Source organism: Emys orbicularis, chromosome 1 (assembly GCF_028017835.1).
Source record: "Emys orbicularis isolate rEmyOrb1 chromosome 1, rEmyOrb1.hap1, whole genome shotgun sequence".
NCBI classification, from domain to species: Eukaryota; Metazoa; Chordata; order Testudines; family Emydidae; genus Emys; species Emys orbicularis.
Window position 1 is genome coordinate 2,478,670 of NC_088683.1, and position 71,248 is coordinate 2,549,917.

Genomic DNA, 71,248 nt, shown 5'->3' on the forward strand with positions numbered 1-71,248 from the left:
GTTCCCTCTTTCCCATGTGGGACCATCTCTCCAGTCCAAGTCCTTTGTTTTCCACATGTCTTTTCAGATGTTGAGTTGTGGAGGAAATGAGGCCAGGTCTTGATGCCACTTCTACCTTTTTATAGCTTCTTCCATGTGGAGGGAACATCATTGTCCCAAACGAAGCCCATAGCACAGTTAGTGGAAAAGTTCAGGCACAAGATGGAGTCCGGTATCACATGATACCATGATGCCAGCAAGTTAAAGAAGTATGGATTGGATGAATGGACTATAAGGTGGATAGAAAGCTGGCTAGATCGTCGGGCTCAACGGGTAGTGATCAACGGCTCCATGTCTAGTTGGCAGCCGGTTTCAAGTGGATTGCCCCAGGGGTCGGTCCTGGGGCCGGTTTTGTTCAATATCTTCATTAATGATCTGGAGGATGGCGTGGACTGCACTCTTAGCAAGTTTGAAGATGACACTAAACTGGGAGGAGTGGTAGATACACTGGAGGGTAGGGACAGGATACAGAGGGACCTAGACAAATTAGAGGATTGGGCCAAAAGAAACCTGATGAGGTTCAACAAGGACAAATGCAGAGTCCTGCACTTAGGACGGAAGAATCCCATGCACTGTTACAGACTAGGGACCGAATGGCTAGGAAGCAGTTCTGCAGAAAAGGACCTAGGGGTTATAGTGGATGAGAAGCTGGATATGAGTCAACAGTGTGCCCTTGTTGCCAAGAAGGCTAACTACATTCTGGGCTGTATAAGTAGGGGCATTGCCAGCAGATCGAGGGACGTGATCGTTCCCCTCTATTCGACATTGGTGAGGCCTCATCTGGAGTACTGTGTCCAGTTTTGGGCCCCACACTACAAGAAGGATGTGGAGAAATTGGAAAGAGTCCAGCGGAGAGCAACAAAAATGATTAGGGGGCTGGAGCACATGAGTTATGACGAGAGGCTGAGGGAACTGGGATTGTTTAGTCTGCAGAAGAGAAGAATGAGGGGGGATTTGATAGCTGCTTTCAACTACCTGAAAGGGGGTTCCAAAGAGGATGGATCTAGACTGTTCTCAGTGGTACCAGATGATAGAACAAGGAGTAATGGTCTCAAGTTGCAGTTGGGGAGGTTTAGGTTGGATATTAGGAAACACTTTTTCACTAGGAGGGTGGTGAAGCACTGGAATGGGTTACCTAGGGAGGTGGTAGAATCTCCTTCCTTAGAGGTTTTTAAGGTCAGGCTTGACAAAGCCCTGGCTGGGATGATTTAGTTGGGAATTGGTCCTGCTTTGAGCAGGGGATTGGACTAAATGACCTCCTGAGGTCCCTTCCAACCCTGATATTCTATGATTCTATGATGTAGTCACGTGCTCTTGCATGCTTCAGCAAGCCATAGCAACCATTATCCATTGTGACAAAGTTCCTCCTCTATCTTGGTGGGTCCTGCGCTTATTGGCGGATTTTCTTGCCTCAGAGATTCACCATGTGGGTTGGGGAACAGTCCAGAGACCTTCCCCTCTGGAAGAACCCACAGTCCAGGTCAATTGGGACATTTGGGGAGAACCCGGGCCCGCCCTGTATTCCGGGCTCCAGCCCAGGGCCCTGTGGACTGCAGCTGTCTATAGTGCCTCCTGTAACAACTGCATGACAGCTACAACTCCCTGGGCTACTTCCCCATGGCCTCCTCCAAACACCTTCCTTATTCTCACCACAGGACCTTCCTCCTGGTGTCTGATAACGCTTGTGCTCCTCAGTCCTCCAGCAGCCCACACTCTCACCTCTTTGTGCCTCTTGCTCCCAGTTCCTTACACTGGCACCACAAACTGAAGTGAGCTCCTTTTTAAAACCCAGGTGCCCTGATTAGCCTGCCTTAATTAATTCTAGCAGCTTCTTCTTAATTGGCTTCAGGTGTCCTAATTAGCCTGCCTGCCTTAACTGGTTCTAGCAGGTTCCTGATTACTCTAGTGCAGCCCCTGCTCCGGTCACTCAGGGAACAGAAACCCTGTCTGACCTGGGATAATAGATCACTCTGCTGTAGCCCTCTGGCCTGGAGGAAGGGAGGTAGGTAGGGGGCTGCTCCTCCTCTTTCTCTGCTACCTGCTTGCTTGCTGGCTGGCTGCTAGACCCACCCACACCCTTGGTTGCTGCAGCTCCAGCTCCAGCCCCTTGGGGGGGGCCTGCTGGCCCACTCCCCAGAGGAGGGGAGGGAGAGACCTCAGCCATTGCTCCTGCTGCTGGGGATGTCACCTCCACCTGGGAAGGGTTCTTCCTGCTGGCCACCAGACTGCCGCCTGGAGCTGCTGCGTTTGCTGCTGGGGAGCTGCTGGAGCCCTGAGGAGAAGAAGAAGACCATCTGCCAGTGGGGGAGTGCGTAGAATTCTACAGACCACCATGGAGGGGGCCCTCCCGGACTGAGTAACTTTTGAACTGTGCTCTTGTGGTGGGGATCTAGACTGTGTTTGTGGGGACACAGGGGGTGTGGCGTGGAGCCTGCCCCCTGGTCCATCTGTGTCCCCCCCCCCCACCACCACCATCATCGTTGCCCCCTCCAACACCCCCACTGGCTACTCACCATCTGCCTCGAACTCCTACCTCTGGGATTTCAGCTGCTCACCTAGGCTTGCTATGCCCTGTTGCCACCATTGGACCTGATACAGCAGCCAGCTTCCAAAGACTTTCTTTTTGTTACAAGCGTACGTGGGTGCACGTTCCCCCCCCCCTTTTGGACTGACCCCCTCCCCCCTGCAGCAAGCCCCCAGCTTTGCCCCTGCTGCCTACCCATTTGCCCCTTGCTGCCTTTTGCCCCTCCCCCTTGCCCCAGCCCCTTGCTAGCTCCAGTTTGTTTGCCTGCCCCGCCCTTTCCCTCTGCAGCCTTTGTTTGTTTGACCTGCCCCAGCCTGTGAAGATAGCCCCGTGGTTCCTCTGCCCCATTTCCCGCCTGGTTGCTCCCTTCCCCCTGCGGTCCCCTTGCCCTGATTAGCCCCTCCCCTCGTGCGCCCATGTCCCCTCCCTTGCGCTTGTGCCCCTTCCCGTTTTAGTTTGACCTTGTCTCACTGCACCCCCCAATGCTGTTATATTCCCCCTTCCTTGGTGTGACTAGAGGAGCCAGAAACCCTCCCCGAGTCATTGACTGACCCCTAGCCCTTGACAGTCCCGCTCCCATCCAGCCCACCCCTTTTTGGTGCCCTCCTCCCCTGCCTGCAGCCTAGCGGGGAGAAGTGGTCGACCTGCTTCCCCTCTCCCTGCCCCCTCCGGTGTTTGTTCTGCCCCCGTCCTCATATGGCAGGGGACGAGGCGAGTGGGACCTCTCGGGCAGACCCTGCTGCCCCTCCTCCACCCGCCCCACCATCGTCCCCCCTAGCCTCTACCTCAACCGCCGCTGCCGTGCCACCTGCTAACGCCCCTGTTGGAGCACCGGCAGCGGCAGATACCGAGGTGACCTCCGCTGCTGCCACGTCCCTCGCTCCCTCCGACTCTGGGGGAGCCCCCCCAGCTGGCAGGAAGGGCCAGGGCACAAAGAAAGGTAAAGGCCCCACCAAGAAGGCCAGGCCCTCCATGGCGGGGGCTGCCCCCACTACCATGGCCCCGCCATCGGCCGCGGCATGCCTCCCTGCTGTTCCCTCCACCAGCTCTGTAGGTGTCCCTCCCCCGGCCCCCAGGGCATATGCCCAGGTAGCGGCGGCCCCCCCGCCTGCTGCTGCATCATCATCTCAATCAACCACCGCCTCTGCTACCATCTATAGTGGCCGGGGCCCCTTCCCCACCTTGACTAGGAAGCACGGCGTCCGTTGCCTCCTGGTACCTGCCTCGCCCCACGTGGAAACCTTCGTGCGGGCGTTGGCGAGGGTGGTGGGGCCCACGGCCATTGTGGCGGCCTCCAAGATGTACAGAAAGGTCGTCTTCTTCCTAGCATCAGAGGCCGCCGCCCAGGAGGCGGTGGAGAAGGGCCTGGTGGTGGGGGGCGTGTTCGTCCCCCTGGAGCCGCTAGAAGACCTGGGCGCCTGACTGGTCCTGACTTCTGTCCCTCCCTTCCTTCCTAATGCCGCCCTGTTACCTGCCCTCTCTACCCTGGGGAGGCCGATCTCCGTTGTCAGCCCTCTCCCGTTGGGCTGCAAAGACCCCGCCCTCCGTCATGTCCTCTCGTTCCGCCGGCAGGTACAGTTACAACTGCCGCCGGCGGCACGTGACGGTGAGGCGCTCGAGGGGTCCTTTTTGGTCCCCTACCAGGGGGCCCGCTACCGGGTGCATTATTCAACGGGGGAGGCCCGGTGCTACCTCTGCCGGGCGATGGGGCACGTCCGGAGGGACTACCCCTTGGCCCGGCACGGAGGGGCATCCGGGATCCCCGAGCCCCGGCAGGGCGCCGGCCCCGTCATCGCCGGCGCCCCTGGCTGCCCGGCGCCCGAAGCCGCCCCTCCTCCTTTCCGGCCCAACAACGCTCCTGCTCGGGCCCAAGGGGTATCTCCCCTAGTGTGCCCAGACGAGCGGGAGGGCCCCGCCTCTGCCGCCTGTGATCTGGCGGGGCCTGTGGAGGAGGGTGAGGTAGGGATACCGTCGGGCATAGGAAAGAGCATGCCCCAGGGTGGCTCCTCCCTCCTACATGCTGCCCCACCATTGCCTCCCCGAGTCCCTGAGCCTTCGTCCTTGCTCCCTGACCCGACCCCTGTTAGCCAACCCCCGGATGATGCCATGGAGGGCTGGTCCTTAGTACAGGGGAAGCGGGGCAAGCGGAAGGCTCGAGCTCCGCTCCTCCCACCTGATGCGGTAGCCCCCCGGAAGACCAGGAAGGGGGGCACCGATGCCGAGCCTTCCGCTTTGCCCCCTGCCGATTCCAATTCAATGGTGCCGGCTGGGGATGCCGTGGCAGCACTGGAAGGTAATATCGCCCCTCATCCGGAGTCCCTTCCTATGGAAGCCCCTGCTGGGGCCCCTCTCGCCCCCTTACAATCTGAAGCCCCTGCAAGCACCAAGGCGAGCGTCGCTTTGGGTGCTGGCGGGGAGAACCCTGGGGTGGTGGAAGGTGATCTCCCCTCCATTTATGAGGAGATCGAGGCCCTGGGTCTGACCCCGGTTACCCAGGGGGAGGACGACCCTCTGCCAGTGGGCCTCGATTTGAACGACCTCGCCTCAGCCCCCCTTTCCCCGTGTTCCGTCCCCTTATCCACTGCCTCCGTTCCCGCCTCCGAGGAGCCCCTGGACTCTTCCACCAACCAGGCCACAGATGGCACCCCGCTAGCAGCCGCCGAGCCACTTGAGGCGATGGCCAGTGCCACGCAGCCGGGACCCGAGTCGCCAGGGGACTCCCTCGTGGCTGAGGGGCAGCCAACCTCCTACCCGGGTGGGGGACCCATCATTGATTTTCCACCTACAGATGCCGTGGCCTTACCATCTGCCTTGGAGCACGAGCCCGGCATCGCCGAGGGCCCACCTCCCTCCCCGCGAATCCCTGAGCCCATTTGCGGGGTGTTACCCCCCCCCACCCAGTGGCCTGGCTGCTGGGACCCCCGATCCCAATATCGCCCCTTCCCCTGTCCCTATTCCTGATTCCAGCCCTACCCCTGACACTGACCCCGTCCCTGTCCCCTCCACTTCCCGTGATGCTTTTGCCGCCCCTGGGGCTGTCTCCTTCTATATCCCAGAGGATGACCCCCAAGGAGCGGCCTTTGTTTTTCCCTGTCCCGACCCACCAGGGGCTGCTATTTTCCCTCCGCCGCCCCCCATTGAGCCAGGATCTGAGGCGGGCCACGTGGCGTCGGCCCATCGGACGCCACGTCGAGGGTCTGCCCCCTGCTTGCCCGTCTCGGTGGGCCACGGGGCTGTGACAGGGGCCCCACTGGGGGAAAGCCATAGATCAGTGACCCCACCCCCCCATACGCTGAGAGAGGAGCTACGGGAGTTCCTTGAGGACGTCCGTGGCTCCCGCAACAAGGTACAGCTTGCACTCCAGTGATGGGGGGATTTTCATCAGATCCTCCGGGCCGCGAGGGCCCTCATGGGGGAGGGTAAGAGGACCGGGAGGCAGGCCGCTGCGGCCTACCAACGGGTCCGCCTCTTCCGTGACTCCTTAATCGCCCCCGGGGTAGGTCACAGATTGTTGCGCGGCCCGACGGAGGTCGTGAGCGTCTCTGCCGGCGAGGATCCCCCCCAGCCCTCCTTATGGCACCGATCATCTTTGCAACATTAAACACCCGAGGCTGTAGGATGGGTCTCCGCAGGAGCCAGGTGCTCTCCTTCCTTCGGGAGGGGGGGTACTCTGTGATTTTCCTGCAGGAGACCCATACGGATCTGGCCGCTGAAGCTAGCTGGCGGCTGGAGTGGGGGGACAGGGTCTATTTTAGCCACCTCACAGTTCGTACGGCTGGAGTGGCGACCCTGTTCTCCCCCGACCTACGGCCCGAGGTGCTGGGGGTCGCTGAGGCTGTGCCAGGCCGCCTGCTACACCTCCGGGTCTGCATGGAGGGGCTTGTGGTTAATCTCGTCAACGTTTACGCCCCGACATTGGGCCCGGAGAGGTTGTGTTTTTATCAGCAGGCGTCTGCCTTCCTCGGCACCTTGGATCCTCGCGAGTGCCTGGTCCTGGGCGGGGACTTTAATGCCACCCTTGAGGAACGGGACCGCTCGGGGACCGAGCAGCACCCGGCCGCTGCGGATGTCCTCCAGGAGATCGTCGAACATCACTCCCTGGTGGACGTCTGGCGCAACCACCACCTGGATGACGTTTCGACATTCACTTTTGTCCGGGTGGAGGTCCATCGGTCGTACCACTCCTGGTTGGACCGCATCTATATGTCACGCTTCCATCTTTCCTGAGCCCACTCCTCCAGCGTCCGGCCGGCCCCTTTTTCAGATCACCATCTAGCCACCGTGACAGCCTCTCTCTGCGCGGAGAGGCCGGGGCCGGCCTATTGGCACTTTAATAATAGCTTGTTGGAGGATGTGGGCTTCGTGGCGTCCTTCCGGGAGTTCTGGCTGGCCTGGTGAGGGCAGCGGCGTGCCTTTCCCTCGGCGCGGCGGTGGTGGGACCTGGGGAAGGTGCGCGCCCGGCTCTTCTGCCGTGACTACACCCGGGGCGCCAGCTGACGGAGGAATGCGGTGATAGGGCAGTTGGAACGGGAGGTCTTAGAGCTGGAGAGGCGTCTGGTTCAGCCCCGGTGATCCATCCCTCTGCGGAGCGTGCCGGGAGAAGCGGGAAGAGCTCCGGACCCTCGAGGACCATCGGGCCCGAGGTGCCTTTGTTCGATCCCGCATCCGCCTCCTTCGGGAGATGGATCGCGGTTCCCGCTTCTTCTACACCCTGGAGAAAAAGAGGGGGGCCAAGAAGCACGTCACCTGCCTTCTAGCAGAGGACGGCACCCCCCTCACGGATCCGGCGGAAATGTGCGGGAGGGCCAGGGCCTTCTACGCAGGCCTTTTCTCCCCGGATCCGACCGATCCTAACGCTTGCAGAATGCTCTGGGATGAACTCCCGACGATCAGCGCGGGCGACCGAGACCGGCTGGAGCTGCCTCTCACTCTGGCAGAGTTCTCGGAAGCCCTCCGCCGCATGCCCACCAATAAATCTCCGGGCATGGACGGGCTGCCCGTGGAGTTCTACCGCGTGTTTTGGGACGTCCTCGGCCCAGACCTTGTCACCGTCTGGGCCGAGTCCTTGCAGGGCGGGGTCCTCCCTCTTTCGTGCAGGCGAGCCATGCTCGCCTTATTGCCGAAGAAGGGGGACCTCCGCGATTTACGGAATTGGCGTCCCATCTCGCTCCTCAGCACGGACTATAAAATCGTAGCGAAGGCCATCTCGCTGCGGCTAGGGTCCGTGCTGGCGGACGTGATCCACCCAGACCAGACCTACACCGTCCCGGGCCGCACCATCTTCGACAACTTGTATCTGGTCCGGGACCTCTTGGAACTCGGGTGTAGGGATGGTCTGTCGTTCGCCCTCCTGTCCCTGGATCAGGAGAAGGCGTTCGACAGGGTGGACCACGGGTATCTCCTGGGCACTCTGCGAGCGTTTGGCTTCGGGCCCCAGTTTGTGGGTTTTCTCCAGGTGCTGTACGCCTCCGCAGAGTGTTTGGTCAGGCTCAACTGGACCCTGACCGAACCGATCAGCTTCGGGCGAGGAGTACGTCAAGGGTGCCCCCTCTCGGGCCAGCTGTATGCTCTGGCGATCGAGCCCTTCCTCTGTCTTCTCCGTAGGAGGTTGGCAGGGTTGGTGCTGCGGGAGCCGGAGCTGCGGCTGGTCCTGTCGGCGTACGCCGACGACGTGCTCCTCGTGGTCCAGGACCCGGGCGACTTGGTGCGGGTGGAGGCTTGCCAGACCATCTATTCGGCGGCCTCCTCCGCCCGGGTCAATTGGGTCAAGAGCTCTGGCCTGGTGGTAGGGGACGGGTGGCAGGCGAGCTCCCTCCCACCCGCGCTTCAGGCCATCCGGTGGAGTGCGGGTCCGCTGCTCTATCTCGGCGTTTACCTTTCTGCCACGCATCTGTCTCCGCCGGAGAACTGGCTAGGTTTAGAGGGCAGGGTGTCGGAGCGGCTCCGGAAATGGACGGGACTGCTCCGGTGTCTCTCCCTTCGAGGGAGAGCACTGGTGCTCAATCAACTAGTCCTGTCCATGCTCTGGTACTGGCTCAACACCCTGGTCCCGGCCCCGGGCTTCCTGACCGCCCTCCGGACGTTGATTCTGGAGTTCTTTTGGTCAGGACTGCACTGGGTCTCTGCAGGGGTTCTCCATCTACCCCTGGAGGAGGGAGGGCAGGGCCTGAAGTGTCTGCACACTCAGGTCCACGTCTTCCGCCTCCAGGCCCTGCAGAGGCTCCTTTATGGTGCAGGTAGTCTGGCATGGAGCGTATTGGCGCACGCCTTCCTGCGCCGCTTCCGAGGGCTCCGATATGACCGGCAGCTCCTTTGTCTCCATCCGAGAGGTCTTCCGCGAGGCCTCTCGGAGCTGCCGGTCTTCTACCAGGACCTCCTCCGGACCTGGAAACTGTTTTCAGTGACCAGGTCCGTGGCGGCCACCGTGGGGGCAGATCTCCTCGCGGAGCCCCTGCTACACAACCCCCAGCTTCGTGTGCAGGTGGCGGAGTCCCCCATGGTGCGCCAGAGGTTGGTCCTGGCAGAAGTCACCAAAGTCGGAGACCTCCTAGACTACGACCGGGGAGACTGGCTGGATCCTCTGACGCTCGCTCAGTGCATGGGGCTCTCCAGACCTCGTACTCCCCGGCGCGTACTTCAGGAGGTGAGGGCCGCTTTGCCGCCCGCTGCTCGGGACTATCTCGACCGGGTCCTGCGAGAGGGCACGCCCCGCCCACCCTCCACTCCGAGCCCTCCGGACTTTTTCATCGGGCCCCTGCCCCGTGGACCCAACCAGCCCCCTCCCCGTCCATTTGCCATGAGCCGGCTGCACCATCTGCAGCCGGTTCTGTTCCGGACTGCGCCAAGGAAACATCTATACACGCTCATGCTCCATGTTCTTCATGTCCTCACCCTCGCGTCCCGCCCCGATACGAAGTGGCGGGACCTTCTGCCACCTCTGGAGGGTGAGGAACCCCGGTGGGCCAGCCTTTATTCTGCTCTGATCCCGAAGCCCACCGGGGACATCAGTTGGCGGCTCCTTCACGGAGCCGTGAGCACGGGCGTGTACTTGGCGCGGTTTACCCCTATCCCAGACACCTGCCCCTTTTGCGGCGTGAGGGAGACCCTGGCGCATGTTTACCTGGAGTGCGCCAGGCTGCAGCCCCTATTCCGGCTCCTCAGGGATATTTTGTTAAGATTTTGGTTGCACTTTTCTCCTCACCTTTTTATTTATGCACTCCCTATCCGTCGCCCCACAAAGTCACGGGACCTCCTGGTCAACCTCCTTCTGGCCCTAGCGAAACTGGCCATCTATAAAACCAGAGTGAGGAGGTTGGCCGATGGAGTTTCCTGTGACTGTGGGGCGTATTTCAGGTCCTCCGTTCTTTCATGTATCCGGGCAGAGTTCCTCTGGGCGGCGTCCACTGGCTCCCTTGACGCCTTCGAGGAGCAGTGGGCGCTGTCCGCGGTTCTCTGCTCGATGTCCCCATCTGGTTTGCTTCGTTTGACCCTTTGACCTCACTCCTGTCCCTGTTCTTTTATTAGTTGTCCCCCGTAATTTTTTGGTCTCCAGGTCCTGTAGACCCCCACTTAGGCTGGGGGGGATCCTTTAGCAGTGGGCGGGCTTCGCCCGCCCACTTCCTGGATCCCAATAGGTCTGGTCACTCAGGGAACAGAAAACTACTCATCCAGTGACCAGTATATTTGCCCTCTACCACACTCCTGTACCCCACTAGTCTGGGTCTGTCACACCATATACTGGTTGAAGGGTCCACAGGAAAGTCCACTAGGTGCACATAAGCTTCTTCCATGGCCTGTTGTATTTCTTAACGGGCCATCACCTTGAATAGTTCACTCACAATGTGCTGGCTAGACTGGATGTAAGTTCCCTTGTGGGAGTTACCTCAAGAGCAAACACATTTGAAATACAGGTACAGTAACTCCTCGCTTAACGTTGTAGTTATGTTCCTGAAAAATGTGACTTTAAGTGAAACGATGTTAAGCGAATCCACTTTCCCCATAAGAATTAATGTACATGAGGGGGTTAGGTTCCAGGGAAATGTTTTTCACCAGACAAAAGACTATATATACACACACACACAGTATAAGTTTTAAACAAACAATTTAATACTTGTACACGATGATGATGATTGTGAAGCTTGGTTGAGGTGGAGGAGTCAGAAGGTGGGATATTTCCCTTACTGCTCAATGATGAACTAGCAATCGGCTGAGGCCTCAAGGGTTAACTCTCTCTCTACACAAGGAAGCAGGAATGGAGGGAGATATGCGCATTTCCCCTTTAAGTACAATGCCTTGTTAATTAGATCAGCTTGCTGAGATCGCAACTGCTGCAGTCTCCCTCCGTCCTGAGTCCTTGTCTGTCCCCCCTGCTCTATGCACGATGGGGTAAGCAGGGTGCAGGAGCAGGGGGGTGGGGGAGACACCCTGACATTAGCCCTCCTCTTTCCCCCTCTCCCGCACAGCAAGCAGGAGTCTCGGGGAGCAGCTCCAAGGCAGAGGGCAGGAGCAGCACATGGCAGTGGGGGGAGGGACACAGCTGAACTGCAGGCAGCTGCTGCACAGGGAACTTAGGGGAGCGGGGAGCTGATAGTGGGAGCTGATAGGGGGCTGCCAGTCCACCCTGGTTCCAAGCCCCCACCAGCTAGCTGAAATGGGCTGCTCTTCCTGCAAACAGTAGACAAAGCAGGCGGCTGCCAAACGACATTAGAAGGGAACATTGCACAACTTTAAATGAGCATGTTCCCGAATTGATCAGCAACGAAACAACGTTAACCGGGATGACTTTAAGTGAGGAGTTACTGTATATAGTCAATATTCCTAACTTCAGATACAAAAATAATACCAGCATATAAATAGGATAATCATATTCAGGAAACCATAGCTTTTCCATTGACACCTCACATGACATATTTTGTACAAGATACAGCAAAATTATATCATAATTATATCGCCATGGGGAATATGGGGTGACAGGTGCTGCGTTTACATCCAGAGTGTCACACTCTCCCCTTAGGTTACTGCAAGAGTGTTAGTCACTGACTAATGCAGAGGCAGTGGGCCCAAGGTCCTCTTTCCTGGACAGGGCATCCGCTACCATATTCTCTTTCCCCTTTATGTGCACAAGCTTCATGTCAAACTCTTGCAGGACTAGGCTCAAGCGTAATAGTTTGGAATTTGTGCCCTTTGTTCTGTTTAGCCATAGTAAGGGCGAATAGTCTGTTAGGATCTTGAACTTCCCATCAAAGAGGTAAGGCTTCAGTTGCTTAACTGCCCACACTATGGCATAGCACTTCTTTTCTATGACAGAGTAATTCTGTTCAGTGGGTGAAAGCGCTTTTACTTTGGAAGCAATTTGGTGGGTTTTGTTGTTCTCCCCCGTTTGCATCAGTGCAGCACCCAAGCCAGGGTCAAATGCATCAGTTCACAGTTCAAACGTGTTATCAAAGACAGGGCAGGCTAGCACAGGCCTTCCAGACAAGAGTGCCTTTATCTTATCAAAACCTCTCTGGCATGCTTCGGCCCAAACCGCCTTATTGGGTTGGTGCTTTTTACACCGGTCTGTGATTGGGGATACAATGTCCCTGAACCCACACACAAACCTTCTGTAGTAGTTTGCTAGGCCTAAGAAAGATTGGACCTGCCTCTTAGTTTGGGGCACAGGGCAATCCACAATGGTGCTGCCTGATTTACAAGGCCAGTAGAAATCCCTCTTTAGCCTGTTATAAGTTCTCTGTACCCCAAAGTGACCAGCAGAAGGACCATCATGTGCTAAAAGCATTAATTCCCCATGATGCTGGTTGGGTACAACCAACTGCTTATAGGGCTGCCCAGGTCCTTTGTTCTTTCCCACAGGAGCTTCTCTATACAGCTTCCCACCCTCTTCAAAAAATGTCTCCCCCCTTCCCTTCCTAGAGTTCCCTCGAGGACACATTTCCTTATGCTCTCTAGGATGGGGTCTGCCTTTTGCTCAGCTGAAAATCCCTGACAGCAAACAACTGGGCCAGCGTCCTCAGTCACCAACAATAGTTCTCCTGCCCCAGACCCTGGGGCACGTTGCCTTCGGTTGGGCAGAGGCCTGACTTTGCCTGTCTCACACTTGGGAGCACGCTGCCTCTTTGCACTGCAGAGTCAATGGAACCAACACCCACCTCCTCATTGGTTTCTAAGAGTCCATCACCCGTCTCTGGGCTCCCCTCTGGGACACATCTCCCTGTGCTCCCTGGAGCGGGATCTGCCCCTGGGTGAGCTGTGAGAGGCTTGCAGCTAACAGCTGGAACAGCCTTCTCACTGACAGGCAATACACTCTCCTCCATCTCTGAGGAGACGCTGCCTTCATCTGCAGTGCAGGAAATGGTCTCAACCACCCCCATGCCTGGAAGCATGCACCTTCCCCCTTCTGCAGAGAATTAAAGAGACCCACCCCCATTCCTTCAGCAGCTGCTGAGACTTTACCCTTTCCCTCCGGGGACCCTACACTATACTCCTTCTTGCTGCAGGTCACCATGCCAACATTCTTGGCCTTGTGGAAAAAATCGTTCCAACCAACATGTCCGCCGGGGCGTCTTTTATTATTCCCACAGTTAAAAATCACTTTCCAAACCTTCCCACTCCACATAAACTTTAGCTAGTGGCACAGGGAACCTTTCTTGGCCCACTCCCTTAATCTTGGGCCAGCAATATACTGACCTCTGGGAGCACCCTTGGTTGAACTAGAGGGTTCTGGGCCCTTGTATCCCTCCACCCCAGGCACTCTATGCCATTCATTTTGACAACCTTGATGTGTTTCATGTCGGTTCACAGGACCGAGTTTCTACCAAGCTTGTGAGGTACGTCATGGGTGTTCCCACCTGGGTCCTCTCCCCATCCTGCTCAGCACCCATCCCACAGTGCTAGGAATACGGACCGAAGGGCCAGGCACTGAGCTCTCCTGCACAGACCGTTTTGGGTGTCACCATTTTATTGCCCCATTAAGAGGTGACAGTTGCTGCCACAATTGCAATTTCCTTTGTAATCTAACAGTTCTGGTGCGTTAGGACCCAGCCCTGAGTGAGCAACTGACCCAGCCTACAATGAGGTAACAAAGTTCCAGCTCATTGCCTCTGGGCAGGGGGCAGAGGAGCTCACTGCTTTCTGGGGTAACCAGGTTCCCTTGACTCTCCCTGCGGCCCAACACAGCTCAGTATGGTTTGGCCTTTGCATTAGGCTTGGCCAGCTGCTGCTGTGCTGGGCGAGACTGCTGCTGTCTTCTGCCTTTATGTTTAGTTGTTGTATTAAAAAACTGTTAAAGCACAAGGGTTTAGGAAAGGCGAGTATGGCAAAGTGATAGGACTTGGGGTGTCTGACCTGAGACAAGTCTCTGTGTTACCCGGGGTTCTTTCAACCCAAAGCTCTTGGTAACTTTTACTCTGTGCGAGGAGGTGTCAGGAAATAAATCAGGGAAGACACGGCCGTCCGACCGATAGATGGCTGGCACAAACAGGACAACACAAGAGTGCTTTCACTTAAAGCTAAACTTTACTTAGCCCTGGTCTACACTGGGGGCGGGGGGGGATCGATCTAAGATACGCAACTTCAGCTACGAGAATAGCATAGCTGAAGACCACGTATCTTAGATCGACTTACCTCGCGTCCTCATGGCGCGGGGTCGACGGCCGCGGCTCCCCCGTGGATTCCGCGTCTCAGCAGTGGTGGAGTTCCGGAGTCGACGGCAGAGTGATCGGGGATCGATTTATCATGTCTACTCTAGACACGATAAAGCGATCCCTGATAGATCGATCATTACCCGCCAATCCGGCGGGTAGTGAACACCTGCCCTTAGTCTCAAGCACTTACACACGTCCGCAACAAGTTAATAAAACACCCCCAACCCTTGATAATTACCAAAGCCGAGTGTGGCTTTTGAGTGACACAGCGGCAGACTTCCGATGGTCAAATCTTCTATCTGCCAGTGGGGACTGCAAGATGTATCCAGAGTGAGAGTCCAAAAAGAGTCCAAAAGAGTCCCCAAATGAGTCCAACTATCTCAAGCTTTTCCCCCTTATTTATACATTAGTAATAGAATGACATGTCCCTTAAAGAAAACTTGTCAAGTAAGCAGTTTCAATGGTCAGGCAAGAGGATCCTTCTGATTATTGATTGATCAGGTGTGGGTTTTCCAGAGTTTGCAGCCTTGAGACCCCAATAGACATTCCTGAGGCACATCCTGCTCTTTTAAAATACATGTATCAGCAACTTCAACACAATTCTTATCAGGAAGGACGCGGGGTCAAGCTGCCCTTTCTGTGGCACCCCAAACCCCCTCCCCTCCTGCCTTGGTCAAGCTGAGACTGCTGAATGGCCAATTTACAGCTTGCTGACGAGGCTGCCTTTAACAATAAGCTATAGTGGTTTCAGGCACTTTACTGGTTTGCCAAAGTCTCCCCGTACACCCAGGGCCTCATTCTCAAGGGATGACCGCTCAGCACTCCTTCCCCTTTTATGGGGTACCCAGCTGAGGACTCCCAAACTGAGGCATTGTTGTAAATCTTGGCCAAAGAACACACGGCAGCGGCCTTCAGAGACCGAACTCTGAGGAAATGTTTCAGGAGGAGAAGTTTTTCGGCAGAAACCTTGGGGCAGCAGGATGTTACAGCACCTGAGAGCTGGGATGGAAACATTCGTTAGTTGGAGGGACAGCATGGATATCCTGAGCTGCCTGCTGGGTGGAATTGTCTCAGCTAATCAGAGCCCAGAGTTCCTGTACAGTCACTGATTCAGGTCTTAGACCATGACCCACTGCGCCCTGGCTGGTTCTCTGGCCTGTACTATACGGAAAGTCAGACTAGATGATCACAATGGTCCCTTCTGGCTTTGGAATTTATGATTCCATGACATGATACGTGTCAGCACTCTAAGGCATTTGGCTCATTCTCACTTGAAATTCTGATTAAAAAATAAACTATACAAAATCAGTGTAGTTCCTATGAAATACATTCAGAACTGGCTAACTGATAAATCTCACAAAGTAATGGGGACTCCTGATCCAGCAGGGTTGTTTGTAGGGGCTCTTGCATGGTTAGGTTCTCAGCTCAGTGCCATACAGTCTTCATCAATGATCTTGTGGGGACTGGGCAGTTCTACAGATCTGCCCTTGTGAAACCAGACACTCTGGGCTGGACACAGAACTCAGTGGTGGGTTCTCTGGCCCATGTGACGCAGGAGCTCAGACTAGATGACCACAACAGTCCCTTCTGGCTTTAACATCTGTGAAAACCAAGGCTCCCAGCGTGCCGCAGGCCCCTCACAAGACCCTGAGACTACAGGCCTCTTCCCCAGCACGGTCTGTAACAGGCAGCCCAAGCTCATCGCTCGTTGGCACCACAGGGGGCGATGGGCTGACACAGCAAAGATTTAACTCACTTTGCCATCCCCACCCTTCTGTCCCTACAGACACACTTTGTGTTTTACTGTGTTAAGATGCACATTGTTTGATTGCACCCCAGGTACCAAGGACCTCAGATCGCTCTGTACCCCTGCCCTGTCCTCTCCTGTTTCTGTTTTCTTTTCTTTCTCTGGATTTATATGACTGGTAGAAAAGGTGCCTTTCCTACACCCTTGTGCTTCAATGGTTATGTAAGCCACAACTAAACATAAAGACAGAAGCCTGCAGTGGCCTCACCTAACTCAGCAGCAGCTGGCCAGGCCTAACGCAAAGGCCAAGCCATACTGGGCTCTGTCCGGCCACAGAGAGAGTCAGAGGTACCTCATTACCCCAGGGAACAGTGAACTCCTGCACCCCCTGACCACGGACAATGAGCCGGCACTTTGTTGTCTCCGCTCATTGTAGGCTGGGTCAGTTTCTCACTCAGGACTAGGTCCTAATGCACCAGAACTGTTAGATTACAAAGGAAATTGCAATTGTGGCAGCAACTGTCACCTCTTAATGGGCCAAAATAGTCTGTGGAGGAGAGCTGTGTGCCTGGCCCTTCAGTCCATATTCTTAGCAGAACGGTTTGGAAACTGAGCGGGACGGGGAGAGTCTGGCTCCCTGCGGGATGCGCTAGAGGAGATGTGGGGTGCTGGGAGGGCAGGATCTGGTGCCCATCACAGGTCTGGGTGTGCTGCCTGAGAAGGATGGCTGAAGCCCTCTCTGTGCAATTGCCCTGCTCCCTACTACATCTGGGAGGTGGGACAGCAGGACCGCTCTGGTCAATCGTAGCTGATGCTGTGGAGTAACATGAGTATGTATGGATGGCCCTTGAGCGTGGCCAGGAAAACATCAGACCTCAGAGCCGTCAGTGCCATGTGGCGGGGGCCTGTCCTGTTTGGTAATTCAATCAGCACCCGACCTCTGGGGACCTTGGGCTGTTCCCATCACTAACCAGGACACCCCAGTCTCCTCAGAGGCTCCCAGAGGTGCTATATCATGAATTGATCCCTTGACATTACGAGCAATGAGGGTGGGTGACATTTGCCCTGTAACACAATGCGGAAGATGGGGAATTGCTAATGCACTGCAGGGAAATCTAAGTGTTGAACAGCCAGCAAATGAACCACAGCTCCACACACAGCCAGAGCCTGAGCTTGAGCAAATGTTTTGGGAGGAAAATGTTTTTGGCAGAAACCCTGGGCAGCAGGATGTTATAGCACGTGACCCCTGGGATGGGAACTTTCCCACGTTCCCTTTGTTAGCCAAAGGCACCACACTGATGTCATGAACCAGCCTGCTGTGTGGAATTATCTCAGCCAATCAGAGCCCAGATATACTCATCTCTTACAGAGCTATAGAAATACCTGCTATTCTGCGATATAAAGTTAAATAGCAGCTGTTAAAGAGAACGATTTTTAATTGAGCAGGACTGGATAATTGGCACCCAAGTGTATTAAAAGATGTGGCCAAGGAGCTGTCTGAAGCACTAATGTTGATTTTTAAAAAATGTTGAAACACTGAGGAACTTCTGGAGGACTGGAGGAAAGGGAATGTTGTGCCAATTATTAAGAGGGGAAATGGGCTGCCCTGGGTAACTACAGATCAGTTAGCTTGAGACTGATCATGGGGGAAATCATGGAAAGGCTGGTCTAGGGCGCAATCAGGAAAAAATCAAGGCATGGCAGCATAATTACTGGCAATCAGCCTGGGGTTTTGTTAAGATTACCGAAATGGCTGATAAAGGTAACTGTGTTGACACGTATCAGAGGGGTAGCCGTGTTAGTCTGAATCTGTAAAAAGCAACAGAGGGTCCTGTGGCACCTTTAAGACTAACAGAAGTATTGGGAGCATAAGCTTTCGTGGGTAAGAACCTCACTTCTTCAGATGCAAGTTGACACGATAGACTTAGACTCTCTAAGGGCTTGGATACACTTGCAAGTTAGAGCGCATTAAAGCAGCCCAGTGCATTGGCAAGGCATGTAGAGTGCTCTGATTCCGCGGCTAGAGCGCTCCTGGTACTCCACCTCGGTGAGTGGAATAACATTTGATGCACCCCCGCTGGAGCGCCGCGGTGCCAGTGTGGATGCCCTGGTCAGTTAATGCACTCTGATCGGCCTTCAGAAGTGTCCCAATGCCTGTTCTAGCCACTCTGGTCATCACTTTGAACTCTACTGCGCTGCCCTCAGGTGATCAACTGCCAGACCCACCCTTTACATTCTCTGGGAATTTTGAAAATCCTCTTCCTGTTTGCTCAGCCAGGCATGGAGTGCTCTCAGCACATCTTTCCAGGTGACCATGCCACCACGCACCAGGCGATCCCCAGTATGGAGCAAGGGCGAGGTGCTGGACCTCATCAGTGTTTGGGGGGAGGAAGCTGTCCAGTCCCAGCTGCGCTCCAGCCATAGGAATTACGATACCCGTGGGCACATATCAAGGGACATGATGGAAAGGGGCCATGATTGGGATGCCCTGCAGTGCAGGGTTAAAGTGAAGAAGCTGCGGAATGTCTATCACAAAGCCCATGAGGCAAACCGCCACTCTGGTTCTGCCCCCACGACCTGCCATTTCTACAAAGAGCTGGACGTGATACTTGGAGGCGACCCCACCTCCACTCTGAGTACCACCATGGACACTTCAGAGCCCAGTCCAACAAGGCGGGAGGAGGAGGAAAGCAGGATCAAGGGTGCTGAGGAGGAGGAAGACACCCTGGAATCCCTAGATGCATGAAGCCAGGAGCTGTTTTCAAGCCAGAAGGAAGGTAACCAGTTGCAGTGGCTGGTGCTTGGGGAAGGACAAACACCATAGGAGGTTCCCAGTAAGTGGCTTTTATTTTGGTAAGGAAGTTATTCAGTGCGCTCTCATGGGACAAGGAAGGTTAGGGATGCATGCATGCATAGATGCAGAATAGGGCATTGATGTACTCTCTCACATCGAGGTAATTGGCCTCAGTGATCTCGTCAAAGGCCTCATCCAGAACTTGGGCAATGCACTTGGGCAGGTTTCATGGGAGAGCCACTGTGGTCCTTGTCCCAGTTGGGCTAACGTGTCCACGCCACTGTGCAGTGAGGGGCGGGGGGACCATTGCTGCATACAGGCAGGCTGCATATGGGGCAGGGCAGAAGCAGCATTGTAGTAAAAGACCCTCCCTTGCTTCCCAGGTCACCCTCAGCAGTGAGATATCATCCAGGACGAACTCGTGTGGAAAATGTTGGGACAGTGTTCAGTGTAGGTGCCCCCTGCAGCTGTTGGCTCTCCCCAAGGCACAGAAACACAGAGGACAGTACAGCCATGAAACAATCAGTCCCCCTTGCCCCTGTGCTTACTCACCATTTTGGGGCTCCCCTGGGTTATGTGCGCTTGCTTTGGGACGGGCAAATTCTGCTATTGTGTAGACTGTGCTTGCCCTTAAGTATGGAGGAATCATTGCTCTGTCTGCTGTGAACAATGCTGCCTCTGTTAAGTGTTGCATTTTGTCTTTACAGATGCAAGCTTGAGATCTCAACCGTCTGTGTTATCACCGGCCGAGAGACTGCAAAGAATCAGGAAGAGACCACGTAGAAGCAAAGAAGACATGCTGCATGAAGTAATGCAGCAGTCCCTTAACGAGAACCTAAAAGCACAGGAGTGGAGGGAGAGTGAAAGGAGGATCCACCAGCAGAATGAGGAGCGCTGTCACAAAAGCGCGGCTTGCTGGCACAAAAGCATGGTGCTCCGGCAGCAAAGCACGGATTGGCTGATAAGCATCATGGAGCGCCAAGCAGACTCGATCCAGGCGCTCGTAGCCATGCAGACGGAGTGTTACTGCACCCGCCCGTCCCCTCCCTGCAGCTCTGGTCCCAAAACTCTTTCCCTTGTGCCCCCATGTCACCTCCAACCCACTTTCCCCAACATCCTGGTTCTTACCACCACCAGCTGCCTCCAACACCTGTAGCTTCACCACCCAGCCCTGAAAACTACAACCCTTACCCCCTGCACTCAACCCCCATCCCCATGCATTATAGCCAGCCTGAAGTGCAGCACTCATTGCACAGCACTCCAGACAGGACATACGCAAATCTGTGATTGTACGGTTCCCTACCCCACCGCCTTGCCCTTTCTGTTTCCCAAGCAGTTGTGTTTCTTTTCAATAAATGGATTTTTTGGCTTTGAAAACATTCTTTATTATTGCATAAGTAAAAGCTACCTTAGCCAGGAAAGCAACAGGCATTGCAAGTCAGTGTAGCAAACACAGATTCCTACTAACATTGGAACCACTCCTGTGCAGGGCACCAAACATTACTGGTGGCTTTCAGCCTCAAATAGCTCTGTCAAGGTGTCCCTAATCCTTGCAGCCCCACGCTGGGTCCCTCTAATAGCCCTGCTCTCTGGCTGTGCAAATTCAGCCTCCAGGTGTTGAACCTCCGAGTTCCATGCCTGAGTGAATCTTTCACCCTTCCCTTCACAAATGTTATGGAGGGTACAGCTTGCGGATATAACTGCGGGGATGCTGTCATTGGCCAGGTCCAGCTTCCCATACAGAGAGCGCCAGCGGCCCTTTAAACAGCCAAAAGCACACTCCACAGTCATTCTGCACCAGCTCAGACTGTTGTTGAACCCGCTCCTTGCTGCTGTCAAGGCTCCCTGTGTAGGGTTTCATGAGCCACGGCATTAAGGGGTAAGTGGGGTCTCCAAGGATCACAATGGGCATTTTGACTTCCCCAACGGTGAGCTTCTGGTCCGGGGAAAAAGTCCCAGCTTGTAGCTTCCTGAACAGGCCTGTGTTCCGAAAGATGCGTGCGTCATGCACCTTTCCGGGCCAGCCTGTGTTAATGTCATTAAAACGCCCATGGTGATCCACAAGCGCCTGGAGAACCATAGAAAAATACCCCTTTCGGTTAAGGTACTCGGAGGCTAGGTGGGCTGGTGCCACAATTGGAATATGCATTCCATCTATCGCCCCTCCGCAGTTAGGGAAACCAATTTGTGCAAAGCCAGCCACAATGTCATGCACGTTACCCAGAGTCACAGTTCTTCTGAGCAGAATGCGATTAATGGTCCTGCAAACTTACATCAACACGATTCCAATGGTAGACTTTTCCACTCCAAACTGGTTAGTGAATGATCGGTAGCAGTCTGGTGTTGCCAGCTTCCAGATTACAATAGCCACCCGCTTCTTCACCGGCAGGGCAGCTCTCAATCTCATGTCCTTGCGCCGCAGAGTGGGGGTGAGCTCTGGCTTTTCTCATCCAAAAGTTCTGCAGCCACTGCTCGTCATCCCAGACTTGCATGAAGATGTGATCCCACCACTCAGTGCTTGTTTTCCAAGCCCAAAAGCGGCATTCCACAGTGGTGAGCATGTCTATGAATGCCACAAGCAATCTTGTGTCATATGCGATACTCGAGTCGATATAATTTTCGGAGTCCTCATTGTCAGTTTGGATGTTAAGGAGTAACTTGACTGCCAAACATGACGTACTGGTGAGACTCGTCAGCATATTCCTCAGCAGATCGGGCTCCATTTCCACTGACCAAAAAGGGAAGACAGAGCGCACAGCACAAAAAAACATTGAAAGATGGTTCCAAATGTGGACGGAAGCAGAGGGATTGCTGGGATGGGAAGCGATGCATCACGGGGCATTGGGACAGGATCCAGAATGCCCCGCATCGTCCGCCACCTTCCCACAAGCCACAGCGCCAGAATGGGAAGAGGTGCTCCGTGGGATAGCTGCCCATAATGCACCGCTCCAATGCCGCTACAAGTGCTGCAAATGTGGCCACACCAGTGCGCTTGTAGCTGTCAGTGTGGACAGACTGCAGCACTTTCCCTACTGCGCTCTATGAAGGCTGGTTTAACTCAAAGCGCTCTACATTTGCAAGTGTCGCCATGCCTTCAGGCATTTGGCTGAGTCCCACTGGATATTCTGATTAAAAACCTACCACAAAATAAAATTGTCAATGCCACCCATACTAAATAAAATAAGAACTGGCTAACTGATAGATCTCACAAGGTAATTGTCATTGGGAAATCATGATCCACTAGCGGTGTACATAGAAGGGTGTTGCAGGCCAGTGCCATTCAATATCTTCATCAATGACCTGAAAGAAAATATAAAATCTCTGCTGGTGATATTAGCAGGTGAGAGAAGAATTTGTGGAGTGGTAAATAATGGTGGGGACTGGTCGGTTCTACAGATCTTCCCATATGAAACCAGACACTCTGGGCTGGACACAGAACTCACTGGTGGGGTCTCTGGCCCGTGTGACGCAGGAGGTCAGACGAGATGATCACAATGGTCCCTTCTGGCTTTAACATCTGTGATAACCAAGGCTCCCAGCATGCCCCAGGCCCCTCGCCGGCCTTTGGTTCAGAGACGCTGAGCCTGTGTCCAAGTCCCTGGATAACAGACCCTGAGTCTACCGCCTCTTCCCCAGCATGGTCTGTAACAGGCAGCCCAGGCTCATTGCTCTACTGGCAACACAGGGGCTGACTGATGCCATCACTGTAAGGTTTGGGTTGTCACACACCTCACATCACTGCAAAGGTAATATGTGGGGAGGCATGTGAGGATCAAGTGCCCCCCACCCCCGCAGCTGGCCAGGGTGGGGAGCGGAAGGGGCAGGACCAGATCCTATTCTCATGCCAGCTGCTGGAATGCTGCTCCCCATCCAATCCAAACTTCCGGAGACAGGGGCCAAGTGAGCCAGAGCCCCCCTGTCCTCCAGCATGCTCAGTCCTTGTTCCCATAAGCCAAGCCCGGGCAGGGAGGGGGCCACCACTTCTGCCCCTCCCAAATCAAGCTTTCTATGGGAGCAGTCAGCTTCAGCTGCATGAGAAGCAGTTTCCTCCAACTCGTCGCCCAGGCCCAGCTGCCAGAGAGCGCAGACGAATGTGCCGGAGAGGAGCCAGCAGAGCAGAAGGACAGAGGCTCTTCCCCTCCAAGTAACATGGGGCAGAAAGGTAGGGGGGAGATCGTGGCAGCCCTGGGATGGGGGCAGGGTGGGGGAGGAGACATCTGGGGCAGCCACATGTCCTCCCTTTTAGATTGTGCCCCCCCAGTATGGGGAGACACCAGTCATCTGCAAATACAAGTGAACTAGGTTGAGACAGACCCCAATTTACAGCACATGACTTGAGACCAGTTCCTGCCACAAGAGTCACTCAGGGCTTGGGGGCTCAGGGCAGGTGGAGGGTGCTAAGCCTGGAGGGTGCTCACTGCTGGGTGCTCAGGGACGGAGGGTGGTGGTGATGGGGGTCATTCAGGCAGGGAATCAAACTGCTGCTGTGTCCCCATCACACCCTCTCTTCAAGAAATATGCCCCATGTGTGCCCTGGAATTTGACATCCCTGCATGTACCCCAGAACCTGACAGCACTGCAGTCAGCCATTTTGTATGCTCAGCCACTGCCAGCTGAAAACCAAACGTCACATAGATAGGAATAATCTGAGGCCTTTGTGAGACAACGTTTGTTTGTTAATCAGAATGGGAGGATGGGACAGAAAGTGAGTAGACAGCAACCTTGGTTTTTGGTGCCCCTGACATGTTGTTTTTCTGGCTGGAAATACTAGAAATGTTTGGAGATCATGAGTAGTTTGTTGAAATTAGGAGAATTGGTGACCCAGTAGAGGTTATTGTGCTTACCCACTAGGAGTCACTATAGGTTTGTGCTTTGTTAGAGTTAGCCATAAAAGATTAGGTAAAAGTAAATACCTCAGAGCAGTCCAAGGGAGCTTTTATTCAAGCAAGAAGCTGACATCTAAACTCCCCATTAGCTGGATGGAAAGAGGGCCCCTGGATGCCCAGATGGTGATGACTCGAAACCATCTCAGATTGTGGGCAACTATACCTAGGATGTCCTAAACGCATTGTGTATGTGTGCGTGTGTATGCTTAATATCAAATAAATTGTATTTTTGATAAGAGCACACTTGCTTGTATCAATCATTTCTCTGATGGAATTGCTATGTTCCCAATTATTACTCCTGACACCATCTGGAGAGAAACACTTAAGTTACCACAGCTTTGTGTTCTGAAAACCCTGGGTAACACATGTGCCTTCTGGGCCGTCCGTCTGCCTCAGTGCCTGCCCCAGCGCCCCCTTCCCAGTGCCAGGCTGTGACTCAGCAGCAATAACGCTCGCACTGCCAGCCACGCCAGGGCGTCTCAGGGGGCAGCAGGAAGCTGAGCAGAAGCAGGGGCAGATTGCCATCTCTTATCTGTGTCGTCACTGGGTTTGAACTGTCACATCTGGTCCCATTTCCAAATTCACCCTCCTCCTTCTTCCTCCCCCCGGCCCCTCCCCCCCCTGCTGGGCTATAAACCCCCCGGGGAACCAGAGCCTGGCACAGGCTGAACTCCAATCCCAGTGCTCTGGACCAGCTGCCTAGACAGACAGACAAACGGACAGGTGAGTCCCTAACCCCTCCAGTCCCTTCTCCCCTCCGTGCTGGGTCCTCGGTGCTGGGTGCTGGGCTCTCGGTGGCAGCCAATCCCTGGGATGGGGCCTGGTGGCCAGACTTACCCTGTGTGAGTTGCCTGGGCCCTGGGACAGTGTCAAACCAGCTCTCCACCACCCACAGCACTGCCCTCCCAAGGACCAGAGTGCCCAGAGTCCCATGCTCCCCAGTTGGCACTGAACTGGGAGTCTCCCCTTTGTGAGGCCTGGCACATCACCCCCTGCAGGGTGGCCCCTGGCTCTCATCTCCCTTTGGTCCTCCCCCACCCCAGGGATGTTTCATAAGTCCTTCCAGCACCCATCCCAATGGAGCAGGGAGGCAGGAGGGGTGGGGGAACCTCCAATAGCAGATCAGTGAGGGCAGGAAGGGTGGGGGAAGCACCCAGAGCAGAGCATGGAGGTAGGGAGGATGGGGAGCCCCACGGCAGATTAGGAAGATAGGAATGGTGGGGGATGCCCATGACAGGACAGGGATGGCAGAAGGGGTGGGGGAGCCCCATGGCAGGGCAGGGAGGATAGGAGAGGTGGGGAAGCCCAATTAGTGGAGCAGAGAGGGTGGGAGGGGTGCGGGAGCTACCATGGAAGGGCAGCAGGGGTGGGGGGAACCCCCACGGTGGAGTAGGCTGGTGTGGCAGGGAGCTGACTAATCTCCAGCTAAGCTCACCCTTGCTGCAGCCTTGTGGTAACACGGGGACCACAGCTCTGGGTGTCCCCAAGGGAACATTCCAACCATGGGGTGGGTTTGTTTCCAGTGGGGTCCTGCAGGGACCAGTTCTCGGCCCTACACTAGTTAACATTGTTATCCGCAACTTGGAAGGAAACATAAATCCATCACTGATAAGTTTGCAGGGGACACAAAGTTTGTGGGAGTGCTTAACAATGAAGAGGGCAGGTCAGTGATAGAGAGCGATCTGGATCTCCTGGTAAAGTGGGTGCAGCAAACAATTTGTGTCTCAGCATGGCTAAATGTAAATGCCGACATCTAGGAACACAGAATTCAGGCCAGACTTCCAGGATCAGGGCCTCTGTCCTGGGAAGCAGGGACTCTGTAAAAGATTTGGGGGTGGAGATGGATAACCAGCTGAACATGAGCTCCTAGCACAATGTCGTAGCCAAAAGGACTAATGCAAACCTGGGATACAAAAACAGGGGAATCTCAAGTAGGAGCAGTGAGGTTATTCTACATCTGTGTTTGGCAGTGGATTGAAGAATTAGAAAACCTGCCTTATAGTGCTAGACTCAGGGAGCTTAATCTGTTCAGCTGAGAAAAGAAAAGGTTAAGGGGTGACTTGATTCCAGTCTATAAATACCTACATGGGAACAGATATTTAGCAATGGGCTCCCCAATCTAGCAGACAAAGGTGTAACATGTTCCAATGGCTGGGAGCTGAAGCTAGACAAATTCAGACTGGAAACGAGGCAGACATTTTTACCAGTGAGAGTAACTGGAACAACTTCCCCAGGGTTGTGGTGGATTCTCCATCTCGGGCAATTTTAAAATCGACACTGGATGTTTTTCTGTCATCTCTTCTCTAGGCATTATTGTGGGGCAGGGCTCTGGCCTGTGTTTTACGGGTGGGTGGTGGTGGCAGGATCAGACCAGGTGTTAGGCGTCAGCTCGTGCTTGGAAATGAGATGGGTGAAGTTACCAGGTGTCATGAGTTCAAAGGGTCTGTGCTATGCCCGGCCTTTAAACAGTCTCACTAGCCCCAGATACAAGCAGCCAAGCCACAGACATGTGACAACAGAGTCACTTCGGGGGCAAGTCTGACACCGCTTTCATTGGGCCATAGTCAGCACCTACATACCGTGGTCAGCACCTACATACCATGGTAATGGGCTCCCTTGAAATGCAGCAGAGAGACAGACACGAGGGAGCATGGGCAGCCCAGAACAAGGCCAATACTTCGGCCCCAGGCAGCACCATGAAGTTATAATCCAGTTCTCATGGGCCTGATTGTCCCCGGCCTCATATGACACCATTTACACCACTGCCTGGTATGTGCAAATTGCCGCCCAGGGAGGATGGTGCATTTCACAATCTCTTTGCACAGGTATAAATGACAACACCCAGTGCAGGGCACTGATGAGCCAAGCACAGGGCGCGTGATGGGCCCAGTGCCTCCCCGGGCTTGAGGGCCGGGAATGGGAAAGTTGCCATTTTACCCTGCACTGATGGGGGCCAGGCCCCAGCTGGTGTAACTCCATTGACTCCCGTGGAGCTCTGGCCACTTTACACCCGCTGGGGTTCTAGCCCCGGTGATTCCAGCGGAGCTCTGACCAATGCCCACCTGCTGGGGGTCTGACCCCAATGACTCCAATAGCCCCACACCAGACTGTACCCGCTGGGGATCCCCCCACTGACTTCAGGGGGACTCCAGCAGATTTACACTCCCTGGGGATCTGCCCGGAACTTTCCATGGGACAAGATGGACCTGAGCAGTTGGGCCAGTCAGGGCCAGGGCACGAGGGCTCCCTACAGATTATGTCAATAACGTCACACCTCCCTCCACTTTCCATGTAGGTGGCTACCGTGGGGACCTGCCAGCCCCAGCACTGTGGGACACAGGGACAGTGGGAGATAGCAAATGCCCCTTCTGAGAACTGATTTGCTCTACAAATGGGACCCTGTTGCCTGGAACCAGGTCCCATCTGAGTGACCCCGGCCTCCCTGCTGATCCCCCCTTCTCCCCACCTGCAGCCCTGGTTTGGGGAGTCCCTGGAGATGTGGCTTGCAGAGCCCAGCCACTGCGGAGCTGGGACCCGGCTCCATGCTGGGTGTCCAGTTCTGTCCCTGGGGCATGGCTCAGTGAGGGGTGGAAGAGGAAGGGCCCTTCGGACCCAGGGAGATGGGCTCTGAGCTCGGTGCCCCAGGGCTGGGGGACAGGATCCCCCTCGGGGCCCTTCCAGCCCAGCCAGGCCCTTTAGCAAACAGTTCCGGGGGGTGTCTCAGGGTCTTATGGCCCCATCTCCCTTGTGCGTTTTCTCCCCAGGGGAAGCGAGAAGATGGGGCCAGTCGTCTACTTCAGCCTCTGCCTCCTTGGCTGCCTGACCTATAACCCCTCGCTGGCAGGTGAGTCCCTGCCCGGCCCCTCGGAGCTGGAGCCCCCGGGTGCTGGTTGCCATGGTGGAAATTGGGAAGTGAATTCATTTCCCTCATCACTTCCAGAGCCTCTGCCCATCTCGTGCTGCTGGGGGTCACTGCCCTGGGGGTGACCAACCCTACGGCCCCTCCTGAGGGAGCGGGTGAGAGAAGGTGGATGAAATGCCCCCCATAGGTCAGATCTTCCCATGAGGATTGGGTGGGGCCAGTCCCTGAGAATGGGCGCTCAGCCCCTGTCAGTTTCAGGCAACCATCCCACCCTCCTGTATTCCCCTCCCAATGTCTGGCCATGTAGCCACAGGGTCCCTCTCCAAGGGCTGGTCATGGCTCCGCTCCAGCCCCGGTTTCTCCCCCATCCGGCCTCTGATCCCAGCTGGACTGCCCCATTCCCTGCACAGTGTGTCTTTCTCCTCCAGACTGTCCCATTCCCTCCCTCTGCTGCAACACGGCTCGACCCCTCGCCGTGTTGGGGTGGAGGGGAGGGGAGGGGAACACTGTGCCCCCATCCCTGAGAAGGGCAGTGCCTGCACAGTGTTCCCCTCCCCTCCCCTCCGCCCCAGCCCCACAGATCCCAGCTATTCCCCCTCTTTATGCCCCATCTCCCTGGGCACCTCTCTCCCTTCCCTCCTCCTTCAACCCCCCAGCTCCTACCATCCAGAACTGGGCCCCTGCTCCCAATTTCCTCTAGTCCCAGTCTGTGCCAACCCCATTGCTCCCCCAGCTTCACCCCGTGGCCCTGGGTGTTCCCTTCCTGCTCCCCTGCCGGCTTCCCTGGGCCCACTGTCCCGCATGGCCCAAGGAGAGAGGGGGAGGAGCTCAGGGTGGCAGGAATTCCCTCTGCCCGAGGGCTGCAGCTGAATGGGGGCCACTGTGACTGGTAGCTCCATATTTCCCCACTTCCCTGGGGCAGGCGCAGGGAGGGTCTATCAGCCACCCCACTGTGCACTGGCTCCTTCCTCCCCTCAGGGAGCCCTGGGGAAAGGAGCCCACACCCCATGTAAACCCCGAGGCCCTGCCCTGCTGGGATCCCTGCTCAGGGCTGGGTTTCAGGGGCCCCATTCTGCTGATGTGGGGTCTGGGCAAACCCAGCTTCTTCCTGCAGCGCCAGGGCCTGGAGGGTCCTGCCAGCCAGACACAGCCCCAAACGGGATCCCGATGTTATTTGTGCTAATGGGAAAGTCACAGCTCTGCCTATGAAACGGCCTCTAACTGCAGTGTCCTGTCCCCACCATTGCCCCCAGCCCCCTCTCTCTCTGCAGGGGCACAGGCTATGTCGTGTCCCACAGGCTGGTTCTCCTTCCATGACAGCTGCTATCGATTCTTCCCCAAAGAAAAAAACTGGATGGAGGCTGAGGTGAGAGGCTGGGGGCAGGGGGGCTCAGGGGCGCTGGGCTGGAGCTGGAGGCTGGGGGATGGGGAGGTTTAGGGTGAATATCAGAGTCAGTGAGCTGGGCTGGGCTGGGGAATCTGCTTTGGTAGCAGGGGAGGGGATAGGGTTGCCAACTGTCTAAGGACACACCCCAGCCACTCCCTTCTCCGAGACCTCGCCCTGACTCGCTCCATCCCCCCTTCCTCTGTCACTCTCCCTCACCCTCACTCACTTTCACCGGTCTGGGGCAAGGCGTACGAGTGCGGGGTGTGTGTGCGGTGATGGCTCTGTCTGGGGATGCGAGCTCTGGGGTGGGCCCAGGGATGATGGATTTGGGGTGTGGAGAGGGCTCCGTGATGGGGCAGGGGGTTGGGATGCAGGGGGGTTTGGGCTCTGGGCTGGGGGTGTGAGCTCTAGGGTGGGGGTGGGGAGAAAGGGTTTGGTGTGGAAGAGGGACTCCAATGTGGGACCGAGAGGTTTGGAGTGCAGGAGGGTGTGTGGGCTCTTGGGTGGGGCTGGAGATGAGGGGTTTGGGGTGCAGGAGAGAACTCCGGGTTGGGACATGGGGTTGGGGTGGGGTCAGGGCTCTGGCTGGGGGTGTGGACTCTGGGGTGGGGCCAGGGATGAGAGGTTTGGGATGCAGGAGGGGGCTCAGGGCTGAGCATTGGGTTGGGATGTGGGAGTGGCTTTGGGTTACTGCAGCTCCCAGGAAGTGTCCGCCAGGTCCCTGCAGCCCCTACACATATGGGTGGCCAGGGAGTCTCCGCATGCTGCCCTCATGCCCACAGGTGCTCCCTGCAGCTCCAATTGGTTGCCAATGGGAGCTGTGGAACTGGAACTCAGGGCGGGAGCAGGATGTGGAGCTTCCCTGGCTGCCCATGTGCCTTGGGGCTGTAGGGATCTGGCGGCCACTTCCAGGAGCCGCACAGAGCCAGGACAGGTAGGGAACCTGCCTTAGCCATGGGCCTCCACTGTGCTGCTGACCGGACTTTTAACAGCCCAGTCGGCGGTGCCGACCGGAGCCACCAGGGTCCCTTTGCAACTGGTGTTCTGGTGAAAAACTGGACACCTGGCAACCCTAGGTGGGAGCCCAGGGCTGGCACATTTCACACTGCCTCAGACAGAGCCCTGGGAAGAGGCTGTGAGGGAACATCCTGCCCTGGCCTGGCTGGGGAGCAGAATACAATGTAAATGTAGCCCCCGGTGGAGCACGATCTCCTCTGGACCCAACACATTTGTAATGCCCTGTGTCTGTCAGGGACATCAGGGACGGCCTGGACACAGGTGGGGTCTTGTCTCACTCTAGAAGCCAGCTCATGAAGGGCCTGCTCCTTACTTGGTGTTATAAAAGAAGCTCCCTTAGCTCCAATGGCAGGGCTGTGCTGAAGGTCTCAAGAAGGGGTGAATATCAATAGAAGGAAAATTACTTTTTGGAGTGACCCAGCCACTCCCATTCTTTATTCAGGCCTAATTTGATGATGTCAAGTTTGCAAATTAATTCTAGTTCTGCAGTTTCTCGTTGAAGTCTCTTTTTGAAATTTTGTTGTTGAAGAATGGCCACTTTTAAGTCTGTTATTTAGAGTCCAGGGAGATTGAAGTGTTCTCCTACTGGTTTTTGAATGTTACAGTTCTTGATGTCTGATTTGTGTCCATTTATTCTTTTGCATAGAGACTGTCCGGTTTGTCCAATGTACATGGCATAGGGGCATTGCTGGCACATGATGGCATATATCACATTGGTAGATGTGCAGGTGAACGAGCCCCTGATGGTGTTAGGCTGATATGGTTAGGTCCTATGATGGTGTCCCTTGAATAAATATGGGACCAGATTTGACAAAGGGGTTTGTTGCAGGGATAGGTCCTAGGTTAGTGCGTTTGTTGTGTGGTGTGTAGTTGCTGGTGAATATTTGCTTCAGGTTCGGGGGCCATCTGTAAGCGAGGACTGGCCTAACTCCCAAGGACTGTGAGAGTGAGGGATCGTCCTTTAGGATAAGTTGTAGATCCTTGATGATGCACTGGAGGGATTTTGGTTGGGGGCTGTAGGTCACGGCTAGTGGAGTTCTGTTACTTTCTTTCTTGGGCCTGTCCTGTACTAGATGATTTCTGGGTACTCTTCTGACTCTGTCAATCTGTTTCTTCACTTCCCCAGGTGGGTATTGTAGTTTTAAGAACACTTGATAGAGATCCTCTGCCTGAGGGATTGGCACAAATGCAGTTCTATCTTAGGGCTTGGCTGACACCATCAAATTAGGCCTGAATTAAGATTCGGAGCGGCTGAGTCATTACAAAAAATAATGTTCCCTCTATTGATACTCACACCTACTTGTCAACTGTTGGGAATGGGCCACATCCACCCTCGTTAACACTACAAAAAGTAATTTTCCCTCTGTTGATATTCACCCCTTCTTGTTAACTGTTGGGAATAGACTACATTCACCCTGTTTGAATTGGTCTCGTTAGCACTGACACCCCCACTTGGTAAGGCAACTCCCATCTTTTTATGTGCTGTAATATATATATATACCTGCCTACTGTATATTTCACTCCATGCATCTCATGAAGTGGGTTCTAGCCCACGAAAGCTTATACCGAAATAAATTTGTTAGTCTCTAAGGTGCCACAAGGACTCCTCGTTGTTTTTACCCAGTGGATAGTACATAGTGGGTAGGGTATAGTGGATAGTAGATAGTGGATAAGGGATAGATGAAATCGCCCATTGTTTTTTTATTTTTTATTTGTATAGCCTCTCTAATCTCCCTGAGCATTTCACAGTCACTATCACCATCCTGGTCAGGTGGGTGGTAGAACATCCCTACTGCTATAATGCTGTGTAATGCTGTGTGGGGCACTGGGTGCACATTGATGTGACCATGGGGCTGGGAATTCCCTGTGCTTGTGCTCTGGGGACACTAGGGGCACTGTGGTTTCTGCTGTTTCTGCTCTGTAGTGCCCCTGCAATGCTGTTTAGTGCTTTGGCCTGTAACTATTATGGGAGCAGTTGCTCCATGTTGGCATAGAACAGGGGCAGGTAACAGACCCATTACCCAGCAGGGCTGTGTCTGAGGCATGGGGACAGGGTAAGGCCGTCTGTGGATGGGAGGGATGGACAGTGGAAGGAGGGACAGTCAGAAATCTTCTAGCTTTCCTGCAACTCTCCCTCTGTGAGGCAGGTTTTCCAGACCTCATGTTGTTCTTGAAGCTCTCTTCTGAACCCTCTCCAACAAGGACAAGTGCAGAGTCCTGCACTTAGGACGGAAGAATCCCATGCACTGCTACAGACTAGGGACCGAGTGGCTAGGCAGCAGTTCTGCAGAAAAGGACCCAGGGGTCACAGTGGATGAGAAGCTGGATATGAGTCAACAGTGTGCCCTTGTTGCCAAGAAGGCTAATGGCATTTTGGGCTGTATAAGTAGGGGCATTGCCAGCAGATCGAGGAACGTGATCATTCCCCTCTATTCGACATTGGTGAGGCCTCATCTGGAGTACTGTGTCCAGTTTTGGGCCCCACACTACAAGAAGGATGTGGAAAAATTGGAAAGAGTCCAGCGGAGGGCAACACAAATGATTAGGGGTCTGGAGCACATGACTTATGAGGAGAGGCTGAGGGAACTGGGATTGTTCAGTCTGCAGAAGAGAAGAGTGAGAGGGGATTTGATAGCTGCTTCCAGCTACCTGAAAGGGGGTTCCAAAGAGGATGGATCAAGACTGTTCTCAGTGGTGGCAGATGACAGACCAAGGAGTAATGGTCTCAAGTTGCAGTGGGGGAGGTTTAGTTTGGATATTAGGAAAAAAAATAAGGGTTTGGAACGGGTCCCATATGAGGAGAGATTAAAGAGGCTAGGACTCTTCAGCTTGGAAAAGAGGAGACTAAGGGGGGGTCTGATAGAGGTATATAAAATCATGAGTGATGTGGAGAAAGTGGATAAGGAAAAGTTATTTACTTATTCCCATAATACAAGAACTAGGGGTCATCAAATGAAATTAATAGGCAGCAGGTTTAAAACAAATAAAAGGAAGTTCTTCTTCACGCAGCGCACAGTCAACTTGTGGAACTCCTTACCTGAGGAGGTTGTGAAGGCTAGGACTATAACAGAGCTTAAAAGAGAACCGGATAAATTCATGGTGGTTAAGTCCATTAATGGCTATTAGCCAGGATGGGTAAGGAATGGTGTCTCTAGCCTCTGTCTGTCAGAGGGTGGAGATGGATGGCAGGAGAGAGATCACTTGATCATTGCCTGTTAGGTTTACTCCCTCTGGGGCACCTGGCATTGGCCACTGTCGGTAGACAGGATACTGGGCTAGATGGACCTTTGGTCTGACCCAGTACGGCCTTTCTTATGTTCTTATGTTCTTAACTTTTTCACTAGAAGGGTGGTGAAACACTGGAATGGGTTACCTAGGAAGGTGGTGGAATCTCCTTCCTTAGAGACTTTTAAGGTCTGGCTGGACAAAGCCCTGGCTGGGATGATTTAGTTGGGGATTGGTCCTTCTTTGAACAGGGGGTTGGACTAGATACCTCCTGAGGTCCCTTCCAACCCTGAGATTCTATGATTCTATGATTCCTCCTCTCTTCTTCTCTCCTCCATTCCACCCCCCTTCAGAGGTCCCCGCAGCTGGCTGCATCCCTCCTCCTCACCCCCCCCACACAGGGGCTGGGGGGCGTTTGAGGATGTGAGCGGTGAGCCAGCAGCAGTCGGGGGAGTGAATAGGGGAGCAGAGGGGATCCCTGAGTATAGGTCCATCAATGCCTATTAGCCAGGATGTACAGGGATGGTGTCCCCTAGCCTCTGTTTGCCAGAAACTGGGAATGAGCAACAGGGGAGGGATCACTTGATGATTACCTGTTCTGTTCATTCCCTCTGGGGCACCTGGCATTGGCCACTGTCGGCAGACAGGATACTGGGCTAGATGGACCATTGGTCTGACCCAGCACGGCCGTTCTTATGTTCTTATGCTCTGAGTAACTTAACACAAGTGAAATAGCCTTACAGAGACCTAGTAACAGATCACTGAAAGTGTTAATGGGCCATTAAAGTGTTAATGAAGCCATTTAACAGGCATTTGCCAATGCCCAGGAAGTCTTTGGCCACATTCAGCTGGCTTTTATATTGTAGGAAAATGTGTTATTTGGGTTAAAAGCAGTTTCCAAATGACCCCTCAGTAATTCCCATGCCATGCCACCCATCAGTAGTTCTCAATGCATCTGAAGAAGTGGGTTTTTTACCCACAAAAGCTTATGCCCAAATAAATCTGTTAGTGTTTAAGGTGCCACCAGACTCCTCGTTGTTTTTATGGATACACTAACACGGCTACCCCTCTGATACTTGGTACCATGCTATGTGACTTATTCTCTGCACCCAGCAGAAGTATTTTTCACTAACCTCGCTCAAGGAGGAGCAGACATAGCCAGTGAGTTTATTTCTTGATCCAGTTGTTTTATTCAAGCCCAGTTTAAGTAAGCGAGTCTGGCAGGGAATTCTGTGTAAGAAAGGTGATTAAAGTACTGCCTTAATGCAGGCTGTCCATGACAAACACTTTTGAAAAAAGGGAGATTAGGCTTAAGGCTGGCATAGGTAGCCTGAAAAACCAAGTCTCTCTCTATACAGTATGCACCGAACTCTGCCACACAGCGGAGAATCCATCTGGCAATTGATCTATAGCTGTTCAGTTCCCACAAGGAAATGTTAGTAGTGCTTTAAGGTGAAAAGGGGGGAGGATCTCACAGCGGTGGGGCCAGCAGGAGGGTGAGGAGGGGAGTGGTGAGCCAGTGGCATGGCAGGAGTGGGGGTATCTCGGAGTGGCGGGGCGGTGAGGAGGCGAAAGGAGAGGGGGGAACTTGCGGGGGGGGTGAAGAGATGAGCGGTGAGTCAGCAGCAGGCTGGGTCTGGGGGCGGAGCAGGGGTGGAGTCTGGGCAGAGCCATCGGCGGAACAGGCGGGACAGGAGCTAGCCTCCCCCAGGGGAAGTTTCACCCACTGCCCCGTGCCTCTGCTTACACGTTCAAGGCTCACACTTGCCCTCTTGTGCAGCACGGCAATGAGAGCTCACATTCAGCTGGTTGCGGCCATGACCCCTCAGTGCTTTTCAGCCGACTCAGGCTCACAGGGCTCGGGCTGCGGGGCAGTTTCATTGCTGTGTAGGCTTCTGGGCTTGGTTGGAGCCCGGGCTGTAGGGCCCTGTGAGAGCTGCCAGGAAATCCCCTCGGCCAGGGCTGCACTGAGTTCATGTGGTGCTAATTGCTCATGTGCACAAGCCGAGCACCTGGCAGAGTCCGAGTGCCTGGGGTCAGCACAGTGACCTGTATCAGCCACACCTGTGCTCCCCTCCCAGCATGACAGCGGGTGTGTCTGGCAGAGCCATGGCCCAGGGCAGGCCAGTGCTCAGAGCAGAGCCCAGGAGCTGGCGCGGGAGGGATTCGGTGACGCCAGCAGGGCACAGGGTGGCTGTGGCTGTGCCGAGTGGGGTGGGGGCCGGGAAGGTGAAGGGGGATGGAGAGAGGGAGGCGGTTCTACCTGCTCCTCCCATTGGTCCTGGGGAGGGGAGAGGCGCTAACACGGGGTCCTGTCCCCTCACAGCCCTTGCTGCCCGGGGGAGGCAGGGCCCAGAACAGTGCTGGACTCGCTCCTGCTGCTCCTTAAACTGGGAAGTAACTAGCTTTGTTTTTTCTTCTTCCAGGCTTATTGCCAGCACCAGAGGCACGGGGCCCATCTCGTCTCCATTCACAGTCCTGGAGAAAATAAAATGCTGGCCCATTACATCAAGAAGTATCACAGAAAATGCAGGCCCGTCTGGATCGGACTCTCAGACCCTGAGCATGTGAGTACCCGATGCCCGCTCTGCCTCTGGCAGCCCCGCCCCAGGCCCCTGGGCTCTGTGTCTCTGCTCAGTGAGGTTGTTGTTTGGGGCGGGGGTGCCACTAGAGCAGGATTTCCATGGGAACGGGGTGAAAAGGGGCTGTGACCGCCTGTGTTTTCAGTTACAGGGTCGATCCCCAGTGCCCGGTGCAGAGTATAAACTGCTGGAATTAATATTCACATTCGTTACACTAGTGCACAGGGACCCACCACACCGGCCCATTGTGCTCACACCGTACACGCCCGGCACGAGAGTCAGCCCCGCCCCACACAGACGAGACGTCTCGACGAGGGCTCGGGGAAAGGGGCAGCCCCATGGGCAGAGTGACCAATGCGAGGGCAGCAGAGCCCTGGGAGTGCTGTCGCTCTGTGTGTATTCGTCCTCAGGGTGGGCTTAGTGAGGGGGCGTCACCTGGCCAGAGGAGCTTCAGCTCCAGGCCTGTAGGGGAAGCCCCGGTGGGTTCCGATACCCACTCGACACAGGCTCAGGAAAGGGCAGTGACTGTGGCTGGCGGGAACGGGGAGGTTGCAGATACCCCCTGGCTACAGAGGCTTAATCACTTACAGCTCAAAGTCAGCCACCGCGGCTCTTGTTTGGCCCCTGGGCCAGTCCAGTCGCCAGTCAGGGCTCTGCAGGCCAGTGCCTGGGGGGAAGGAGGGGAGCTCTCCAGTCCAGTCTCTAGTCCAGCAAAGAGGCTCGTTTCCAGGACAGGCTCATTAGTGTCTCTCCCTGGGGCCCTGCTCAGCCGCTGCTGCTCCCCCATGGACTCGGGGCAGGACGCCGGCGGGGATACTGTGTGTGGTTGTGTGTGTGACGTGGGACTTGCACGAGGACAGCGCAGACTCCTGCACGAGGCTCCCTCCAGCTGACAGGCTGTCGTCACTTGCTAAACACGCCCGACGGCTCTTGGCCTCCTCACTTCTCACCGTGATAAAATGCCAGAGACAGAGACCTCCTGGGCCACGTCGCAGCCTTTCGCCCCTCGGGGGGTCAACTGAGCGTGGGGCAGCGTCAGCCTCTGCCCCTCGGCAGCTCCCCCTGCACCCGCCCACTGAGGAGCTGCCCACCGAGGGACACGGCCCCGTACAAAACCCTGGGGAATTAATAACCCAGAACTCCCTTCAGGGACAGGGAAGGGGGATCAGGACCCACCCGAATCCCTGAACACACGGACAGAACAAGGGGATTGTCCCCAACATTCCCGGCTCCTTCCCATCGGCTGAGGTGCTGGCAGCCCACTCCAGGCGCATACGGCTTCTGCTTCCCTCCCAACAAGCAGCCCAAGGGAACACACGATAGAGGCAGGGCTGTGGGCAGTCAGGCTTAATGGTCGGAGCAGGAGCAGGCAGCGGATCCAACACAAGGGTCAGAGCCGGAGTCAGGAATTAATAGCCAAGCCGAGGGTCAGAGCCAGGAGGGGACCCAGGAGGCACATCGAGGGTCAGAGCCGGAGCCCAGGGGCAGGGTAAGGAAGCCGGGACCAGGAGCAAGCTGAGGCGGCCAGGAGTGAGCAGGAGCAAGGCTGGGAAACAAGCAGGAGCAGGAGGAGGAGCAGGGCTGGAGCAGGACAGGAGCCCGGCGAGGAGCAGCAGCACAGGGAGGATCGTGGCCGTGGCATGAACACACTGAGCAGCCAGAGAGCTGCTGGGCTAAGAGCCGGCCAGCTGCCCTTCCGGCCCAGGCACGGGATGCAGTCAGGCGCGTGGCCTGCGGCCGGCTGGCTGCACTGGCTGGGTTGCCAGGTGACTAATTCTGCTGCAGCCCCTGATCCCCGACAGTGCGAACCCCAGCTTCATCCAGCGCCCCCGTCCCCCAGACCTACCGCCGTGATCTCTGCAGCGGGGAGCAGAGTAACTCCCCTCTGGATGGGCTTTGGGAGCGTCGCCGCCTGGGTCTGTGCACACGAGAGAGAACGGGGGCAGCAGCGTGGGGCTGCGGGACAGCGCGTGGGATGACGCTGCAGGTGCTGCCTGTCGGGCTGGGCTGGAGATGGACGTGGAACCTGAGGGCAGGTCGGGGTGCGCTCCCCTCGGCAATGTGGGGGTGGCAGGGGCAGGGGGTGCTGGAGACTTTCCCTTCACTTGCTATTTTCATGCTTCCAAGGGCTTGGGCAGGTCCTGGTGTAACTTCATCTGCCAGTAAATGTAGCCCTGGTTGTCAGCGCTGACATTTCATAGCAATGATCAGTGTCTCCAGAGTCACTGGGCAGCCTCTGCCGATGCCCTGCCCATGGCCCCTCGGCTCTGGGGCACATCTCTAGCTGTGTAATCTTGGGTTTACAGGGGCTCTGCTCTCCTTTGTCTCTGCAGGATCGAGACTGGAGATGGTCAGATAATTCCCTGCTCAGTTTCACAGCTTGGAATAAAGGGCAACCTGATAGTCCGAGCAAAAACGAGCACTGTGTGGTGTTAGAACGTCCAGGTAAGTCGGTGGACCAGAGCCACATGCGCCTACAAGGGGAACCCTGGCAGCCCTCTTACCACACAGGTTCTGACCCAGGCTGTCCCCAGCGCGCTCTGGAGTGCAGATCCTTACTCCTCTCTCTTCCCTGCCCCATGCTGGCAGGGCAGTTAGGAGAGAACCCCTTGTCTCACCTGGTAAAATTCCTACTTACCAAATCCCCTGTGTCAGTTCACGTCTCTGCTCCAGTGACAGGCAGGAGAGACATACACACACACACACACACACACACCCCTGGCCACGAAACGAGGACTCTGCTGAGCTGTTAAAGGGTGACGGCTCTGAGTCACTGTTGCACCCCTGCTGTGCAAACACTGATCCACACAATGATGTGGGCACCAGAGCTGCATTTGGCCCCCTCATAGATTCGTGTTACTCACAAGTATTTGCACACATGCCGGCTGCTTGTGAAAGTGTTGCACAGTCTCGGAACGTTCACAGATTGAGAACTAATGACTGTTCCCATGGAAACTGGCACTGGGACAGGATCGTTAGCAAAAGCTGCAGCCAGGGAGCAGACCCCGCGGTGCTGTACGTAACCGGGTGCTCACAGCGCCAGCGGGCAGGGGAAGACGTTCCAAATAGCCCAGACGGTGACAGTGAATAGCCCAGTGGTTTTCAACCTTTTTGTATTGGTGCCCCCTGTCGCACAGCCAGCCTCTCAATGTGACCCCCGTTATACATTCACAATGAGGGGGGTCATTTAATTGAATGGGGACTCGGGGCTCTCAGCCCCACAGAACTGACAGCTCGTGACACCCATGAAACCACCTTGTGACCCCAATGGGGGGTCAGTACCCCACGTTTGAGAACCCCTGGACTAGCCAGTGTTGGTGGATTCAAGGGGTCGCTTTGCAGACAGGCTGTGAACAGGAGAGGGGCGAAATTCACAACTAATCCCCCGCCTGGCCCTGATCACTGAGTGCTGTGTCTGTGTGGGGCCTGCAGTGCCAGTGGGTGGGGGGAGCGAGGGGCAGGGCCGGGTCTCAGACCAATTCCATTTATCACTGGGACAGGCCTGGGCCCGCCATGAGCCGGGTGTGTTAGACAGTCCCACGCTAGGGTAACAAGCAGCCCATTGAGCACTGGGCTCTGTTGTAATTGATTAACCTTTGATTAAAACTGTTGTTCGGGCTGACTAAGCAGGAATACTATCTGGGGCGCTCAGAGCTGCATCCCACCCTCCTCTTCCTCAGGGCTATGCACAGGAGCTGGGATCTTCTCCGAGGGGCACGGAATGGGGCAGGGTTGGGGTCACTGTACTAGCAGGAACAGCCCAGCCTGCCCCACCCCACAGGTCATTTCTGTTTTTCTTTCTAGGTTTTCAGAAATGGGATGATTATCCCTGTCATTGGAGATTCTCTTTCGTTTGTAAGTGCAAAACCTAGGGGAGGCAGCTCACCTGCACCTGGGGGCTCCCAGGACATGGGCTGTGTGTGAATCGGGTCCCTCCGGCTCCCCTGGGAGACCAGATCCTGAGTCCCCAGCTGCAAAGTCCCTTCTGCAAAGCATCGCTGTGTTACGCTGTGTCACTCCCGCTCTGCTCTGCCCCCTTCTCTCCCTGTCGCACCCATGCTCTGCTCTTCTCAGCAATCTCAGCACAGTGACGTGATAATAAACTTTCCCTCCAGCATTCAGCTCAGCATGTGTCTCCTTTCTCGTGTTCCTGACTGTGGCATGGACAGTTCCATGTGTCACCTGGCTCCAGCCTCAGCACCCCAGAGCCAGTCCCTCAGGGGAAGGAAATGGACTGAATTAAGAATGAGGAGGGCCCTGCCCTTCTGGTAAAAACATGGGGCATCACTACCCCGAAACATGGCCCATTCATTCCGCTCCCCTCTGCCCTGCCCTGGGCGCTCATCCCTCCTGTCCTGTTTTGGGGGTTAAGAGAGAAGAAGTTGGTTGAGATGGGCTGGAGCTGTTGTTGCTCCTCTCCAACGTTTGTTTGATCCTACCTGGTGTTTGGATTTAGCTGGCACCAGCAGAGGTGCCAATGACATGTGGGATGGTATTTTAGGCCCACTCTGGTCAGGACATTTTTAGGATGAGGATGATGAAGGCCTGGGGTTCCAGGAGACGATGCGGGTAGCAGCAATGGTGATGAGGCTCACGCCAGTGCCTTTGTCTGCTTTCCCCGGGTTTTTCTGCTGAAGTTTCTTTTTGGATAGTAGAGTCCCTGGGTACATCCTTCCGGCATTTGAAAACCTGTAGACAGGACAGGAATACAAAACAAAAAAGACTGAGCCAGGACTCCTGGGTTCCATTTCCAGCTCTGCCCCAGGCCTCTGCGTGACCTGGGGAACATCCCTTCTACTCTTCCCTGTTACATTTATCTCTGTCCCTGACTGAGGGGGTGTTCTCTGCCCCCAGCTTTCATACAGCCTCTCTCAGAGCGTCCCCTTTTTGTGATGGCCCCAGGCCTTTCCTCTAGGAAAAGGGGCTCTCCTGCTTCAGTCCCATTCAAATAGAAGCTAGAATAGTCACCAAACTGGCAAACCCAGTTTGTGAGATTTCAGCTTTAAAATCTAACTGGCCTCCTGCTAAAGCCACAAATGTGAGCCCTGCTCAGGGGTACCAGAAGTAGGGACACCCCCCGCCCCCACCTGCCTAGTACAGCTCCTTTCAAGGAATCCATTGGTTTAGCACAAGCTGGACAAAATCCGCCCTGTGTATGAGCGGGATCTGAATGGGCTCCCCCCTGCCCTGTGGGGATGAGCTGGGGGAGCAGACCTCAGGAGCAGACCGTATCTGACACACCTGGGCTGCCTAGGTGCTCGGCAGACAGACCTGCTTTGCCACAGTGCTCAGTATGGGCTGTTCGGGGTTAATCTGGGACGCAGGGGAGTGAAATGTTGTTATCCTCATTGTACGAGTCGAGGGCAGCAGAATCGTACTCAGCCTGCCTGATTGACCCTCACGCGCTGAGCGGGGCGAGTGACCCCACATCCAGTGAGAGCCCGAGGGGGTGGGGCCAGGTGTTCTCTCCTACCTGGGCTGGGGGCTCTGTTTAAAGACAACGTGATCAAAGACAGCACAGGGTGCAGCAGCAGTGGGGTCCCCCCCCCCAGGGAAATCACTAAGCGCTGGGCAAATTGGCAGAGCCTCAGTATCAGCATCGCAGCTCGAGGCAGAAGCGGCAAACGGCAAATGTGGGAGAGCAGCGATGAGCCCACAGCAAAGGGGCAGGGACAGAGACAGCAGCGACTGTGTGAGCAGCGGCAGCAGCAGGGCCATCGCTAGCACCCCCAGGGACTCCACGCCCTGGATGCCTGCTTGCCCTGGAGGACTCTACTTCCCTCTCCCATGAGGCAGATTTCTTGTAACCCTGACAAGGCCGGACCGAGAAACCCTGGAGCCCTTGACCCCTGGTATCCCCATGGGAGACTCAAAACGGAGCTACCGTGTCCCCATTATGGGGTAATCTCTGCTCAACAGCCACTTCCCTGACCCAGCGATCACTGCATTGTGTTTAAACCACACACAACTGATTAAACAACAATTGCAAAAAAAATGAGGGGAAAATGGAAAAGGTGGAAGGATCCAGGAACCCGCCCAATGGGCCTCGGGATGCAGCACACAAAGGTCTCTGGGACTCAAGAAAAATTCACAGCCTGTTCCCTACATTTCTAGGCCCTGGCTGCACTGCAGTGACAGTGTGAGTCAGACACCTGCTCTGGCAGTGCTCACATGCCCTCAGGCTCCAAGTGCCAGGACCCTTCTCCCAAACCTTGCCCCCCATCAGGTTTTTGCCCTGCCCTGAGTCTGTCCTGCCACGGCCTCTGATATGGTGACATCTCCCTGTGCTGGGTCCTCTGCCCAGGGCCCCACTCGCTCTGCCCAGATGCTCACAGCGCCTGGCTCCAGTGTTACTTGTGTAAGCAGAGTCTGAATGAGCTCTCCCCTGACATCTAGTGGTGAGCTGTGGAAAAGGCCATCAGGAGCTGATCTCCTTTGCATGGGCACACCCACCCTGCTTGGTGCTCAGCATGATGGGATTGCTTGCCCAAATGGTCACTTTTGGGGTGTGGGATCCCAGTCTCCTTGTTATTGGATCAGGAGTAATAAAAGGTTGTTATCCTTGTTTTATGAACCATGGGCAGCAGAACTGTACTTGGCATTTCCCAATTGAGAGATTCACCCGCAGCTAAAAGTCACTCGTTAGGCATGGGACGTGGTTCCAATGCTCAGTGGTAGAGTATGGTTGGTTGTATGGGGGGGGAGGGGGGGGATGGACATTGTGTAAAAGTTCTAGGTTCTACTTGATTCTTTTTCTTCTGTGAAACTTGAATTAATTTAGATTCAACTGAGAGTCTTGTTATGTCTTGACAAAGCCCTGGCTGGGATGATTTAGTTGGGAATTGGTCCTGCTTTGAGCAGGGGGTTAGACTAGATGACCTCCTGAAGTCCCTTCCAACCCTGATATTCTATGATTCTATGTGCTGCAGAGCTGAAATTGCTGATGCCCACATTTAAGTATTAGACCTGTTTTTGGACAGTGTCGCTGTTGCAAGAGACTGCCCAGTGTGTCCCAGCAGTGAGGTTCCCCACTAACAACTGAACTCACTGACAGCTGTATTAAGTGGGGAGCCCTGAAAATATCTTGGGGGGAGGTGTGGTGAGTGTCTAGTGTGGCTGGTGGAGCAGTGCGGCCAGCAGGGCACCTGGTGGCGAGTGGGTGGCGAGCGAGTGTCCGAGCAGTGGAGTGTGTAAGGTGCCGCCTTACCCCCATTTCTACCCAGGGTGGGAGGTGAACTCTGCAGATGCACCTCTGAACTCTAGGTTTGCACTGTCCAAGGACAGCAACTGGGAGTGGGGTGCAGGGACGGGATGGGCTAGTTAAAGGGACTTTTGGGTTGCTGGACTTAAGAACCTGAGGGGAAAAGGACACTGCTCAACTTACTTGGGGGTGGGTCTTTTGATCATGATTTATATTACAAAGGAAATTGCAATTGTGGCAGCAACTGTCACCTTTTGATGGGACAATAAAATGGTGACACTGTCATAAATATAAAGGGAGGGGTAACAACAGTATGCAGTAACATAAAATCCCTCCTGGCCAGAGGTACAGAATCACTTTACCTGTAAGGGGTTAAGGAGCTCAAATAACCTGGTTGGCACCTGACCAAAAGGACCAATAAGGAAAGAAGATACTTTCAAATATGGAGGGAGGGAGAGATTTTGTTTGTGCTCTCTTTGTCTGTGCCCTCTCTGGAGAGAGAGATTGACCAAGCAGGTAAACCACCGCGTGAAAAGATACCTGAAATGATACATCTAAAATTGCAGAAATTGCAAGTAAAGCCAAGTATATGCATTAGATTATCTTTTGTTTTAGCTTGTGAATTTTCCCTATGCTAAGAGGGAGTTTTATTCCTGTTTTTTTGTCACTTTGAAGCTAAGCCTAGAGGGGAATCCTCTGTTGTCATAAACATAAAGGGAAGGGTAACAACCTTCCTGTATACAGTACTATAAAATTCCTCCTGGCCAGAGGCATAAAATCTTTTTACCTGTAAAGGGTTAAGAAGCTCAGGTAACATGGCTGGCACCTGACCAAAAGGACCAATAAGGGGACAAGATACTTTAAAATTGAGCAGGGGGAAGTGGGCGGAAACGCTTTGTTTTGTCTATTCTTTGTCTGTTCTGTGTGCTTGCCGGAGATCAACAAAATAAGCAATCCAACTCCATTAGGATTAGTAAGTACTAACAAGGGAATGCGTTAGCTTACTTTTGTTTTGGCTTGTGATTTTCTCTGTGCTGAGAGGAAGGTGTATTACTGGTTTTCTTTTTGTAACTTTAAAGTTTTGCCCAGAGGAAAACCCTCTCTGTTTTGAATCCTATTGCCTGTGAGATTATCTTCCATTCTAATCTTACAGAGGCACTCCTTTCACCTTTTTTCTTTCTAATAAAGTTCTGGGTTTTTTAAAGAATCTGATTGGGTTTTTTAGTATCCTAGAAACCCAAGGTTGGTTTGTGCTCATCTTGTTTATTCTCAAGCATCCCCAGGAAAGGGGGTGTAGGGCTTGGGGCAATATTAGGGGAAAGTAGGAACACCAAGTGGTCCTTTCCCTGAGTTTTGTCTAATCACTTGGTGGTGGCAGCGTTACCTAATCCAAGGTACAAGGGAGAATTTGTGCCTTGGAGAGTTTTTAACCTAAGCTGGTAGAAATAAGCTTAGGGGGTCTTTCATGCGGTCCCCACATCTGTACCCTAGAGTTCAGAGTGGGGAAGGAACCCTGACATCTGTGTTTTAAATCTTTTTATTTTCCCTGTAAAGTTACCTTCCATCCTGATTTTGCAGGTGGGATTCTTTTATTTGTTGTTGTTGTTTTAAATAAAATTCTTCTTTTAAGAACCTGATTGATTTTCAGTGTCCTAAAAACCAAGGGGATTGGTCTGTGCTCACTTTTTAACCAATTGGTTAGTATATTATTCTAAAGCCTCCCGAGAAAAGGGGGTGAAGGGGCTTGGGGGAATATTTTGGGGAAACAGGGACTCCAAGTGGCCCCTTTTCCTGGATTTTTTTCAAAATAACTTGGTGGTGGCAGCAATACCGTCCAAGGACAAGGAAAGGGATTTGTGCCTAGGGGAAGTTTTAACCTAAACTGGTAGAAATAAGCTTTGGGGGTCTTTCATGCGAGTCCCCACAGCTGTACTCCAGAGTTCAGAGTGGGTAGGGAACCATGACACACACTAAACCGGTCTTTGCAGGAGCACTCTGTGCCTGGCCCTTCGGTTCGTATTCCTAGCAATGTGGTCTGGAATTTGAGGAGGATGGGGAAATGCTGGATCCGTGAGGGATGCTATGGATGGGTGAGGGGGTCTTGGAGTGGAGGAGCTGGGCCCATCACAAGTTATAGAGTCATAGAGTTTTAGGCCAGAAGGGACCTCTGTGTCATCTAATCCATCCTGTGTATCACAAGGCACTAACCACCCATCCTCCGCACACCACGCCTAACACCCAGAACTAGCCCAAAGTAGAACAGCCCTTGGGAAATTAACCTATTGTGTGCCACCGGGAGAGAATTGGAGGGACCCAGATGCCCCAATACCCAAGGCCCTGCAATCCAGGGAACTGGTTAAATGGCATATGCCCAAGTGAACCTAACAAGTGACCTGCACCCCATGCTGCAGAGGAAGGCAAAAAAGCCCCAAGATCCAAGACAATCTGATCTGGGGGAAAATGTGTTTCCTTCCCTGAGTGTATGAGCTAGGCCCACCAGCCAAGTACTGAGGCCATGCTACACTACAGAGTTTTGGGGCAATAGGCAGCTTTTGATGGCAAAACAGTGGAGGTCTACACACTGCAATGCCACTTTTGGTGACAAAACCCTTCAGTTTTTTTGACAAAGTGCCAATGTAGACATCGCACTTGATTTCATCACTTTCATTGGCCCCCAGAAGGTGTCACACAATGTCCCCCCGACCACTCTGGTCAGCAGTTCCAACTCCACTGCCCTGAAACCAGGTAAACAATCATCTGCCCCTCCCCCTTTAAAGTCCCTGGAATTTTTGAAATTCCACTTCCTGTTTGCTTGGCATGGAGAGCTCACATCACGTCTTCCCAGCTGACCATGGCGGCTCTGCGCAGCAGATGATCTCATGCTTGGACCACTGCCGAGCTGCTGGATCTGCTCAGAATTTGGGGAGAGGAGGCTGTGCAGTCCCAGATGTGCTCCAGCTGTAGGAATTTCGATACCGAGATGGAGCAAGGAGGACGTGTTCCAGAAGCTGCTGCAATACTCAGATGCAGAAAAGAGAGAACACATGGCGTGGAGGGAAATCGAAAGGCAGGACAGAAAAGAAAATAAGGCCTTCATTAAGGACCCTACTGAGGATGATTAAAGTTATGGGGGAGCAAACTGAGATGCTGAAGTCCCTCAGAACACTCCAGACTGAGCAGATGTTTGTCCACCCTCCCCTTCAGCACATTCAGAACTCTTTCCCATGTCCTGATCAAACTCCGCCCATGCATTCCTTTCCTGGAGTTCTCACTGTGCTGTTCACTCTACCCCCACAGACACTTTTTCAAATGATACGAACATAAGACCATAAGAACGGCCAAACATCCATCTAGCCTGGTATCCTGTCTTCTGACAGTGGCCAGTGCCAGGTGCCTCAGAGGGAATGAACAGAACAGGGAATCATCAAGTGATCCATTCCCTGTTGCTCATTCCCAGATTCTGGCAAACAGAGGCTAGGGGACACCATCCCTGCCCATCCTGGCTAACAGGATGGACCTATGCTTCATGCATTTATCTAGTGCATCTCTGAACCCTGTTATAGTCTCGGCCTTCACAACATCATCTAGCAAGGAGTTTCAGAGGTTGAGTGTGTTATGTGAAAAAAATACTTCCTTTTTTTTTGTTTTAACCTGCCGCCAATTAATTTCATTTGGTGACCCCTAGTTCTTGTGTTATCAGAATGAATAAACAACACTTCCTTATTTCCTTTCTCCACACCAGTCATGATTTTATAGACCTCAATCATATCCCCCCTTAGTCGTCTCTTTTCCAAGCTGAGAAGTCCAAGTCTTATTAATCTCTCCTCATACAGAAGCTGTTCCATACCTCTAATCAATTTTGTTGCTCTTTTGTGAACCTTTTCCGGTTCCAAGCCAGGTGCCCCAGAGGGTGTTCCCAGCTAATGTGGACGTCCATTCCCAGCTAAGTGTGGATGCGCTCTGCCAACAGGGGGAGTGTATTGTGAATATACAATACTGATTGTCTTATACCGCTTTTTGATCATTAACAAAACATTTGCTAGCTAAACTCTGCAGTGTAGACAAGGCCTGAGAAAGAGAATTTTCAGAACCACCCCAGAGCACTGGCCACCCACAGTCACTGCCCCATCTCCAGCCATCGTGATCTCTAGGGACAACGAACAAAGAATGTCAGCCATAGTTACAGGATGGGGGACTCTATCCTGGGAAGCAGTGACTCTAAAAGAGATTTGGGGGTCATGAGTGATAATCAGCTGACCATCAGCTTCCAAAGTGACGCTGTGGCCAAAAGGGCTATTCCAAACCTGGGGTGTATAAACAGGGAGATCTGAAGCAGGAGTAGAGAGGTTATTTTACCTCTGTATTTGGCCCTGATGTGACTGCTGCTGCAATCCTGGGTCCAGTTCTGATGTTCGCAATACAAGGAGGATGTTGATCAATTGGATAGGGTTCAAAGAAGAGTCACGAGAAAGATTAAAGAATTAGAGTAGTTGCCATAGAATGATAGACCTCTTGGAGCTCAATCTATTTCAAAGAGAAAGTTTATGGGTGACTTGATTACAGTCTCTAAATATCTATATAGGAAAAAATGTCTAATAATGGGCTCATCAGTTTAGCAGAGAGCAGATGAACATGATCCAATGGCTTTCAGGCCACTGGCAGAGGAGGATATGGTTCTGTCACAGGGAGGACACTAGCTGCTGGTTTCTTCTGGAAACAGGCAGTGCTCCACCCTACTCCCAACCAACCCAACTTAGAGATGAAGAATCAATTGTGACATTGTACCACTCACAAATCACACAGAGAAGGGCACCAGCAAATCTCACAAGCCACCAGCTTTGCATCTCTGGAATATACCATATTTCCCTGGTCAGAAGCCTGCTGGTGGACCCTGCATCTGCCTAGCCATGGCCGGGGGCTGGCGGAATCTGCAGCTGTCCAGCCACCACAAAGAGCAGGGGACCCCCACAACTTCTGAGTCGCAATGGGCAGTGGGGACTCCCCGCAGATATCAGCTGCCCTGGGGGTGAGGAGACCCTACAGCATCCCAGCCCCACAAGCACAGGGATCCTGGCGCTCCCAGGCACCGCAGCGGTGGGGGACCCAAGAGCCCAGCAGCAGTGGGTGCTGAACCCGCCTACTCCTCTTGTCAGGGCTATTTGTAGTGAAAGTCAGGGACAGGTCACGGGCTTCTGTGAATTTCTGTTTATTGCTTGTCACCTGTCCATGACTTTTACTAAAAAAATCCATGATAAAACTTAGCCTTAATTATAAGTGGTAGGCATACAAGGTCAGAGATAGTTACCAAAGAAAATAAAAGGTAAGCACACAGTTTAAATCTTAAACCTTATTATACTAGGCAGTATTTGTATCAAGCAATTTTTCTCACCCCGCTGGATGTTGCAGGTAGGTTATAGATTTTAATACACAGGCTTCCCCTTTAAGCCTGGGATCAGTCTCCTCAGTTCAAGTCTTTGTCTTCCCAGTGTTCTTGTTGCTTCCAGTGCAGGTGGGGGAGGAGAAATGCAAAAGCATGATGCCACTGTCCCCTATTTTATATCCTCAGTCCATGTGCCTGGAAAAAAACTGGCCCAGACATGTCCTGGTGGGATTTGCTGTGTCATGGAGTTGAGCAATCCCCTCTTGTGTGATGCTTGCACAGCCCTCTTACAGCATTGTAAGAGCCCTTGTTTACAACACCCCCGCTGATTAATGGTCGCTTAACACCCTCCTGGGAATGGATCACCACCCTTGTTGTCACTGGGGAACTAGTAGTAGTCACTCTCAGGCCTGGTCTACACTAGGAGGTTATGTCGAATTTAGCAGCATTAAATCGAATTAACCCTGCACCCGTCCACACAACGAAGCTATTTAGTGTGACATACAGGTCTCTTTAATTCGATTTCTGTACTCCTCCCCGACGAGGGGAGTAGCACTAAATTCGACATGGCCATGTCGAATTAGGGTAGGTGTGGATGGAATTCGATGCTAATAGCTCCGGGAGCTATCCCACAGTGCACCACTCTGTTGACGCTCTGGACAGCAGTCCAAGCTCAGATGCTCTTACCAGCCACACAGGAAAAGCCCCGGGAAAATTTGAATTCCTTTTCCTGTCTGGCCAGTTTGAATCTCATTTCCTGTTTGGACATCGTGGCGAGCTCAGCAGCACTGGCAACGATGCAGAGCTCTCCAGCAGAGGTGACTATGCAATCGCAGAATAGAAAGAGGGCCCCAGCATGGACTGATCGGGAAGTCTTGGATCTGATCACTGTGTGGGGCGATGAGTCCGTGCTTTCCGAGCTGCGCTCCAAAAAACGCAATGCCAAGATCTACGAGAAGATCTCTAAAGCCATGACAGAGAGAGGATACAGCCGGGATGCAACGCAGTGCCACGTGAAAATCAAGGACCTGAGACAAGGCTACCAGAAGACCAAAGCGGCAAACGGACGCTTCAGATCCCAGCCCCAGACATCCCGTTTCTACGAGGCACTGCATTCCATTCTAGGTGCGGCCGCCACCACTACCCCAACACTGACCGTGGACTCTGAGGATGGGATAGTGTCGACGGCCGGTTCCTCTGACATGTTAGCGGACGGGGAAGATGAGGAAGGAGATGAGGAGGACGAGGCAGTCGACAGCGCTTACAACGCTGATTTCCCCGACAGCCAGGATCTCTTCATCACCCTCACGGAGATCCCCTACCAACCCTCCCCAGCCGTTAACCCGGACCCTGAATCAGGGAAGGATCAGTCGGTAAGTGCTTTAAACATGTAAACATTTTTAACAGAACAGGAATATTAACAATGGGTTTTGCATGATTAGTTTGCCCTAGGCGCGTAACGTTTTAGTCCTTGGCAGTGCAAGTACTGCAAAAGAATCTAACAATGTCCGGTTTCTCATGATTAGTTTTCCCTGGGCGCTCTACTTTTTAGTCCTTGCCAGTGCAGCTACTGGAAAAGAAGGTCAATATGTCCAGGGATAGAAAAGAAATCCTCATGGGAAATCTCCACGAAGCTCTCCTGGAGGTAATTGGAAAGCCTCTGCATGAGGTTCCTGGGGAGAGCGGCCTTATTGCGTCCTCCGTGGTAGGACACTTTTCCGCGCCAGGCTATCATCAGGTACTCGGGGATCATTGCCTCGCAGAGCATGATGGCATACGGCCCTGGTTTTTGCTGGCTTTCACGCAGCATGCGGTCTTTATCTGTGTCAGTGATCCTCATCAGAGTGATGTCGCTCATGGTGACCTGCTTTGAATTAGGGGAATGTTAGTATTGGGACTGCTTGCCTGTTCCTTTACATAACTGTAACCGGCGGTTTACAGCCACGCGGAGGAGGCGGGACAGGGGCAGCATACAGGGATCTTTCCCGGGGACAGCCGCGAGGGGGTGAGACAGGGGCAGAGTTCATGCTTGCTGGATTGCCGGCAGCAGGAACTGGCCAACGCTAAGAGCATTGCTTTGACCGCGATAGGAGGGCACTGCGATAAATTAAGTTTTAAGCAGCCAAAAGTCTACGGCTTACCATGTCAGCCTGCTACACAAATTCCGCTGTCCTGCCCCACTTGTCTGATCTCCACTACAAGACCCCAGGCACTGAATGGGAAGGCTGAAAATTCGACCTTGTCCTGAGTGCGCATGTGATAGGTGCTGTGCATGGTCTTGTTCACAGAGAAAGACTAGACTATGTTCATTGTTCGCAAAAATGTATCTTTGTGAGGAATTCACTCCCTTTTCCCCATCACACAGCTGTGACTGTCTCCCGACCTACCTTCTATACTCAACTGCAGCCGTCTAAACAGACCAGAGTTCCTGAAAACACGCGCGTCAAGAACGGAGCGGAAAGCTGGTGAATGATGAAAGCAGAGGAAGAAAAACTCGCTGTCACCCAAAGAGCAATGGAAAGGCGAATGTGTAAGATATCACTCCGTGTTCACATACTGAATGAAGGCATCAGAAGGCGAACAGAGGTGACTGATGTAGTGCAGGCGATGTACGATGCAAAGCGGAGATGGGCGGGTCATGTAGTCCGCGAGCAAAACAATAGGTGGACAACCTGCATCTGAGACTGGATCACCAGAGACCACAAGCGACCGCTAGGCAGACCAAAAACAAGCTGGGACAGAAATAGAAAGAACATGATGCTGTTCCAGGAAGAAGGACTGCTAAGCAGAGATGGGGTCCAGCGATCGAGGAAGCGGAAGAGCATATTTGGATACAGACTGGCTGACCTAGTGAGGAGGGTTTAAACTGCTCTGAAGGGGGCAGATGACAAAAGAGCACAGGTAAGCCCAAGACATGGAAACTTCAGACAAAGGTTGGAATAGGGGGGAGCGGACCATGGGTCGTTATAGCAGTGATAAGGAGAGAACAGAGAGGACATAGGGGGAAATCAAATCAGTATCTTAGATCTCTGTATACAAATACGAGAAGTATGGGGAATAAGTAGGAAGAACTTGAAATGCTAGTTAATAAACAAAACTCTGACATAGTTGGCATCACAGAGACTTGGTGGGATAATATGCATGACTGGAATATTGGTATAGAAGGGTACAGCTTGCTCAGGAAGGACAGGCAGGGAAAAAGGGAGGAGGTGTTGCCTTACATATTAAAAAAATGTATACACTTGGACTGAGATTTATATGGAAATAAGAGACAGACTGATTGAAAGTCTCTGGGTAAGGATAAAAGCGGTAAAAAACAAGGGTGATGTCATGGTAGGGGTCTACTACAGACCACCTAACCAGGAAGAAGAGGTGGATGAGGCGTTTTTTTAACAACTAATAAAATCACCCAAAGGACAGGACTTAGTGATGATGGGGGACTTCAACTACCCAGACATCTGTTGGGAAAACAATACAGCAGGGCACAGATTACCCAAGCTCTTGGAATGTATTGGAGACAATTTTTTAATTCAGAAGGTGGAGAAAGCTACTAGGGGAGAGGCTGTTTTAGATTTTGACAAATAGGGAGGAACTGGTTGAGAATTTTAAAGTGGAAAGAAGCTTATGTGAAAGTAATCTTGAAATGGTAGAGTTCATGATTTTAAGGAATCGTAGGAGGGAAAAGAGCACAATAAAGACAATGGATTTCATGAAGGCAGACTTTAGCGAAATCAGAGTTTGTAGGTTAGATACCATGGGAAGCAAGTGTAAGAGGAAAAACAATTTTAAAAAGTTGGCATTTTTTCAAAGAGACATTATTAAGGGCACAAGAGCAAACTATCCCACTGCAAATGAAAGAAAAGAACTATGGGAAGAGACCACCGTGGCTTAACCAGAAGCTCTTCAGTGACCTGAAATTCAAAAAAGAGGCCTACAAAAAGTGGAAACTAGGTCAAATTACAAAGGATGAAAATGAACAAACAACACAAGTATGTAGGGGGGAAAATAGAAAAGCCAAGCTGCAATACAAAAGTAAACTACTTAGAGACATAAAGGGTAACAAGAAAACATTCTATAACTACTTTAGAAGCAAGAGGAAGATGAAGGACAGGGTAGGCCATTACTCAATGATGGGGGAATGAATAACAGAAAATGTGGAAATGGCAGAAGTGTTAAATGACTTTTTTTGTTTCGGTTTTCACTAAAAAGGTTGGTAACGATTGGACGTCTAACATAGTGAATGCCAGTGAAAATGAGGTAGGATCAGAGGCTAAAATAGGGAAAGAAGAAGGTTAAAATTACTTAGACAAGTTATGTCTTTATGTCACCAGGGCCTGATGACATGCATCCTAGAATACTCAAGGAGCTGACTGAGGAGATATCTGAGCCATTAGCTATTATCTTTGAAAAGTCATGGAAGACAGGGGAGATTCCAGAGGGCTGGAAAAGAGCAAATATAGTGCCCATCTATTGTGACGGGTTGGACCCCTTGGGAAGCCACCTGATGTGCTGAGATATCACTAAAAACAATGAGGAGTCTTTTTGGCACCTTAGAGACTAACAAATTTATTTGGGAATAAGCTTTCATGGGCTAGAACCCACTTCATCAGATGAATTGAGTGGGTTCTAGCCCACAAAAGCTTATTCCCAAATAAATTTGTTAGTCTCTAAGATGCCACAAGGACTCCTAGTCTGTATCAGCAAAAACAACGAACATGGTTACAGCTCTGAGATATCAATGAGTCTATCTGTTCTGCCGCCATGGGCCCCCTTTAACCTGTCTTGCTGAGCCAGGCTCTTAAAACCTCCTCTAACCCACACACAGGCAGGGCCACACCCAGCTGCAGATCAGCTCTGGGCAGACTCAGCTTAAGGGACTTACATATATGTACATATATCTCTGCCTCAACAAATAATCCAATTGCAAACAAAAAGAATTTCCTTTTATTAATCACAGTTTTGTTTTTCATGTTTATTTTTATTTTATATTCAAAGACAGAAAGGTTAAGGTAATATTAATATTAATAAAATGTCAATTTCTTGTTTGGGTTTTTATAAACTTGTTTGCACTTTTAAATTTAGTGATAAAAATGTCATAGCAAAAATGTTTAAACATAGCAAATTATGCATAAAGCTAACCAAACCATTGCAACAGGTTCCCACCTTTTCAACACGCTTCCACCTTTGCCTCCTAAACACAACCAAGTGTCAGAAAATTTAGTACCTTCAAATCATTTGCATTGGCCTGTATTTAAAATTCATTTTGGTTTAATTTTTATTCTCTTTTAAGTTATGTTAAAGGGAAGTAGTGGTTGCTAACGTTTGTGCTTCTAAACAGTTAACAAAAGTGTAATTGGTATCACAAGCAAATTAACTCTAAAAAGCTTGATAAAATTATGTTACTAACTCTTTTGTTAAAACAAAGTGTTCAGCAAGGGAAAGCGATACACCTTCTCCTGGAAGATTGTGAGCATCTATTTTAGCTGTTAAGCATCACATTTAGTATAAAATATTAGTAATATGTGACGTTGCACTCCATAATGCTTTATGGAAATATGCTTATGAATGTAAATATGACATAACGGGAATATGTTTTATGCTACATATGCCTTGTAACATATCTCTGCAAAGGTTATGATCTACTGAATATATTCATCCTATTTGTATGCATGAGTCATTTTTGCATTTGAAGTTAAGAATATTGGCTGTGTACTTGTTTGAGTTTAATTAGCCTTACTAAAGCATTTGGTCAGCTTCTTGAGAAAGAAGAAGAAGTGCATCTGAAGAAGTGGGTATTCACCCACGAAAGCTCATGCTCCAATACGTCTGTTAGTCTATAAGGTGCCACAGGACTCTTTGTTGCTCTTTGAGAAAGGAATGTGCAAATTAAACTGTGACAACAAAGGTCGGTGGGTGGAGAAAGGGGCAGAAAAGAGAGCGACAGAATTAGCCCAAACAGAAAGGGCTCCTGGCAGAACTACCGGGCCGGGTTAAGATCATGCCTGCTGCAGGAGAAGTGTGGGACCGGAAATCCGGGCACTGACATTGGTGTGCTGGAAATTCGATCTAACTGGTGCACACAATAACAAGGGGCTGTTTCGCCTTCACCGGCTTCTGGGGTCCTTACAAGCAAAGAGATCGGGGGGGGGAGGGTGAAAATGACCAGAGGGGAGCTGCTGGGTCCCATGATGCTGGATGACTGACAGATGAGTAGGGGAAGCAGCAAGCTTCCCAATCATGGCTGCACCATCTCCTGGGACCCCAGACCTCCGTCATCCCGATCCTTACAGGAGGCCTGACCAGACCGGGCCGGAAGGAGGGACCCAGATGACATCACCTCATCAGCAGCTCCAGCCTAATCCTGGACACTGCTTGGGACATGAGACATCATCTCCCCCGTTCCCCCAAAGCGTGTCCTGTTCCTTCCCTGCCTCGTTTCTCCTCTTTCCTCTCCTGCTCCTGTTCCTTCCCTGCCTCGTTTCTCCTCGTTCCTCTCCCTCCTGTTCCTTCCCTGCCTCGTTTCTCCTCGTTCCTCTCCCTCCTGCTCCTTCCCTGCCTCGTTTCTCCTCTTTCCTCTCCCTCCTGCTCCTTCTCTGCCTCGTTTCTCCTCTTTCCTCTCCTGCTCCTGCTCCTTCCCTGCCTCGTTTCTCCTCTTTCCTCTCCTGCTCCTGTTCCTTCCCTGCCTCGTTTCTCCTAGTTCCATTGACACCTCACATGATATATTTTGTACAAGATACAGCAAAATTATATCATAATTATATAGCCATGGGGAATATGGGGTGACAGGTGCTGCGTTTACGTCCAGAGTGTCACACTCTCCCCTTAGGTTACTGCAAGAGTGTTAGTCACTGACTAATGCAGAGGCAGTGGGCCCAAGGTCCTCTTTCCTGGACAGGGCATTGGCAACCATATTCTCTTTCCCCTTTATGTGCACAAGCTTCATGTCAAACTCTTCAGGCTCCAGCATAATAGTTTGGAATTTGTACTCTTTGTTCTGTTTATCCATATTCAGTGCAAGTAGTCTGTTAGGATCTTGAACTTCCCATCAAAGAGGTAAGGCTTCAGTTGCTTAACTGCCCACACTATGGCATAGCACTTCTTTTCTATGACAGAGTAATTCTGTTCAGTGGGTGAAAGCTTTTTTACTTAGGAAGTAATTTGGAGGTTTTTGTTGTCCTCCCCTGTTTGCATCAGAGCAGCACCCAAGCCAGGGTCAAATGCATCAATACACAGTTCAAACGTGTTATCAAAGACAGAGCCGCTAGCACAGGCCTTCCAGACAAGAGTGCCTTTATCTTATCAAAACCTCTCTGGCATGCTTCGGGCCAAACCGCCTTATTGGGTTGGTGCTTTTTGCACAGGTCTGTGATTGGGATACAATGTCCCTGAACCCACACACAAACCTTCTGCAGTAGTTTGCTAGGCCTAGGAAAGATTGGACCTGCCTCTTAGTTTGGGGCACAGGGCAATCCACAGTGGTGTTGCCTGATTTAGGAGGTTAATATTATTCATTTGGATAATATGGATTATTGGCTTGCCAATTAATCTGATCAGAAGACAATAAGTTTCTTTTCCCAGAAGCAGGCTACACAGAATATGAAAAGGACCGTCGGGGGTATGACAGGATGCTCACACTGAGACCAGTATAAGTCTTAAAGACTTTTATTGAGATAAATGGAATTATGATCAAATAGTAATTCAATGGTAAAATAATCAGAGTTACAAATGCAATACTATTATTTTAAAGACACATATGATATTACATACTGTAAAGCTTTTGTTTAATACACTCACACCCTTTCTTGACGATCTGGTAATAAGAGACAAAGGACCAGCCTCGCCTCGGATTCCTCACTTCTTGAGTGGGAGGTGCAGAGCTTCGAAGAAGCGTGAGAGCTAAGAGCTATTGAAGCTGACCTAGAATTTCACTTAACTAACTGACAAAACTTAAAGTTAAACTAACAGACTAATAAACCAAGAAAGATGCTTGGAGCTTAGAAACTTAAATGTCTAGCTTTTTAGATGCTTATATGCTTAGACACTAAGATGTTTAGATTTTCTTGGCATGGTGGGTCAGCCTTCTTATAGGGCATGGGTGCTTGAGCCCTCCTTCTATGTCCAAACTTACTTTTTTCACCCACCAAAATGTTGGGGTACACTTACTCCAGAGGCTGGTATGTTTGTACGTATTGATGACATATGCACACATACTAATGACATTAGATCATTCTCACATTCGTTATTTTTGTCCTCCCGACGTTTTTGGTTCTTTCCTTGTGATGTACCTATTTACAAAGGGCATGAGCTTCGGAAAGCCCCCTATGCCCACCTGCTTCAACACATCCTTTATCTATCTAAGTTAAAGGTAGCTGCCATATATGGACCTTATGCTTTAACTTATCACTATCTATCTACGTGAAAGGTGTTAGAGGGCAACTACCATCACGAGAGTTCGCCATACCCCCTCCAAGCAGCTGTGCGGACTGTTGCGGAGGGGGACTTACAGGCTGCCACTCACCTATCCGATGCAATGTATCCAAGTCAACAGCACCAAGATGGTAGAGAGCTTCTTCCTTTACTCTCCCACTTCCCTGGTCCTTCTCGCATGAACTAAAAGCAACAATACCCGAAGTCCAAAGGTGCAAACAATTCAATGTTTATTGGGGTGAACGTCCAGCAAGCTTAAATCCAAGTTCCTTTTTCCTTATTTTTGAATCCCAACTTACTTCCTAATTTATATAGTAATATTCTCAGCTATACCTTAACTAATCATTCTACTAAAATTTACCTAACCAATCCTAACATATTGTAATATAAGGAACTTATGCTTTAACTTACCACTATCTATCTACGTGAAAGGTCCCAGACATATTTCTGCTAACTTTGCTTTAGCTTAACGTACAGGATATGGCCTCTAGGTCCCTTGCGTTACAGCCAAACTACTTTAATATAAACCTATAAACATATCATAATAAAACAAACAATCAAAACCATAAGAAAATAAGAAACCTATCAGAAAAGACATATAGGCAAGCAAGCAGGCTAGCCCTAGAGGCTACAATGGCTTCTACTTTAAGAGGGTCAGGGGATATTTGCCCCCCTCCTACCCAATGCCCTAGATAAGGGTCTTTGTCTCCTCCTATTTTGCACTTAGAGTGTTTTATGGTTAGACCAGCCTCTTTGAGCTGTGACAGCACAACCCTGGGTGCTTTTTATGACCGTCCCATGTGTTGCTGAACACCACTATGTCCTCTGTGTATGCCCTTGCAAAATTCTGTAAACCATGTCACACTTTGTTGACCAGTCTCTGGAAGGAAGCACCTGCATTGACCAAACCAAAAGATAACACTGCGAATTTATAGAGTTCTATGTCAGTGATAAAAGTGGATTTTTTCTGTGCATCCTCCTCCAGAGGGATATGCCAGTAACCTTGAGTTAAATCGAAAGTACTGAAATATTTGGCCAAATCTCCTATCTCAAAAATTTATTTACAAGTATTTCTGTCATACCACATCTTTTGTTTGGCCTGAGTGTCCTGGAGATTGGCTTGGACAATTTCCATTATGTCTTTTAACACTTTCCTGAACCTCTGAACATATTCTGTCACTGGTTCCTCCGTTACCTCAGTGTTCCCCTCCCATGAATCTTTAATGAGATCAAGGGGTCCCCTTACTTGTCCCCCTTATAAAAGATAAAATGGGGAAAACTCTGTGGACTCTTGGGGTACCTCCCTGTAAGCGTCATCCCTCATCCCACATCCCTGTACTGTCCCCTTTTCTTAGTGTACATTCCCAGCATGGACTTCAGATCCCATTGAACCTTTCCACCAAACCATTGGCCTGGGTGTGAGAGGGGGCAGCTTTAAGTTGTTTCACTCCACCTAGTTTCCATACCTTGTTGAATAGCTGTGACATGAAATTTGACCCCCAATCAGACAAAATCTCCTTAGGGAAACCCACCCTGCTGAATATTGTGAGAAGGGCTTTTGCCACAGTCTCGACTTCAATGTTAGGCAGAGCAACTGCCTAAGGATTCTTGACATCTGATTTGTGTCCATTTATTCTTTTGTGTTGTCCATTTATTCTTTACACAAAAGAATAAATGGATACAAATCAGACGTCAAGAATTATAACATTCAAAAACCTGTCAGAGAGCACTTCAATCTCCCTGGACACTGAATAACAGACTTAAAGGTGGCAATTCATCAACAAAACAACTTCAGAAACAGACTCCAATGAGAAACTGCAGAACTGGAATTAATTTGCAAACTTGACACCATCAAATTAGGCCTGAATAAAGACTGGGAGTGGATGGGTCACTACAGAAACTAATTTCCCCCTACTGTTACTCACACTTTCTTGTCAACTGTTTGAAATGGGCCATCCTGATTAGATTGCCCTCATTACCACTACAAAAGTGATTTTTCCTCCCTTGGTATTCTACTGTTGAGAATAGCCCACTTCCACTTTAATTGAATTGTCTCATTAGCACCCCCACTTGGTAAGGCAACTCCCATCTTTTCATGTACTGTGTATATATACCCGTCTACTGTATTTTCCACTCCTTGCATCTGATGAAGTGGGTTTTAGCCCATGAAAGCTTATGCCCAAATAAAGTTTTTAGTCTCCAAAGTGCCACAAGTACTCCTCGTTGTTTTTGTGGAATTACTGTGGTAGCACCTTCTGGGCTCTTCTGTTTTTATGGGTGGTCTGGAATAGGGATTAGAGGAATGGTTTTGGGGAGGTGAGTGCCCAGCCTTCTGGCCACCCTCTTTCTTCCAAGGGTAAAATGGGGACCCTGTTTCCCATCACGTTTAACCCCCTCTCTCTGTGGTTTATTAGAATGGATGCCTGTGTTTGCGCAAAGTCATCAGCTAGAGCAGCCATCTCATCCATAGTTTTCACCTTTTTGTCCCATAGACACTGTTTCACATGATCTTTGCATCTGCTTAGGAAATGCTCCTGAGCAACAAGGGCAAACATTCCTTCAAAGCTGGTAACAGCTTTGCCCCTCCCCCAATTTCTCATTAAATCTTTCATCTTGTTTATATATTCCACATTACTCATCCCAGCACCTTTCTTATCATATCTAAGTTTCATTGCTAACGGGGCAAATTCAATTAGCATGGATGTGGCCCATTCTCAACAGTTGACAAGGAAGGGTGAATATTAACACAGGGGAAATTACTTTTTGTAGTATTAACAAGGCCAATTCCATCAAAGTGGATGTGGCCCATTCCCAGCGATTGACAAGATGGTGTGAGTATCAACAGAGGGGAAATTATTTTACCAGTTAGCTTTACTACTTAACTTTGCAACCAAAGTGGGCATTTTCTGGTCCTCAGGAATCTTATGAATCACATACAGCCTCTCAAAGGTAGTGAATTATTCAGTAATATCACCTGCCTTGTTGTATGCAGGACACAATTGTTCCCATTTGTGCATTTTTAGAGAGGTGGAAATCAGTGGTGTGGGGGAGTTTTGGTTCTGCTTTTCTAGCAAGTCCAGTTGGTGTTTCCTCGCTCTTTCTTTCTCCTCAAATTCTTTGGCTGGGTCCTAATGCACCAGAACTGCTAGATTACAAAGGAAATTGCAGCAACTGTCACCAAAACCTGTGCAGGAGAGCTCAGTGCCTGGCCCTTCGGGCCGTATTCCTAGCAGTGTGGTGTGGGTGCTGAGCAGGACAGGGAGAGGCTGGATCCTTGTGGGATGCTCTAGAGGAGATGTGGGGCGCTGGGGGAGCAGGAGCTAGTGCCCGTCACAGGTCTGTGGGTGCTGCCTGAGAGGGGTGGCTGAAGCCATCTCAGCACAATCTCCCTGCCCCCTGCTACATCTGGGAGGAGGGACAGCAGGACCCTTTGGTCAGTCATACCTGGTGCTGGGGAGCAGCATTCCTGGCCCTGGAGCCTGGCCAGGAAGAGATCGGCCCTCAGAGCTCCCAGTGCCATGTGGTGGGGGCCTGGCTTGTCTGGATAATTCAATCAGCACCCAACCTCTGGGACCCTGGGCTGTTCCCATCACTAACCAGGGCACCTCAGTCTCCTCAGTGATTCCCAGAGGAGCTGTTCCAGAAATCGATCACCTGGGGTTATGAGCGATGAGGGTGGGTGATATTTGCTTAGGATTAGTGTAATACATGGCAAGGATTGCAGCTTGTCACAGCTTCACATTGTGAGAGGGGGCCCAGATTGGCATGCCAGATGGCTCAGCACTACCCCAGTTCCAGGTTGCAACCCCAGGAACCCATCAAAGTATCACAGTGAACAGGGTGAAATTCACAGCTTGTTGTTCTGAGTGAGATTTGCATTTCATACACTGGTGTAGAGATTTTCAGGGAGATTTAAGTGTGGTGGCTGAGAGCAGTCAAAGAGGTGACCAGTTTGTTATTTTCTCTTTGCTTATTTCGGGAAAGGGAAGTAGGGTCAGAAAAGCAGCAAGATGAAGGCAGTGAAGCCATTGCAAAGCTTGAGCTATTCAGACTTCAGGCAGCAGAAAAAGAAAAAGAACACAAGAGACTTTTGGAGCTAAAATAAATTGAGGCCCAGAAGCAAACTATGAAATTAGCACATCAAAGAGCGTTGGATCTGAAAGTCCAAGAAGTTGACACCCAAAAACTCTCCATGGATCTGAAAGCCAAAGAATCTGAGGAGAAAGAAAGAGCGAGGAAACACCAACTGGACTTGCTAGAAAAGCAGAACCAGAACCCCACACACCACTGATTTCCACCTCTCCAAAAATCCACAAATGGTAACAATTGTGTCCTGCATACAATGAGGCAGGTGATATTACTGAATAATTCACTACCTTTGAGAGGCTGTATGTGATTCAAAAGATTCCTGAGGACCAGAAGATGCCCACTTTGGTTGCAAAGTCAACTTGTACAGCTAACTGGTAAAATAGTTTTCCCTCTTTGAGACTCACACCTTCTTGTCAACTGCTGGGAATGGGCCACATCCACTTTGATCGAATTGGCCTCGTTAGCACTGACCCCCAACTTGGTAAGGCAATTCCCATCTTTTCATGTGTTGTATATTTATATCTGTTTACTGTATTTTTCACTCCATGCATCTGATGAAGTTGGTTTTATCCCATGAAAGCTTATGCCCAAATAAATGTGTTAAGGTTCAAGTACCACAAGGACTCCTTGTTGTTTTTAACTGATACAGACTAACACGGCTACCCCTCTGAAACCTGGTAAAACTCTGGATGTATTCAATAAAATGCCAAATGAGGATGCCTTAGATTATTGTAAATTCAAAGAAATGGTTTTGAAACATTTTCAGATTACCCCTTAATATATAGAATGAAACTTAGATATGATAAGAAGGGTGCTGCGATGAGTAAATTGGAATATATAAACAAGATGAAAGATTTAATGGGAAATTGGGGGAGGGGCAAAGGTGTTACCAGCTTTGAAGGAATGTTTGCCCTTGTTGCTCAGGAGCATTTCCTAAGCAGATGCAAAGATCATGTGAAACAGTGTCTATGGGACAAAAAGGTGAAAACTGTGGATGAGATGGCTGCTCTAGCTGATGACTTTGCGCAAACACAGGCATCCATTCTAATAAACCACAGAGAGAGGGGTTTAAACCTGATGGGAAAGAGGGTCCCCATTTTACCCCTTGGAAGAAAGAGGGTGGCCAGAAGGCTGGGCACAAATCTCCCCAAAATCATCCCTCTAATCCCTATCCCAAACCACACATGAAAACAGAAGAGCCCAGAAGGTGCTACAACTGTAATTCCACAGAGCATGTGTGTCGTTATTGACATAAATTGGGACCATATAGATCATTGTTGCAACCAAGGTCCTGTAGTGGCACCCAAATCTTGTATAAAGGGGGTCAAATGGGGTGTCTTAGACAAGGTCAGGGTTTACTGGTTATGATTATGCTGTCTATATGTGTGTATCAGTTTTGTAGTTGAAGTTATGAATCTTGGCACTATACTGTCTGTATGGCAAACTTATGCTATGCTTCTGGGTGACATCCCAGACAAGCTGGGATTAGCTCTGCCTAGCCTCCTTGATGGCCCATTAAGGACCATCAGCTATACAATGGACCCATGGAGAGAAGGCAGATACGCCTTGTAACTCAGCAAAGTATGCAGGAACTGGCCCATATGACTCCAGACTCCATGTTGCTGTAATTTTCCACAGTAAGAACAAAGAGGTGTTCTTACACCTGGAAAAGACTATAAAAGGCTGATGCCTCATCTCCATTTTGTCTTCAATCCTGCTTCATACCTCTGGAGGAACTTTACTACAAGCTGAAGCTTTGAACAAAGGACTGAGGACCCATCCCAGTGGGGGTGTATTCCAGAGACTTGATTTGAACCTGCAGTTTATTCCATCGCTGCTGCAAGCCTGAACCAAGAACTTTGCCATTACTGTATGTAATTGATTCCATTTAACCAATTCTAACTCTCATCTCTATCTTTTTCCCTTTTATGAATAAACCTTTAGTTTTTAGATTCTAAAGGATTGGTAACAGCGTGATTTGTGGGAAAGATCTGATTTGTATATTGACCTGGATCTGGGGCTTGGTCCTTTGGGATCGAGAGAACCCTTTTTGTGTATATTGGGATATTGGTTTTCATAACCATTTATCCCCATACGAGCGGCACTGGTGGTGATACTGGGAAACTGGAGTGTCTAAGGAAATTGCTTGTGAGGTTGCGGTTAGCCAGTGGGGTGAGACCGAAGTCCTCTTAGTCTGGCTGGTTTGGTTGCCTTAGAGGTAGAGAAACCCCAGCCTTGGGCTGTAACTGCCCTGTTTTAGCAATTTGTCCTGAGTTGGCACTCTCAGTTGGGTCCCGCCAGAACCGCATTGTCACAGTGGCGTAGTCGTGCTTGGATCCACAGAACCAGGTCAATTAAGCTTTGGGTCAGAACCCCACGCTATCCAAATTTGAATTTCGGGATTGAGAGTTTTGTGGGTTAAAGAGCTGCTGCAATGGCTGAGCAAAGAGCATATGAGGGACTTGGCAAAAAAGCCCTGGAAAATTTGTGCTCAGAAAAGAGGATAAGCTTTAGAAAGAAAGCTTCAAATCAAGAACTGAGAAATCTGTTAATAGCCAGTGATCAGGGGGCGAGAGCACAGCCCTTACCTGAGGCTACAGAAGATGCAGAAAAAATTAGAGTGCAAAAGGCAACAAGTAAACTGCAACTTGAGCATGAACAGAAGCTAGCAGATCTTCGATTGCTGGAGAAGCAAAAAATAGCAGAATTAGAAAGAGAGAGAGAGAAAGAGGCTGCTGAGAGAGAAGAGAGAGCTCGTAAGGGACGTCTAGAGCTGCTCGCTGCTGAACAGGAGACTCGCAGGATGGAACAGGAGACTCACAAGATGGAACAGGAGACGGCCAGACTTCAGCTCCAAGTAATGGAAGAGCGGAGAAAGTCATCCCCACCTGGTACTCCACTTCCCCACCGCCATGAGAAAAACTGGGAAAGGATGTGTCCCATTTACAATGATACTGAGGATATAGAGGAGTTTTTATCTACCTTTGAACGCCTCTGCAGTCTCTACCAGATCCCCGAGGGTCAGCGAATGCCTATCCTGCTGACCAGACTGACTGGAAAAGCCAGGGAGGTATTTAATGAATTGGGGGAAGAAGAAGCCTTGGATTATGAGCGGTTTAAGGATTCTGTGTTAAGGCGGTTCAGGGTTACTCCTGAATCTTACAGAGTTAAGTTTAGAAAGTTTAAGATGTCTAATGATTGTACTTTTGTAGAATGTGCTCATAAGCTGATGGGTTTTGTTAAAAAGTGGGTTATGGGAGCCAAGGCACATGGGAATTTTGAAAAACTGCTGGATTTAATAACTTTGGAACAGTTCTTAGACATTGTGCCTGACCATGTGAGAGCAGCTGTGTGTGACAGGGACCCCGAGTCGGTCCTACGGGCAGCAGAGATTGCAGATGCCCACACCCAAAACAGGGCTCGGGAAGGGTGTAAAACCCCGGGGAAAACTAATCCCCATTCTCCCCAGTTCAAAAGGAGGGAAGGATTTAAAAGCAAACCTGACTCTTCTAAAGGAGTTCAAGGGGGCCCGGAGGGTAGGAACTCACATCTCAGGACGGAACAGGTTACATGCTATCACTGTGGTATGCTGGGCCACATGAGACCAGACTGCCCGACCCTGAAGGGCAGCCCAAAACCAGCAACCCCAAGTGCCACGGCAAATGCTAACCCTGTTGTTGTAGACTCACAGGCAAGCTACACAGAGCCCAGCTCTATTGCCCTGTATGCAAATGCTGTTTCTGTGGTCTCTGAAGAATTTGACCTTAAAACTCACATTAAAGCTAAATATGGGGGAAATAATGCAGAGTTTATTAGCAGTGCAGAAGTGAATGGAGTAAGGTGTATGGCATGGAGGGACACCGCAGCAGATATTACTCTGGTTAAAGCAAGTCTTGTCAGGAAGGAAGATTATTTTCCAGGTGAAGATGTAACTGTTGTAGCCTTCTCTGAGTATTTTGTCAGGGTGCCTTTGGCTAAAATCCACCTGAAATGGGAGGGATTTGAGGGCACCATGGTTGTGGGAGTAAAAGACACAATCCCTAAGGATATTATGATTGGAAATGATATTAAAGCTATGGTCAGTCAAGTTAATGCAAACCAGGCACAGGAGAGGATTAATCCTAAGGTTGTGTCTATAGAGGGTTTCTCCAAAAGTTTGTCTTTGGGAAGTAGCTGTTTGGCTGTGAATGAAGTTTCTGAATGTCTATCTAATGTCTCAGAAGTAAATCTGGAATTAGATCAAGCGAAGGGAGAGGAGAACAAGGAGGTTTTGGAGGAGCCTAGGCAGTCTTGCGAGCTGATGGCTTTATCTAGTCAGCAGTTTGGGAAGGCAAGGAGAGTAGAAGATGAGTGTCCCTATCCCTTACCTGTGTCCTGTGTGAAGAATAGGGATAATGAAGGGAATGTGCCTGTGTCTGTCAGGGGTATTGACTTGCCTATGGAGGAAGCTACCCCAGTCTCCAAGCAGTTGTCTGGGAACAGCCCTGTGGGCTGGGACGAGGAAAATGAAATCCCAAACTGTGTATCTAGTAAAGGAAAATGTGTCTCCAGCTCTTCTTTGTCTGTGGAGCAGACAGAAGGTGCCTTTCAGCCTGTGATGGTTGAGAGTAATTCAGTTGTCTCAGAGATGGTTCTGGATTCAACTAAAGCCCAGGAAGGGAGTGGTCCTAAGTCTGTGTCTGCTGGGGAGAAGGGCACTGTAACTAGGTTGCATCCAGTTAGTGTCTTAGCAAAATCCCAGAGACCAGACAATTCTGGTGCTTGTATTTTGCCAGTTGCTCGTGTGTGGTTGGAGAAGGGTGTAACAACTCTGTCTGATCAGGGTGATACCCTAGCCAGGGCACAAGGAGAGCGAAAAGGTAATTTGGTTGTGGTACCTACTGACAGTTTAACAACTTGTAGCAAAAAGGGAAAAATTCCTACGCTTGCGTGTGGCAAAGGAAAGAAGGATGCTTCTAACCTTTCATCTAGTGAGTCTAGGGGTTTGCCTGAAAGGGGATTGTGTAGAAATTGGCCTGGTGGGCCAAAGGGGATCCTGGATGTGAGTAAGACCCAGACAGAGTCTGTTGTTGCTCAGGGAAGTGTTCCTTTAGAGCAAGCCCTAGGTGAAGAGGGTAAGTGCAGAATTTCTGTGAGGGGTGAATTGCTGCTTAGAAAAGCTCCTGGGGAAAGGAATCCTCATGGTAATCTGTGCAAGCAGTTCCCTGCAACTGAGGGGTGTAAGAGTGATGTAATCAAGGAAGTTTCAGTTCCTAGCAGCCGGAAGTTGTCTGTTGTGAATGGATCCACTGACTGTCCTTTTAAAAGATCCAGTGTGGGTAGCTTTGAGAAGGTCTCAGAGGAAGTAAAAGTTGTTAAGGAATTGAGGCAGCCCTATGACCAAGTGGCTGTGTGGGGCCAACTTGTTGGAAAGACAATGGTGTTGGAACAGGAATGTCTCCATTCTGATTCTTTCAATGAGCAGTTTGTGCTTCAGGGTCTAAGAACAGATTTGGTTACTGATGTGACAGAGCAGAGCAGTTTTATGGCTAAAGGCTTGAGGATGCAGGGGAGAGCAAGCAAACTCTCCCCGTCAGACTCTTTGGGTTTGTGTGGTATCTCTTTAAGACAGAGTCCAGCCTTGGAAATGATAGCAGTTAAGGATATGAAAACTGGTGGACTGGCTCCTGTCTGTGGTAATGCAAATTACTTGCCTGGCTGGGAGAGGAAGGACTTGCTAATAGCTGTTAGCACAGAGAGCCCACCCCATCAGCCAGGGAATTCTGTTAAGCAAGAGAAATCAGGGTTTAAACCTGCAGGACAAGGAGGAAAAAGAAAACTAAATTTGGCAAAGGGAAGCCACAGGCTAACCCTAGAATGCCCAAACTCCAGTGGTATTGAGCCAAAGATGGGGCATGACAAACATGATTGTAAATGGACATTCGCAATGAATTTGTTGTTATTGCTGATGGCAATTTTTGTAACACATGTGTTGCTATTACCACAAACTGTAAAAGTGTACAATGCGCATAATCTTTTGGAGAATCCCTTGAACATGTTAAAAGGAATACCTGAGAACACAATTTATGTTAAAAGGCCTTGTTATGCTGATGTTTCACAGTTAATGCCTGTAAACAATATTGGAACTTTTCACAGGGGAAAAGACATTCCAGACCTAATGTGCTATATGAAAAGGAAAACTGAGGCACAATACCATATTGCTTTCAGGGATAAATGCCAAGATTCCTGTACTATGAAGAACATTAATATCTGCATTTATTTGATGTTAATTGGGTTCCAAACATTTGCCCGAGCATGTATGAATAAAGTAGCTGTTTTCTTTAGCTCTTGGCAAGATCACATGAGACATACAGGAACCATACTGCGAGAGCAAATCAAATCCACTATTGTTCTAACTAAGTTTTACCTTGAGTTTGTAAAGAGGTTCAGTCATGTTGTTAAACATGACTTTGATAAACCATTTCTGTTATACACTGGTACGGCTTCTATCCCAATACTAGCTGTAGTGAGACAGAACCCAGGATGGGGAGCTCTTGGGATGCAGTCAGTGATGTTTGTGTCATCCCTTCCTGCATCCATTTTGCGTCGGGGGTGTGACGTTATTGACATAAATTGGGACCATATAGATCATTGTTGCAACCAAGGTCCTGTAGTGGCACCCAAATCTTGTATAAAGGGGGTCAAATGGGGTGTCTTAGACAAGGTCAGGGTTTACTGGTTATGATTATGCTGTCTATATGTGTGTATCAGTTTTGTAGTTGAAGTTATGAATCTTGGCACTATACTGTCTGTATGGCAAATTTATGCTATGCTTCTGGGTGACATCCCAGACAAGCTGGGATTAGCTCTGCCTAGCCTCCTTGATGGCCCATTAAGGACCATCAGCTATACAATGGACCCATGGAGAGAAGGCAGATACGCCTTGTAACTCAGCAAAGTATGCAGGAACTGGCCCATATGACTCCAGACTCCATGTTGCTGTAATTTTCCACAGTAAGAACAAAGAGGTGTTCTTACACCTGGAAAAGACTATAAAAGGCTGATGCCTCATCTCCATTTTGTCTTCAATCCTGCTTCATACCTCTGGAGGAACTTTACTACAAGCTGAAGCTTTGAACAAAGGACTGAGGACCCATCCCAGTGGGGGTGTATTCCAGAGACTTGATTTGAACCTGCAGTTTATTCCATCGCTGCTGCAAGCCTGAACCAAGAACTTTGCCATTACTGTATGTAATTGATTCCATTTAACCAATTCTAACTCTCATCTCTATCTTTTTCCCTTTTATGAATAAACCTTTAGTTTTTAGATTCTAAAGGATTGGTAACAGCGTGATTTGTGGGAAAGATCTGATTTGTATATTGACCTGGATCTGGGGCTTGGTCCTTTGGGATCGAGAGAACCCTTTTTGAGTATATTGGGATATTGGTTTTCATAACCATTTATCCCCATACGAGCGGCACTGGTGGTGATACTGGGAAACTGGAGTGTCTAAGGAAATTGCTTGTGAGGTTGCGGTTAGCCAGTGGAGTGAGACCGAAGTCCTCTTAGTCTGGCTGGTTTGGTTGCCTTAGAGGTAGAGAAACCCCAGCCTTGGGCTGTAACTGCCCTGTTTTAGCAATTTGTCCTGAGTTGGCACTCTCAGTTGGGTCCCGCCAGAACCGCATTGTCACAGCATGTGAAGAACAAATGCCCCAAAATGAAGGAAAACAAGCCTCCCCAACCCAGGTTTCTCCTCGGCCCCCAGGTCCCAGAGGGGATCCAGGCGGGAACACCCATGATGTACCTCACAAGCTTTGTGGAAACAGGGCCCTGTGAACCAGACATGAAACACATGAAGGTTCTCAAAATTCATGGCGTAGAGTGCCTGGGGTGGAAGGCTACAAGGGCCCAGAACTCTCTAGTTCAACCAAGGGTGGTCCCAGGGGTCAGAATATTGCTGGACCAAAGGGCCAAGATTAAGGGAGTGGGCAAAGCAGGTTCCCTGTGCCGCTAGCTAAAGTTTTTGTGGAGTGGGAATATTTGGAAAGTGATTTAACTGTGGGAATTATGTCCCACAGTTAAGTGGGAAGACACCCCGGCAGACATGTTAGTTGGAACGATTTTTTCCACAAGGTCAAGACTGTTGGCATGGTGACCTGCAGCAAGAAGGAGTATAGTGTAGGGTCCCCGGAGGGAAAGGGTAAAGTCTCAGCAGCTGCTGAAGGAATGGGGGTGGGTCTCTTTAATTCTCTGCAGAAGGGGGAAGGTGCATGCTTCCAGGCATGGGGGTGGTTGAGACCATTTCCTGCACTGCAGATGAAGGCAGCGTCTCCTTAGAGATGGAGGAGAGTGTATTGCCTGTCAGTGAGAAGGCTGTTCCAGCTGTTAGCTGCAAGCCTCTCACAGCTCACCCAGGGGCAGATCCCGCTCCAGGGAGCACAGGGAGATGTGTCCCAGAGGGGAGCCCAGAGACGGGTGATGGACTCTTAGAAACCACTGAGGAGGTGGGTGTGGGTTCCATTGACTCTGCAGTGCAAAGAGGCAGCGTGCTCCCAAGTGTGAGACAGGCAAAGTCAGGCCTCTGCCCAACCGAAAGTGACGTGCCCTCAGGGTCTGGGGCAGGAGAAATATTGTCGGTGACTGAGGACGCTGGCCCAGTTGTTTGCTGTCAGGGATTTGCAGCTGAGCAAAAGGCAGACCCCATCCTAGAGAGCATAAGGAAATGTGTCCTGGAGGGAACTCCAGGAAGGGAAGGGGGGAGAAGTTTTTTGGAGAGGGTGGGAAGCTGTATAGGGAGGCTCCTGTGGGAAAGAACAAAGACCCTGGGCAACCCTACAAGCAGTTGGTTGTACCCAGCCAGCATCGTGGGGAATTAATGCTTTTAGCACATGATGTTCCTTCTGCTGGTCATTTGGGGGTACAGAGGACTTATAACAGGCTAAAGAGGGATTTCTACTGGCCAGGAATACAGAATGATGTGAGAGATTATTGCATGTTTGTGTAGTTTTTCTAGAGGGGAAAAAACCTGTAGGACCCCAGACAACGCCCTGGCGTCCTTTGCGTGTGACACAGGAGGCATTCCTGAAGGTAGCGATGGACATTGTGGGCCCTACTCAGTGTCCCACTCGGAGGGGGAACAAGTGTATCTGAGTGGTGGTAGATTTTACCACCAGGTATCCTGAGGCAGTTGCTCTGTTTAACATTGAAGTCCAGACTGTGCCAATAGCCCTTCTCACAATATTCAGCAGGGTGGGTTTCCCTAAGGATATTTTGTCTGATTGGGGGTCGAATTTCATGTCACACCTAGTCAACAAGGTATGGAAACTATGTGAAGTGAAACAACTTAAAACTTAAAAGTGGCAAATGAGGACACACATCAAGTTAAAAGGCCCCATGATGATGCTCTCCCACAGCTTGTAGATGTGAACTGGCTCAAAGCCTATCACAGCAGGGAGGCTGTAGTGAACATGATCTGTTGTGTGGAAAGGGAAACTGAGGCATATCCACTCATTGATTTGATGGCTGAATGCCAAGGTAGTGCAACTCTGGAAAGCATTGGGATCTGCAGAGAGTTAACACCAGTCAAAAGGGGGAGGTGTTATCAGTGCTGCAAGGAGGGGTTTTCCAACAAGCCAGGAAGAACACATTTGCTAACTCATAAAATCCTCACCAAAAGGATACAGCCACCCCCTTCTAGGCCTTACAGGGTCACTGGCAAGGTGCAAGAGAAAATTCATAGAGAGAGACACAATATGTTGGACCTGGGAGTGATTAAGGAATCTGAAATCTCTTGAGTATCCCCTGTGGTCTTAGTCCCCAAAAAGGACAACACTGTAAGATTTGGTGTTGACTATAGAAAACGTAATGCTGCTACTGTAACAGATTCATATCTGATGCCAAGAATTGATGATATGCTGGATATACTGACCAAGCCAAATATTTCAGTACCTTCGATATAACTTGAGCTTACTGGCAGATCCCTCCTCCTTTCAGAGACTAGTCAACAAAGTGTGACATGGTTTACAGAATTTTGCAAGGGCATACACAGAGGCCATAGCGGTGTTCAGCAACACATGGGACGATCATAAAAAGCACCTCTGGGTTGTGCTGTCACAGCTCAAAGAGGCTGGTCTAACCATAAAACCCTCAAAGTTCAAAACAGGAGGAGATCACTGAAACTGTTAACGGGCCATTAAAGTGGTAATGAAGCCATTAAACAGGCATTTGCCAACACCCAGTAAGACTTTGGTCACATTCATCTGGCTTTTATATTGTAGGAAAATGTGTTATTTGGGTTAAAAATTGTTTCCAAACAACCCGTCAGTAATTCCCATGCTATGTGACCTGTCAATAATTCTCCATGCATCTGAATTGGTGGGGGTTTCTTACCCATGAAAGGTCATGCCCAGATAAATCTGTTAGTCTTTAAGGTGCCACCAGACTCCTCATTGTTTTTGTGGATACAG

At 51.2% G+C, this 71,248-nt stretch overlaps 1 protein-coding gene across 1 annotated transcript; it reads left to right on the forward strand.

The window, feature by feature from the left end:
- The first annotated feature begins 21,417 nt into the window (after nt 1-21,417).
- LOC135893146 (C-type lectin-like) lies at nt 21,418-39,817 on the forward strand. The gene is made up of 6 exons (XM_065420940.1): nt 21,418-21,428; nt 27,397-27,476; nt 28,748-28,860; nt 35,550-35,690; nt 38,039-38,150; nt 39,510-39,817. Exons 1-6 carry the CDS (start codon nt 21,418-21,420, stop codon nt 39,575-39,577), a joined length of 525 nt encoding a protein of 174 aa, XP_065277012.1. The 3' UTR covers nt 39,578-39,817.
- Nucleotides 39,818-71,248: the final 31,431 nt, after the last annotated feature.

Excerpts from the sequence above, each read along its gene's own strand:
- LOC135893146 (XM_065420940.1), top strand. Across the intron at positions 28,861-35,549 it reads AAAACTGGATGGAGGCTGAG|GCTTATTGCCAGCACCAGAG; the intron begins GTGAGAGGCTGG and ends TTCTTCTTCCAG. Across the intron at positions 35,691-38,038 it reads GACTCTCAGACCCTGAGCAT|GATCGAGACTGGAGATGGTC; the intron begins GTGAGTACCCGA and ends TTGTCTCTGCAG.